The 72089-nt window shown below is 42.2% G+C and overlaps 2 long non-coding RNA genes and 1 pseudogene across 2 annotated transcripts; 2 read left to right on the top strand and 1 right to left on the bottom strand.

Annotated features, from left to right (window-relative positions):
* Window positions 1-9901: 9901 nt before the first annotated feature.
* LOC109554738 (uncharacterized) lies at window positions 9902-13265 on the top strand. Its single transcript, XR_011565614.1, has 4 exons — window positions 9902-10170; window positions 10578-10671; window positions 12294-12393; window positions 12957-13265. It is a non-coding gene; the product is annotated as an uncharacterized lncRNA (long non-coding RNA).
* Window positions 13266-27524: 14259 nt separating this feature from the next.
* LOC139182027 (uncharacterized) lies at window positions 27525-53286 on the bottom strand. The gene is made up of 3 exons (XR_011565615.1): window positions 52983-53286; window positions 46629-46767; window positions 27525-31826 (listed from the first exon to the last, which is right to left on the bottom strand). It is a non-coding gene; the product is annotated as an uncharacterized lncRNA (long non-coding RNA).
* A 5805-nt stretch (window positions 53287-59091) lies between these two features.
* Window positions 59092-64508, top strand: LOC139182026 (14-3-3 protein theta pseudogene; annotated as a pseudogene).
* The last annotated feature ends 7581 nt before the right edge of the window (window positions 64509-72089 follow it).

The following is a 72089-nucleotide window of genomic DNA, read 5'->3' on the forward strand; positions in this document are numbered from 1 at the left end:
AACTTTGTTTGTCAACTTGGCTTAGCCATAGTGCCTGGATATGTGGTCAAATGTGTTAAGTTCATGTAACTACCAGCACAGTCAAGATGCAGAGCTATTTCATCACCAAAAAGGAACTTCTTTGTGCTTCCCTTTTATACTTTCACTACCCCCTGCAACCTGAGAGAGAATGGGAGAATTTAAAGTAGAAGAGTGGAAGGATCTGAGACAAGTCAACTGGATCAAGAACGTAGCTTATCCAACTTTGGGTGCCCTAGAAGCCTTAGAAAAAGTAAGTGACCCGTGAATGTATATTGTTTATTTGTTTCATTTTTAGGGTCATTATTTTTAGAGCAGTTTTAGATTCATGGCAAAATTGTGAGGAAGGTACAGATATCTCCCATATATTCCCTGTGTGCACACAGGTATAGCCTTTTCAACTCTCAATATTTTCTCCAAGATGGAGGACTTGAAGGACATACGTTCAACTTTGCCTGCAAGAACTCCAAAGTTACAACTCGCTGCTGAACAACCATTAATAGGAGAATGTCAGATCCTATCAAAAAAAGATACCACATGTCAAGGTGCAAAGAGGAAGCCCCAGCAAGACGGTAGGAGGGGCGAAATCACATTTAGAATCAAACCGCATACCCTCCAGAGACTTTGTAAGGGCTCAAACAAACCGTGTGCACACCAGGACCCAGAGATCCACAGAGACTGAGACAGAACTGTGTTTGAGTGTCTCCTGCAGAGGTACGGGTCAGCAGTGGACTGCTGTGGGGGCAGGGGCTCTGGGTGCAGTAGACCAGGTTATGGCATAAGCCCTCTTGGAGGAGGTCACCATTAACCCCACCATAGAGCTGCCAGAAGTTACACAAGACTGGGTAAATAGACTCTTGGAGGGCACATACAGAAACTTGTGTGTACCAGGACCCAGGGAAAGGAGCAATGACACTAACAGAGATTGACCCAGACTTGCTTGTGAGTATCCAGGAGGCTCTGGCAGAGGTGTGGTTTGGTGGTGCCCTGCTGGAGGGTTGGGGGCACCGAGTGAAGCAGTGCATGCAAGGGACCTTTTAAAGGAGGTCCCATTATCTTCATTACCTCTAGGATAGTTTGGCCTCAGGCCAAATAACAGGGAGGGAACACAGCCCTTCAGCAGAAAATTGGATTAAAGACTTACTGAGCATGGCCCCTACCATCAGAACAAGACCCAGGTTGCCCGTCAGTGAGTCTCTCCCATTAGGAAGCTTCCATAAGCCTCTTATCCTTCTCCATCAGAGGGCAGACAGAATGAAAACCACAGCCACAGAAAACTAACCAATCTGATCACATGGACCACAGTGTTGTCTAACTCAATTAAACTATGAGCCATGCAATGTAAGGCCACCCAAGGCAGATAGCTCCTGGTGGAGAGCTCTGACAAAACATGATCCACTGGAGAAGGGAATGGCAAATGACTTGATTTTCTTGCCCTCTGAACCCCATGAACAGTATGAAAAAGCAAAATGATAGGACACTGAAAGATGAACTCCCCATGTTTGTAGGTGCCCAATATGTTATTGGAGATCAGTGGAGAAATAACTCCAGAAAGAATGAAGAGATGGCAGGCAAAAATAACAACCAGCTGTGGATTTAATTGGTCATGGAAGTAAAGTCTGATGCTGTAAAGAGCAATATTGCATAAAAACCTGGAATATTAGTTCCATGAATCAAGGCAAACTGGAAGTGGTCAAACAGGAGATGGCAAGACTGAACATCAACATTTTAGGAGTCAGCAAACTAAAATGGACGGAATGGGTGAATTTAACTCAGATGACCATTATATCTACTGCTGTGGGCAAGAATCCCTTAGAAGAAATAGAGTAGCAATCATTGTCAAGAAAAGTGTCAGAAATGCAGTACTTGGATGCAATCTCAAAAACAACGGAATGATCTCTATTCGTTTCCAATACAAACCATTCAATATCACAGTAATCCAAGTCTATGCCCCGACCAGTAATGCTGAAGAAGTTGAATTTCAACGATTCACTAAAGATGTACAAGACATTCTAGAACACCCAAGAAATATACCCTTTTCATTATAGGGGACTGGAATGCACAAGTAGGAAGCCAAGAGATACTTGGAGTAACAGGCAAATTTTGCCTTGGAGTACCAAACGAATCAGGGCAAAGGCTAACAGAGTTTTGCCAAGAGAACTCACTGGTCTTAGTAAACACCGTCTTCCAACAACACAAGAGGAGACTCTACACACGGACATGACCAGATGGTCAATACCGAAACCACATTGATTATATTCTTTGCAGCCAAAGATGGAGAAGCTCTATACAGTCAGCAAAAACAAGACCAGTAGCTGACAGTGCCTCAATTCATGAACTCCTTACTGATAATTCAGGCTTAAATTGCAGAAAATAGAGAAACCACTAGACCATTCAAGCATGACCTAAATCACATCCTTTATGATTATTCAAGGGATTAGATCTGATAAACAGAGTGCCTGAAAAACTATAAACAGAGGTTCACAACACTGTACAGGAGGCAGTGATTCAGACCATCCCCAAGAAAAAGAAATGCAAAAGGCAAAATTATTGTCTGAGGAGGCCTTACAAATAGCTGAAAAAAGAAAAGACGTGAAAGGCAAAGGAGAAAAGGAAAGATATACCCAACTGAATGCAGAGTTAGAAAGAATAGCAGGAAAGATATACCCAACTGAATGCAGAGTTAAAAAGAATAGCAAGGAGAGGTAAGGAAGCTTTCCTCAGTGATCAATGCAAAGAAATATAAGAAAGCAATAGAATGGGAAGGCTAGAGATCTCTTCAAAAAAATAGGAGATAGGAACAGAAAATTTCATGCAAAATGGGCCCAATAAAGGACAGAAGCGGTATGGACCTAACAGAAGTAGAAGATATTAAGAAGAGGTGGCAAGAATACACAGAAGAACTACACAAAATAGATCTTCATGACCCAGATAACCACAATGCTGTGATCACTGACCTAGAGCCAAGCATCCTGAAATGTGAAGTCAAGTGGGTTTTAGGAAGCATCACTATGAACAAAACTGGTGGAGGTGATGGAACTCCAGTTGAGCTATTTCAAAACTTAAAATATGATGCTGTGAAAGTGCTACATTCAATATGCCAGCAGATTTGGAAAACTCATCAAGACCACTGGACTGCAAAAGGTCAGTTTTCATTCCAATCCCAAAGAAAGGAAATGCCAAAGAATGTTTAAACTGCTGCACATTTGCACTCATCTCACATGCTAGCAAAGTAATGTTTAAAATTCTGAAAGACAGGCTTCAACAATACGAGAATGGTGAACTTCCAGATGTACAACCTGGATTTAGAAAAGACAGAGAAACAAGAGATCAAATTGTCAACATCTGCTGGAACATCGCAAAAGCAAGAGAATTCCAGGAAAACATCTACTTCTGCTTTCTTGACTATGCCAAAGCCTTTGGCTGTGTGGATCACAGAAAACTGTAGAAACTTCTTAAAGACATGGGAATACCAACCATGCAGATCAAGAAGCAACAGTTAGAACTGGACATGAAAAAACAGACTGGTTTCAAATTGGAAAAGGAGTACATGAAGGCTGTATATTGTCATCCTGCTTGTTTAACTTATATACAGAGTACATCATAAGAAAAGCCTGGCTGGATGAAGCACAAGCTGGAATTAAGATTGCCAGGAGAAATATCAATAACCTCAGATATGCAGATGACACCACCCTTATGGCAGAAAGTGAAGAAGAACTAAATAGCCTCTTGATGAAAGTGAAAGATGTGAGTGAAAATGTTGGCTTAAAACTCAACATTCAGAAAACTGAGATCATGGCATCTGGTCCCAACACTTCATGGAAAAGAAACTGGTAAGCAATGGAAACAGTGACAGACTTTATCTTTTTGGGCTCCAAAATCACTGCAGATGGTGACTGCAGCCATGGAATTAAAAGAGGCTTGCTCCTTGGAAGAAAAGTTATGACCAACCTAGACAGCATATTAAAAAGCAGAGACTTTGCTTTTCCAATAAAAATCCATCTTGTCAAAGCTACGGTTTTACCAGTAGTCATGTATGGATGTGAGTGTTAGACTATAAAGAAAACTGAGCACGTACAAATTGATGCTTTTGAACTGTGGTGTTGGAGAAGACTCTTGAGAGTCCCTTGGACAGCAAGGAGATCCAACCTGCCTATCCTAAAGGAAATCAGTCCTAAATATTGTGGTGTTGGAGAAGACTCTTGATAGTGCCTTGGGCAGCAAGGAGATCCAACTTGTCTATCCTAAAGGAAACCAGTCCTAAATATTCATTGGAACTATTGAAGGCAGAAGGAGAAGGTGACAATAGAGTGTGAGGTGGTTGGGTGGCATCACCGACTCAATGGACATGAGTCTAAGTAAACCCTAGCAGTTGGTGATGGACAAAGAAGCTTGGTGTGCTGAAGTCCATAGGATCGCAGAGTCAAACGCAATAAGGCAATGGAACTGAAATGATTCTCAACAGCCCCTACAAGTGTGGTACATTTGTTCCAATTGATGAATCTGCATTGGTAGATCATTTTCACACAAATTCTTTAATCCATATTAGGGCTCACTCTTGGTATTGCATAGTCCATGGATTTGGCCTCCTGTATAATGACATATATCCATCATTATAGTATCATACAGACTAATTTCACTGACCTAAAAATTATCTGTGTTCTGCCTATTCATCCCTCCACACCCCTCTGTCACCACTGATCTTTTCACTCTTTAGAATTTTGCTTTTTTTCATAATGCTGTATAGTTGGAATCATACAGCAAGTAGCCTTTTCACATTAGTTTGTTTCACCTAGTAATATGCATTTAAGATTTCCCCACGTCTTTCATGGCTTCATTGCTCATTACTTTTTAGGACTGATTAATATTGCATTATCTGAATGTACCATAGTTTATCCATTCACCTACTGAAGGACCTCTTGGTTGCCTCCAAGTTTTCACAATTATGAATGTCTTTCACAAATATTTGTATATAAATTATTTTCTATGGACTTAAGTTTCAACTTCTTTGGATAAATACCAACCAGCACAATTGCTTGACTGTATGTTAAACATATGCTTGGTTTTGTAAGAAACACAAGACTGTCTTCTAAGGTGGCTGTATTGTGTTGCATTTTCACCTGTAGTGAATAAGACTTTTGGACTCTGGGAGAAGGTGAGGGTGGGATGATTTGAGAGAATAGCATTGAAACATTATTTTACCATATGTGAAATAGATGACCAGTCCAAGTTCGATACATGAAGCAGGGCACTCAGAGCTGGTGCACTGGGACAACCCAGAGGAAAGGGATGGGGAGTTAGGTGGGAGTGGGTTTGGGACAGGGACACAGGTACACCCGTGTTGATTCATGTGAGTATATGGCAAACACCACCACAATATTGTAAAGTAATTAGCTTGAAGTTAAAATAAATTAATTAATTATAAAAAGAGTGCTTATTGTTTTACATCCTTACTTCACATCCTTTGGTGTTGTCAGTGTTTTGGATTTTGGTCATTCTAATAGGTGTGTAATGGTATCTCACTGTTGTGTTATTTTGCATTTCTCTGATGACATATTTCCTGATGTGGAGTATCTTTTCATATTTTTCCCCTTCTATGTATCTTCTTCCAGAGAAGGCAATGGCACCCCACTCCAGTACTCTTGCTTGGAAAATCCCATGGACAGAGGTGCCTGTTAGGCTGCAATCCATGGGGTCGCTAAGAGTCGGACACAACTGAGTGACTTCACTTTCACTTTTCACTTTCATGCATTGGAGAAGGAAATGGCAGCCCACTCCAGTGTTCTTGCCTGGAGAATCCCAGGGACTGGGGAGCCTGGTGGGCTTCCGTCTATGGGGTCGCACAGAGTCGGACACGACTGAAGTGACTTAGCATAGCATAGCATATATCTTCTTCAGCACAGTGTCTGTTAAGATCTTTGATTCATTTTGTATTCAGATTTTTTAAATTTGATTTTTGAGTATTAAGGGTTCTCTGTATGCTTTGGATAACAGTCCTTTATCAAATATGGCTTTTACAAATATTTTCTCCCAATCTGTGGCTTGTCTTCTCATGGTCTGGACATTGCATTTTATAGAACAGAAGTTTTTCAATTTAATGAAGCCCAACTTACCAATTACTTCTTTCAAGGTTCATGAAATATATGTAATATAATATATATAGTCCATAACATCTTATGGGAAAACCTGAATGAATGTTTTGGTCTGTCTCCCTGGGGAATTCTAATTAACATCGTCCAAATTACTTGATATATCATCTACATTTCAACAAAACATTACAAACCACCCTAAAAGGCAAGAACAAAACACAGTCTAACGAGGCTAACAAATCATCACAATAAGATTCAGGTATGATACAGATTTTGGAATTATCAGACAGGGAATTTAAAATAACTTTAATTAAAATGTTAATAGCTCTAATAGAAAAAGTGGATAATGTGCAAGAATAGATAAGCAATGTTGGTAGAAAGATGGAAATGCTAAGAATATGTTAAAAGAAAATGTCAGAAATCCAGCATACTGTAATAGAATGAATAATACCATTGTTGGACACATAAATAAATTGAACAGAGCCAAGGGAAAAATAAAGTCTGACACTGTTTTCCCATCTATTTCCCATGAAATCATGGGACCATATGCCATGATCTTAGTTTTCTGAATGTTGAGCTTCAAGCCAACTTTTTCACTCTCCTCTTTCACTTTCATCAAGAGGCTTTTTAGTTCCTCTTCACTTTCTGCCATAGAAAGCTAATTAAGGATAGCTAAACTAAGAGTCTAAGAAAACTACAATCATGGCATCTGGTCCCAATACTTCATGACAAATAGATGGAAAAACAATGGAAATAGTGACAGCTTTTATTTTGGGAGGCTCAAAAATCACTGCAGATGGTGACTGCAGCCATGAAATGAAAAGACGCCTACTCCTTGGAAGAAATGTTATGACCAACCTAGACAGCATATTAAAAAGCAGAGACATTACTTTGCCAACAAAGATCCATGTAGTAAAAGCTATGTTTTTTCCAGTAGTCATGTATGGATGTGAGAGTTGGACTATAAAGAAACCTGAGTGCCAAGGAACTGATGCTTTGGAATTGTAGTGTTGTTGAAGACTCTTGAGAGTCCCTTGGACAGCAAGAAGATCCAACCAGTCCCTCCTAAAGGAAATCAGTCCTCAGTGTTCATTGGAAAGACTGATGCAGAAGCTGAAACTCCAATTCTTTGGCCACCTGATGCGAAGAACTGACTCTTTGGAAAAGACCCTGATGCTGGGAAAGATTGAAGGAGGAAAGAGAATGGGACCACACAGGATGAGGCGGTTTCATGGCATCACCGACTCAATGGACATGAGTTTGAGTAAACTCCTGGAGTTGGTGATGGACAGGGAGGCCCAGCATGCTGCAGTCCATGGGGTCACAAAGAGTGGAACACGGCTGAGTGACTGAACTGAACTAGTCTATTGTATTACTTAATGTTTGTGTTTCCTTTTTAATTTTCTGTTTGGTTGGTCTATCCATAGGTGTGAGTCGGGTATTAAAGTCTCCCACTATTATTGTGTTACTGTTAATGTCCCCTTTCCTACTTGTTAGCATTTGCCTTATGTATTGAGGTGCTCCTATGTTGAGTGCATATATATTTATAATTGCTATATCTTCTTCTTGGATTGATCCTTTGATCATTGTGTTCTGTCCTTCTTTGTCTCTTTTCACAGCCTTTATTTCAAAGTCAATTTAGTCTGATATTGATTATACAATGGAAGTGAGAAATAGATTTAAGGGCCTAGATCTGATAGATAGAGTGCCTAATGAACTATGGAATGAGGTTCATGACACTGTACAGGAGACAGGGATCAAGACCATCCCCATGGAAAAGAAATGCAAAAAAGCAAATGGCTGTCTGGGGAGACCTTAAAAATAGCTGTGAAAAGAAGAGAAGCGAAAAGCAAAGGAGAAAAGGAAAGATATAAGCATCTGAATGCAGAGTTCCAAAGAATAGCAAGAAGAGATAAGAAAGCCTTCCTCAGCGATCAATGCAAAGAAATAGAGGAAAACAACAGAATGGGAAAGACTAAAGATCTCTTCAAGAAAATTAGAGATACCAAGGTAACATTTCATTCAAAGATGGGCTCGATAAAGGACAGAAATGGTATGGACCTAACAGAAGCAGAAGATATTAAGAAGAAGTGGCAAGAAAACACAGAAGAACTGTACAAAAAAGATCTTCATGACCCAGATAATCACAATGGTGTGATCACTCATCTAGAGCCAGACATCCTGGAATGTGAAGTCAAGTGGGCTTTAGAAAGCATCACTAGGAACAAAGCTAGTGGAGGTGATGGAATTCCAGTTGCACTATTTCAAATCCTGAAAGATGATGCTGTGAAAGCGCTGCACTCAATATGCCAGCAAATTTGGAAAACTCAGCAGTGGCCACAGGATTGGAAATGGTCAGTTTTCATTCCAATCCCAAAGAAAGGCAATGCCAAAGAATGCTCAAACTACCACACAATTGCACTAATCTCCCACACTAGTAAAGTAATGCTCAAAATTCTCCAAGCCAGGCTTCAGCAATACGTGAACTGTGAACTTCCTGATGTTCAAGCTGGTTTTAGAAAAGGCAGAGGAACCAGAGATCAAATTGCCAACATCCACTGGATCATGAAAAAAGCAAGAGAGTTCCAGAAAAACATCTATTTCTGCTTTATTGACATGCCAAAGCCTTTGACTGTGTGTATCATAATAAACTGGAAAATTCTGAAAGAGATGGGAATACCAGACCACCTGACCTGACTCTTGAGAAATCTGTATGCAGGTCAGGAAACAACAGTTAGAACTGGACATGGAACAACAGACTGATTCCAAATAGGAAAAGGAGTACGTCAAGGCTGTATATTGTCACCCTGCTTATTTAACTTATATGCAGAGTACATCATGAGAAATGCAGGACTAGAAGAAACACAAGCTGGAATCAAGATTGCCGGGAGAAATATCAATCACCTCAGATATGCAGATGACACCACCGTTATGGCAGAAAGTGAAGAGGAACTAAAAAGCCTCTTGATGAAAGTGAAAGTGGAGAGTGAAAAAGTTGGCTTAAAACTCAACATTCAGGAAACGAAGATCATGGCATCTGGTCCCATCACTTCATGGGAAATAGATGGGAAACAGTGGAAACAGTGTCAGACTTTATTTTGGGGGGGCTCCAAAATCACTGCAGATGGTGACTGCAGCCATGAAATTAAAAGACGCTTACTCCTTGGAAGGAAAGTTATGACCAACCTAGATAGCATCTTCAAAAGCAGAGACATTACTTTGTCAACAAAGGTCCACCTAGTCAAGGGTATGGTTTTTCCTGTGGTCATGTATGGATGTGAGAGTTGGACTGTGAAGAAGGCTGAGTGCCGAAGAATTGTCGCTTTTGAAGTGTGGTGTTGGAGAAGACTCTTGAGAGTCCCTTGGACTGCAAGGAGATCCAACCAGTCCGTTCTGAAGGAGATCAGCCCTGGGATTTCTTTGGAAGGAATGATGCTAAAGCTGAAACTCCAGTACTTTGGCCACCTCATGGGAAGAGTTGACTCATTGGAAAAGACTCTGATGCTGGGAGGGATTGGGGGCAGGAGGAGAAGGGGACAACAGAGAATGAGATGGCTGGATGGCATCACTGACTCGATGGACGTGAGTCTGAGTGAACTCTGGGAGTTGGTGATGTACAGGGAGGCCTGGCTTGCTGTGATTCATGGGGTCTCAAAGTGTCGGACACGAATGAGCAACTGAACTGAACTGAACGGAACTGAGAGAAAAGAGGAAGAGAGAGAGAAAGGCCAATAGTTTTCAGGTTACATGGAAAACCCATAAAGCCCTTACACAGGACTTTTACCACTCACAAAGGCACAGGACTTCCTCTTGAGGAGGTCTTGAAAGCCTGGGCTGGAAAGTGAGCTTGGCAGGCTTCCACACCCTGAAGAGCTGGCTGTGGAGAAGAGAAGGAACCTCAACCTCCCAGGTTTCAGCACCAAAAATGTAACGTAAGGGAGTTAGAGAAGGCGAGGTTCAGAAAAAGAATGAGACTGGCACTTTACAGGAACAGATCACCTTTAATGAGGCAAGAAGGGGCAGCAGTCACATTAGCGAGCTGCTGCGCTTATCCAAGAAAATAGTAAGTATATATAGGCATGTATGTGGAAAGTTACTGTCTTAAGGCGGCTTGTTCTTCTCCAAGGTTGTTCGGAGTAGTTATCTCTTAAATGGCTTGGGCAAGGAATTTTGGAGATAGACCAGAGGCTGGACCAGCTGGGAGCTGGGCGTAATAAACCTTAATGTCCATTTTTTCCTTCGGGTGAGAGAGTTCTTTGTTTTGCATAGAATGGTGGGGAGGACCTGGAGGAGAGTTTTAACTCCAGGCTATTTTGAGCCATGTAACTTTCCTTCAAAGGGAAAAAGGAAGTTTGCCCCATCCACTCATGTTATCGGCTTCCAAGTTACCTAATTTTCCTGCAACTGTCTTAGGCTGTCGATCTGTAAGCAAGTCTCCTTGTAGATCTGTATAACCACTGTTTCCTCCAGGACCTGTGGTGGAAAAATCTAGTACTGGCCAGCCTATGGGACTGTAATGAGAAGAGAGGGGACCCGGAATTAGCTGTCCAGACCTGCCAGATGAGTAAGTGCAACCTTATGTTATGTGGGGCCACAAATGCTGGGAGGAGGGTAGCACCCATTCCATCAGCTGTAAGATTATTTAACATGGTGTTTAAATGTCTTCCCTGAGTCTCTAAAATAGGAACTTCCAACAATGTCAGGATCACTCCCTGAGCGCTGCTCAGACACTATGTTTATAATGGACGTCTTTAATTAGTCAGTGGCATCTTTTTCTAGTCCACCGTGAGTGCCATTATTACAGACACTGAATTTATTAGAAGGTCACATTTCCAAAAAGCCTGATATTGCCATTTTCACATCAGAGTTCTGATCTGTCTTTTTATCCTTTTGGAAATCACTTGTAATACCAGACAGAAGCAAGCTGGACTGGATGGGACTGTGAAAAACAAACTTCAGGAATCCAGAGACTGTGGAGTGCTGTTTTTTTTTGGTTTTGTTTTTTTTTTTTTTTTCAGGTAGGGGAACAAGGATTTGAATGTAATTTAAAGCCAGCTCTATTTAGGAAAGCGGAGCAAGATGAGGCCTGTACACCAAGTTAGTGGCAGAGAATGATAGTCTGCCAGTCTGTCCCCTCTATAAGTGGGTGGGCATTTACTTTGCAGGGGTCCTGGAGGTGTAGGCTCCATATTATTCAAATAATATGCTGGTCAATACTTCATTAAATATTTACCCTTCCACAGTTCGTCTTTTTTTTTTTTTTTTTGCTTTGCAGATGTTGCTGAGACAATACATCGTGTTTCATTAAAAATAAATTTTAGTATCTGAGTATGACTCTTTCTTACTGTCATCTTTGAGCCTCAATTTCCACATTTGCAAAATGGGAATCACACCTTGCTCTCAGGTGCCGGGAGCCAGAACGGGAGTTCCCACCCATGACAAAGGTCATGCGGAGAGGCCTGATATGCAAAGGCCAGTCAGGACTCGAGGGCCCACTCCCCCAGACCTGCCTGAGCATCTACCCCAAAACCAGAATCTGTTCGTTTTACTATTTCACGACTTTCACCAACTCTTCTGACATTAACGGGGGGCTATCCCCGACCACCTTTCTCTGAAGAAAATCAACTTAGAGCTCTAGTTAATAAGTCTCCTGGGCATAATAGGAGTGTTTCCATTCAAACCCCTCTGATGACTTTCTAGCTTGCCTGACAGGTTTGTTCGGACTTCTGCAGCTATGCATGTGATTGTTCACAGCCTCCCAACCAGAGAGGCACAGGAAGCTTACGATATTCTAATGCAGAGCTCCTCAGAGAGTTAAAATTGTTAGAATAGAACTAGTAGAGGATTTCTTTGTTGAGCTAATGCTTGCTGCCAAGTTTCCATATCCCTTACCTACTGTGTCCCTGGGAGTGTATTGATTAATATAGTTGGTGTATAGAAATGTAAGTAGTAGCTTTAAGGTTTGTAACCTTGGAACCTTGAGTTAATTCTTTTCTTGTTATAGCCCACCATACTTTTTCCCTATAGGAATGCAACTTTATCTAATGCTTTCGGAGGGTGGTGCCTGACTTTAGAATAGTCACCTTTAGAGAAAAATAAGTTTTCTGAAGAAAGGGTCATAAAATGTTAACAGGCCTCCTGGCCAGAAGATGATGTAAATCACCTAAAGCTTTTGTATATGATAAGTTTGCAGAAAGAAAGCCTGGCTTCGATAAGGATCAAGGACTGCTGACCTTGCATGACTCTACCTCCGCCCCCCACCATTATCCTCTATGCACAACTTAAGGTATAAAAACTACTTTGGAAAATAAAGTATGGGCCTTGCTCATCAGGCTTGGTCTCCCCGTGTCGTTCTTTCTTGTTTCCTTTTCTCTACTTTTCTTCTCTGTTCTTCCTTCAGGGTGACTGATCGGAGCGTGGGGGCTCTCTGAGACCACTTACCTGCCTGGGCTTCTAAGACCCAGAGAAGGTGCCTAAGGTGGGGCACCTTCAGCTATTCGAGAGGGCGCCTGCGGCCTCTGTGGTCAGAGCAAGTTCGGTGTCATGAACCTTATTAGTTTCCCATGTAAACCAGTCAGGTCAAGCCTCTGTCTCTTTCTCCTTTTATCTATCCTTTCGCCAATGCCGTCCTCCTGAGGGAATCCCTGGATCCAACCGGGGCTGGACCCCAGCACTCAGGGATATCTATTCTATGGTTTTTCTTGAGTGCTTACCACACAAGAGGTACTGAAGGAATTAGTACACCATTTCCAGAACCCATATATGGGAACAGAACATTGTGGCTTCATTTAGCTCATCTCCCTACCTGTCCAGACCCCATTTCAACCAAACGTTTGTTTCCTTTCACAGGGCCAGCAAATTTCCTCAGATATCACTGGACTTCTCTTTGAAAACCAGCCTCTTTAATCCTGCTATGATGCCAAGAGGCAGCCCAGCAACTCACACCTTGCCTTGCTCTGAGCCACTTTCTTTTCTGGCCATCTATGATGCCTTATGCCAAAGCTGATATGGCTCAGCACCAAGTTCAGGCACCAAGAGGGTGCTTGTTAACTGGCAGTGCAGAAAAGGTCCCCTCCCTTTCATTGTCTGTATCAAGTTACTTCTTTTCTGGGCAGTGGTTAATTTGTTGAAAATCTGTGGAAGAGTTTTCACAATTGGGGTGGGGAGAAAGCACTAAATAGAAATATGAACTCTTATAAGATGCATTCAAAGACACTTCTAACCTCTAGGTTCATAGAAACCTCGGGCTCCTCTGTTGCTTTATTAGCACAGGTTTTATCCATAAGGTGGCATCATAGAACCTGAATTTCATTCACCAAAGGTTAAAATAAAATCCACATTTCTTTGTGATTGGAAACTAAAGTGTGAGTATAGTCTTTAGAGGGCATGTTGACATTTTAAAGACTTTTTGTTTATCCCTGTAATTGGTGAAATTACTTTAAAGCTGTGAAAGAGGGGGTCATAATAATTTCCTACCCAGTGAAAACCTGAGGCCTGAGATACTTAGAAAAACCTATCCTGAGCCCATATTCTTTCACCAAGTGACATGATGATGATCAAAGCTGGCTTATTTCCTAGTCAAAACAATTGTGAAACTTAAGAATAACTGTGATGCCTTCTTCCCCTTCCATACACACTTATTCCCACTGCCCATCATAGTCATCTTGGCTGACTTCTTTAGAGGCAGGGGTCAAGAAAACCTAAATGAATGGTTTAATAGGTAAATCTGCTATGTATTGGCACTTAAAAATAAGTCACAAGGTTGAGGATTCCAAAAAGATGACTCTCCAATTGGTGACAGTTTCACACATCAGGGCTCTCATGGAAAGCGAAGGTAATCCTCCACTGAATTTGAGATGGAATCTGGCTTGCTGGTTCTTTCCCAGAAATTCATTCCTAGGCCAGCCATGTCACTTAGGCTCATGAGACTATACTTCAATGAATGTCTACTCATTTGTGGGAATGTTAATGTTCTATAAATTCTTGGTGCAAAGTATTCCGTTGGATACATACCACAAGTGGGATTGCTGGACTAGATGATAGTTCTGTTTTTAATTTTTTGAGGCACTTTCATACTGTTTTCCATAGTAGCTGTACCAATTTAATCTTGAACTAAATGAGTTTCATGAGTGGTTCTCAGGCCACTTTTGATTGTCGGTTCTTTTCAGGAGAAGTACTGTAGAGATTAAAGGGTCAAAGCGGGAAGGACTTCCCTGATCAGGAAAGATGGAATGACTAACAATGTGTGGACCTTCGTTGGGGTGCCTAAAGCCTAGAGGTGGGGAAGGGGCTGGGAAGAGTGAGCCTCTATAGAGCTGTTCTCAGAGCACAAGGAGAAAGCTGGACAGGAGGACATAGGCCCTCAATGTGAAAGGTGTATTGGACTTTCTGTGGTCAAAAGTGTCTCCTACCTATTTCTCAATCCCTGGTATTGTCTGGGATCATTGTAGCAAGGGTACTGAAAATATAGTGCACATCACTGAGTGTGACATGAGAGTGGATTACTTTCTGACAAAGGTGAGACTTTCATGATGAAGGCTTTACCCTATGCTACAGCATTCCCCAGAATTTTGGACTTCACTATTAGAGATGTTCTTGTGTTCCTGCTTCAGTCTGTGTACTGCCTTAGGCTGTGAAAAGCGACTCAAGAAATGTGGCCTTTCCCCTTCCTATACTGTGGCCTAGAGCAGTAATCTGAGGGAGTCTCCTGGGAGGTGCCCACTGATGTTGACTACACTTGGTTGAGTGGTCTCACTCAACTCTTCTATTGAGACTGCCTGTGGCTGTAAAGAGGCAAATGAAACTGAGTTGCTGTTGCTGGTGCTTCACTCTTCCTTCAACACTCACACATCCCAGGTGCCTTAGTAAAGTCCTAAAGAAGGCGTATATTGGCCAATGAGCCTGGATGTGCAGGAACCTCCTGAGTCAGGTACTCCAGCTGGAGGATCAAGCCCTTGTATTCCTCTTGCTGAAGAGGGCTACACACCCAGGCTGTAGCTGTCTCCCCCCTCTCCTCCCGCCCCGTGTATCTGCTAGAAATCCTTTCTGCTTGATGGTGGCTCCTCTTCCATTTGGTCCTTCCTGTTTGTGGGGGTGACACTGCCTCAAGGGGGCCTTCTATGCGCTCTCAAAGAATAAGGTGTTGTTGTTACAACAGTGGAGGGACAGTTATGCATTGTTTGTGATGGTGTGCTACTGGAGTGGTGGAGATGAAAGGGGAGCTCAATCTGGGGAGGGAAAAGGTCCAATGGTTTCCCTATTTCAGGCTTTTGCTTGCTCTTGATTAGGGAAATTTGGGCCCAGCAGGGCTTTGAGGAGGAGGCTCTGAGAGTATAAGGAAAGACTGACAGTGGGGAGGACAAATGTCTTTGGTGTGGTGATTGTGGTGGACATTGTGGGTTCAGGGCTCTTTCTCCTGTCTCCTTCCTCCATTCTTGTGCCCTTCCTTTAGGCTAGCATAGCTGAGAGACAGAAAATAACAATGCACCCTGATGGATATAAGAAAATATGGCTTTCTTATAAACTAGGACATTTATTATGGGATCAGGACTGGTTTCCATTTTCCCAAGAGAATTGTGATTTTGTCTGCAAGTGAAGGCTTTGCTGTCTCTTCCTTGTTCTGTTGTCTAGACCTGTGAAAAATGGCTGTTGTGGAAGGGGAGCTCTTTTCCCTGCTGTACTGTTACACAGTATATAATCTAAGGGAGTTCTGAGAAGGAACTGCTATTGCTTACAGTTCTTTTTTTTTTCTCCAGAGATATTTTTCATCTTTTTCCTGTAGCTTTATGGGCTCTTGGTCACTACTTTTGCTGCCAGATCCCTGAAGGAAAACACTTGGTTTATCAAATTACCAAGAGGCTTATTTAACTTATAGAAAAGATTTGCATACATTGCAGAGAGTCAGAAATGGCAACCCACTCCAGTATTCCTGCCTGGAGAATCCCAGGGACAAAGGAGCCTGGTGGGCTGCCATCTATGGGGTTGCAAGGAGTCAGACATGACTGAGGTGACTTACGAGCAGCAGAGTCAGACAAAGAACTGACACATATTCCAAAGTTTTTTAGGAAAGGCAAGAAAGAAGGCCTTATCCCTTTTCAATATGAGCAATTTAATTGTCCTTATTTTAGTTTCCCTTACAATATGCTCTGGTGAGATACCAGGTCCCCTGAGTATCTGCATCCTCCCTCCAAGTGCTAATTGTAAAGTCCTGGCCATAATCAGACCTGTGCAGAGAACTTCCTCATGAGGAATTTGTGAAAACAGCACCTGAAGGATAAGTACAAAGTGTGAGTGACTTCTTATCGTCTAGCTGCTTTTTAACCCATACATATGTCCTCAGTGGGGATTCTCTGTGATCAATAGGATCAATGGGGATGAGAATTAAAACTACAAACCTTGTTTAGAGATGGTTTAAATCACTCTGCTGATGTCAGCAGTCGGTTGGCAAGTGGAGCTGAACTTCATCTCTCACCGTCCCTTTCTCAAGTACTCTGAAGGAGCAGAGATTTGATCTCTGATTGGTGGAGGTCTGATTTCTGTGTCTTGTGGTGCACAGGACCTGCTAGAATACTTGGTAGGAGGCAAGGACTCAGATCCTGCAGAGTTTTAGTTATGGAATTTTAGTGTGCAGTTCTTTCAGAAAGAGTGGACAGAATGAGCAAAATATGTGCATTCCTATACAATTTGAATGGTCTCTTCATCCCTCTGGACTTGAATTTGCCCTCCCAGTCTACTATGCTGACTCCAGCACACACACAAAATGGGTTACTGAGCGTTGCCTGCCAGGCCACCTCACAGTTTAGATTTGGGTTGGCTTTCTGAGCTTCCTTCACCTCTCCTTATTCATGTGCAAGCCTACTGTACTACTTCTTATCAGTTTTGGAAAAGAACAGCAGTGAGCTCACTTCAGTGAATCCTAAGAAGATTCACTGGTTTACTCAGCTTCTCCCCATCAGTCAGACAGAGTACCTTCCAGAATGCTGAAAGGCCTGTTGTAGATTTTCCTCTAGTAGATTGTCAGAGTACTGAGCTACAGGATATAGGATATAGTCAAAGTCAGGAACCAAGCACCTGTGCATCTCCTCCAGACCCCAGGACTGACGTGTACTGAAAATGCTGAAGGTTGATCTTATTCCATCATGTTTTTTTTTTTTTTTTTTTTTACCAAGTAATAATAATAAATTATGAAGGTGGAATTTAACTTCAGAGTGTATAGGTGTATTTATGGTATAGATTATGGAGATGCTTTATGGATGTATAATCTCCAGACTCATTAGATTGTATACATTAAATGTGTACATTTTTTAGTATGTCAGTCATTCCTCATACCTCAATAAAGGGGTTTAAAAATAAAAAAAAAAGACCCTTCCATGATCACAAATGAGTGCCCCCCCTCAAGTGTTTTTAGATTTTAGAACTGAGAGGGAAGAATGTTTCTCCTTGGGGAAATGGGTGGTGCCATTTACGGCTTCTGTATTATGGTTTTGCCTTGGTTTTTCTATGTAAACTTGGTGTTTGTATTGGTGGAATGTAAGGTTAGCCTTTAGTCTGCAGGATTTTGAATTTCATAGAAAAACAGCAGTTCTGCAGAATTCATTAACTTCACGCGGAGGACTTTGCCTCAAAGAGTGACCCTGTGACATCAGTGAGTTGTCATTTGACCAGAAATTGACTTTTGGGTATCGTGCCTTTGGGAATGGCTTGGACTTTGGGTTGTTTTCATTTTTTATAATATTTGCTTTTGTGCTTACTCAAGAAATCTTTAAAAATATTGTACCCATGGGGACATGTCAAAGTGCATGTGTGCTGTATTTGTATTCCACAGGGTGGAAGGCCCTGTCTCAGGCTCGTTGGTCTCTCTAGCAGGCCTCTTTTCTCTGAGACCTTCCCACAGCCTTCTATTTTCTGTGTCACTGAGTTTCCTGGCCATAGCTACTTCGTTTGGTACACTTTTCATCTTATCCTAGTGGAGCCAATAATATTTTTGTTATAGTTTGGGACTAGACCCACAAGAATGAGTGAGAGCCTATAAAGGTTCACTAGTAACTTTTTACTGCACAGAATATAAAAAGACATACTGTTTGGACTTCCCCAGCAGTCCAGTGGTTAAGACTCCGTGCTTCCAATATGGGGGGGGGGGGCGGTTTCAATCCCTGGCAGGGGAACTAAGATCCCGCATGCTGCATGGCATGGCCAAAAAAAAAAAAAAAAAAAGACATACTGGTGAGTTTCCCTGAGCTAGCCTCATTTCTGTGTCTTTAAAAAGTATTTGTTGCCTAAGTTTCTTGTACTTTGTTAAATATTTGTGTTCTTCCAATAAAATTCATTTGCTTCAGAAGGCCTCACTTTCATGTTTTTCTTACTCTCAATGAGCACCAGCATGATCAAGAAAGCTGCAGCTCTGTTATGTGCATTGTCACCTGAACCGGGGCAGAGCTTTAAGCTCTGGAGTCTGATGGCTTAAGAACAGGAGCTGGTGGCAAGAGGATGGGGTCTCCAGGCCATGCTAAAAGTTCCCTCTTTGTTAAGCTCTCCCCTTTGTTTAGGGAAGTATTCCCCTTAATGTTACTCAGTCATGTCCAACTCTGTGTGACCCCATGGACTGTAGCCCGCCAGGCTCCTCTGTCCATGGAATTCTCCAGGCAAGAATACAGGAGTGGGTTGTCATTCCCTTCTCCAGGGGATCTTCCTAACCCAGGGATCGAACCCTGGTCTCCTGCATTGCAGGCAGATTCTTTACCATGCGAGCCACCTGGGAAGCTTGATCCCCTAAAGGTAGCAAGTAATCTAGTGCCTCCCTATGAGAAGCAATACTTTTAGCCACTTCATAAAGGCCATGAATGCATATTTGAAGATCGGGGAGAAATCTTCTGATACTCCCAAGCGCAAGTAAAGGTAGAGTGAACAGCATGACTTTATAGAAGATTAGTTCAGAAGTCAGTAGGACCAAACTAGAAGCAGCAAGTACACAATTAATTCCGCTGAAGCCTGCATTAGAATCTCAGTCCGTTGAGCCTGAGACCTCTTTTATTACACCACACCACTAGGTCTTATAAAGACTTTGTAATAGTGGAATTAAATTAGCTAAGTGGGTAGAATTTTTTGGCATTTTTTATTCTTTAAACATATCAATACACTTTTCAGTTCTCACTGGAATTAGACATGCAATTAACTGAAATTGCATGTCCTACGCATAACTTCAGTTCAGTTTAGTCGCTCAGTCATGTCCAACTCTTTGTGATCCCATGAATCCCAGCATGCCAGGCCTCCCTGTCCATCACCAGCTCCAGGAGTTTACCCAAACCCATGTCCATCGAGTAGGTGATGCCATCTAACCATCTCATCCTCTGCTGCCCCCTTCTCCTACTGCCCTCAATCTTTCCCAGCATCAGGCTCTTCTCATGAGGTGGCCAAAGTATTGGAGTTCCATCTTCAACATCAGTCCCTCCAATGAACATCCAGGATTGATCTTTTTTAGGATGGACTGGTTGGATCTCCTTGCAGTCCAAGGGACTCTCAAGAGTATTCTCCAACACCACAGTTCAAAAGCGACAATTCTTCGGCGCTCAGATTTCTTCACAGTCCAACTCTCACGTCCATACATGACCTCTGGAAAAGCCATAGCCTTGACTAGACGGACCTTTGTTGGCAAAGTAATGTCTCTGCCTTTGAATATGCTATCTAGGTTGGTCATAACTTTCCTTCCAAGGAGTAAGTGTCTTTCAATTTCATGGCTGCAATCACTATCTGCAGTGATTTGGGAACCCCCAAAAATAAAGTCTGACATTGTTTCCACTGTTTTCCCATCTGTTTCCCATGAAGTGATGGGACAAGATGCCATGATCTTAGTTTTCTGAATGTTGAGATTCAAGCCAACTTTTTCACTCTCCTCTTTCACTTTCATCAAGAGGCTTTTTAGTTCCTCTTCACTTTATGCCTTATAACTTACCATGGTTTAAACATTTCAGCAGGGACTTCCCCGGTGGTTCAGTGGCTGAGACTCCATGCTTCCAAAGCAGGTACCCAAGTTCGATCTCTGCTTGGGAAACTAGATTCCACATGCTACAAGTAAGACCCAGCACAGCCAAATAAATAAATATTTAAAAAATTTTCCAAACAAATAGCCTTATTGGTCAGTAATCCCCTCTTCACCCCCACAGGAAAGGAGAGTGAGACTGGCAGTCTGTTCTGCCTGTAGATCTTCAGGGTGGCTGGGTGCCTTTCTCTTCCTGGGATTTCAAAAAGATCATGGGCTGAAGGAGGCAGCAATTCTGTTCTTGCCATTCAGTCTAGAGGGCCCCAAGCTTCAATCTCTCATTTCCTACCCAAGAGGTTCATCAAGATGCAGAGATCAGATCACTTCTCTTTTTCTCCAATTGCAGCTGGAATTTTATATCCTTTTTATTATCCTCTCATGCTACAGAATGAGTCTCACATAAGACTGCAAGCCATCTCCCATTGGCCCTATTTCAGGTCAGTGGGTATGATTTTACCTGAAGCATTTGTATTTAGACTGCCAAACACCATGAAATCCCACTACCATTCTGATCTTAATTTACACTCCCAAGCCTCACCAGAAGCGCTTTCCATGGAGGCGGGCCCAGGGCAGGGGTGGGCAGGCCCTGCCCTCAAGAGTAGATGGTTGCTAGTGTGCATATTCAAAAGCAGAGACATTACTTTGCCAATAAAGGTTCGTCTAGTCAAGGCTATGGTTTTTCCTGTGGTCATGTATGGATGTGAGAGTTGGACTGTGAAGAAGGCTGAGTGCCGAAGAATTGTCGCTTTTGAAGTGTGGTGTTGGAGAAGACTCTTGAGAGTCCCTTGGACTGCAAGGAGATCCAACCAGTCCATTCTGAAGGAGATCAGCCCTGGGATTTCTTTGGAAGGAATGATGCTAAAGCTGAAACTCCAGTACTTTGGCCACCTCATGGGAAGAGTTGACTCATTGGAAAAGACTCTGATGCTGGGAGGGATTGGGGGCAGGAGGAGAAGGGGACAACAGAGAATGAGATGGCTGGATGGCATCACTGACTTGATGGACGTGAGTCTGAGTGAACTCTGGGAGTTGGTGATGGACAGGGAGGCCTGGCGTGCTGTGATTCATGGGGTCTCAAAGAGTCGGACACGACTGAGCGACTGATCTGATCTGAGTGTGCAGGTGCAATATGGAGGCAGAGCTAGGGCTGGAGGGGGTGGGGGAAGAGGGTTGGGGAGGGGTGGAGCTAATGGCCATAAGGAGGTGGGGTCAGAAATGAGGGGCACAGCCTAGGTTGCCCCAGGTGGGTGGTGGGTGAGGGGAAGGGGCCAGGAGCCAGGTGAGGAACCCAGGACTCTGCATCTTACAGAATGGGGATGAGGCCCGCTAAACTTGGAGCAGAAGAGTCAGCCAGGTGCCCACCCTCCCTGCCCAGCCCGCTACTCACTTGTCCTTCTGAGTTCCTTGGCTTGCATGAGGTTCTGTGAACACATTTTCCTGCTTATTCATGCATCTCTCAGACAGATTATTGGCCCCTATGCTGCAGATATTGCCTGCAATATTAATCATAAAGCCCCAAATACTAATCCAGAGCAGCATGTTCAAAGAGTGCACCATTACCAGGGAATGTAAGGAAGGTTGAATGCTAAGAAATCGCTCAATTTTCTATATTAAAAGACTGAAAGAAAATAATCATCTGGTCATCTGCATCAGCTTTGAAAAGATAAAAATCAAGGGTTATCTGATATTAGCAGAGGCATTTGCTTTTAGTCTATTACCAATACCAGAAAATCAAATTACCACTCAGATCATTAAGTTACTTTCTCTGATATCATCATCACATGTATGTACATAATTCACTGTTTACTTAGGGCAATGACACTCCAATTTCTTTCACAAATCATGTGTTTTTAAGAGACAGTGCTACAGGTCAACCTCTCTGGATAGCCACAACAGCTCAACCCAAAGAGGATGTGACTCTTGTTCCAGATGAAAATATGTAATTAACTAACCTGTTTGGAGTTGGGATTTTAGTTGAACTCTTACTTAATATATTGCATATATATCAGAACATTTAAGGGAATCTTAGTTTTATGGATTTTATAAGTTTACTTTTTAAAATAAATAGATTTAGTATCCATGAAGGTTTTACTCACTGACTGCTTTTTTCCCCCTCCCAAATCTGTTCTTCCTCTGCCTTCTTCCCCTTGATAGATGAAAGTTCTTTTCTTCCTATTGCTTATGCCAAGTACCTTGGCATTCTCCTTGATGCCTCTGTTTCTTCCATGTCCCACACTAACTCCATCAGCAAATCCTCAGCTCTGCCTTCAACATATAACCAAAGGGCTGCACATCCAGGGACAGGAGGAATTGCTGTGGCTTTTTTTTCAGTCAATCTACCACAGTCTGTATGTGGAAATATGAGCCAATACCTAGAAGCAGAGTCCCATAAGCAGAATATGGACTCATAAAAAGACATGAGCTAATATATAGACGCAAAGTCAGTATGTAAGGAATGTGCTTACTCAAGGTGTATGAATCCCTTCTAATCCCCTAGGGTGAGCACAGAATCAAAAATGGGTGTAAAGGAAACATCTGTGGATTTGCAAGGGGTTAGAAGTTCAGCTCAGTGTTCTCTCTCCATATCCTAAGAGGAGTAGAAAATAAAAGGAATCTCCTTTCTACCTCCAGGAGAGTGGGGGAGAAAATAAGCATATAGCCCACAACTTGAATGTTGTGCAAAGTTCAGATGCAAGATTACAGTTTTAGACTACTGTTTGGGATCAATAAAACTTTGTGATTGATGCAAGAAATTTTCACAACTGAGCTATGGGGAAGTCATTCTGACTTATATGTGACTTAGCTTGAACTTTATATTAACCAGAACAACCTGTCTTATGACCTGTTTATCATGCAGTGTTCATCTGCTTTAGCCATTAAGAAAAGAATTCATTATCCAGAAGTAAAGTATGTCCACTTTGAAGGTAGGGATAAGTGCTATCCTCTCTTATGATGCTTGTGCTAGTATTCCTTTAAAGATAAATTTTCCTTCCCAGATACCAAGGTCCTGCTAATTCACTCTGTACATGCTAATCCCTTTTGAAATCTTGAAGGAATGTACCCCTGCATGTTTCTGTTTGATGGTTCTTTGTTCTGAAAAGATATAAAACCGTGATGAAAACCATGCTTCTCCAGCACAGCTTCTGAGCGTTACTGATAAGTTGTTCCCTAGGCTATAGCCCTCAGTTTGGTTCAAATAAAACTCTTTTCTATTTTTATTCCTGTTACAGATCATTTATTGGTTATTTGTATTGACATGATGATAAATAAGGCGTGGCTTTTCACCATCTGAGTTAGAAGTGGTAAGGTGATATAGACTAGTGTTCTGAGCAGGTTCAGAATATTGGTTCTTATTTTGGTTCCAGTATTAATAGAAAGGACAATCTCCCCTCCCCCACCCCCAAAGGATTTGTCATCATGGTAATACTTTGTTCTTTGGCAATATCTTTCATTGGAGGCACTAAGAACACTTATAAAATACACCTCTGTGAGGTTATCTATACTATTTTCCCACCAGAAATTCCTTCATATTGTGAACAATGATTCATCAAAACAAAATGGTTCACTGAGAATCTTAGGATATAGACTTGGAGTGGCCTTGGATATCTTCTAGTGCTGTTGCCTGACTTGTGTAACCACTCTTCGCCCCAAATTAGTCTTTTCAAGACTTAACTCTAATTTTATTATATTTGAAGATAGGAAGTTTTTGAGATAAATTTAAAAGAGGTCATGGGTGGGGAGTCTTAATCCAACAGGGCTTATAAGAAGAGGGAGAGAGAGAAAGATCTCTTTCTGCCCACACACACTGAGGAAAGGCCATGTGAGGACATAGGGAGAAGGCAATGGTATGCTGGCGCCTTAATCTTGGAGTTAACAGCCTCCAAATTTGTGAGAAATAGATTTCTGTAGTTTAAGCTACCTACTCTATGATACTTTGTTTTGACAATCTGAGCTAAGACACCTACTCTAGGATTTTCTTAACTGTGATCTGGAAAATGCTGTTGTGCCTGGACTGTTAGTAGGTGTTGGTTCTATGGTCAAATGCTTTTGAGAATGTTGCATAATGTTAACATCTATTGATAGTTCACAACTTACATTAGACTGTTAAAGGCTTTCAGAGCCCTAGAGTGAGGAAACCTGGTTACCATTGTAGGACGAGCACCTTTTAACATCTACATCCCAGATTTCCTACATGGGGCCTATGGAAGCCCTGATGGATTGTTTTTATTCTTGTTTCACACCTGTCCGGGCATTGACTTTGCTAACTCCACACCTACTGAACCAGAATACCTGAGGGAAGAGTTCCCCAAATTATGAATGACTAAAAGCATACAGATTTTTGTGGAGCTGAGTTTGAGAACTACTATTTAAGGACAACACTCTCATGTTATAGGCAAGGAAATTAAGATTCTTGTAGGGAAATTGCTTGCCCAAGTGTGAGCACAGAGCAAATATTTGGACCATCTTCTCCTCCACTATAAATAACCCCTGAGGTTTTTGATATTTCTCCCAGCAATCATGATGCCAGCTTGTGCTTCGTCCAGCCCGGCATTTTGCATGATGTACTCTGCCTATAAGTTGAATAAGCAGAGTGATAATATACAGCCTTGACATACTCCATTCCCAATTTTGAACCAGTCTGTGTTCCATGTCTGTTGCTTCTTGATCTGCATACAGATTTCTGTCTAACTGTTGCTTCTTGACCTGCATACAGATTTCTCAGGAGGCAGGTAAGGTGGTCTGGTATTCCCATCTCTTGAAGAATTTTCCACATTTTGTTGTGATCCACGCAGTGAAAGTCATTGGCATAGTCAATAAAGCAGAAGTAGATGTTTTTCTGGAACTCTCTTGCTTTTCTGATGATCTGACAGATGTTAGCAATTTAATCTCTAGTTCCTCTGCCTTTTCTAAATCCATCTTGAACTTCTGGAAGTTCATGGTTCATGTACTGTTCAAGCCTGTCTTGGAGAATCTTGAGCATTACTCTGCTAGTGTGTGAGATGAGTACAATTGTGCAATAGTTTGAAGATTCTTTGGCATTACCTTTCTTTGGGATGGGAATCAAACTGACCTTTTCCAGTCCTGTAGCCACTGCTGAGTTTTCCAAATTTGCTGGCATACTGAGTGCAGCACTTTCACACCATCATCTTTTAGGATTTGAAATAGCTCAGCTGGAATTCTATCACCTCCACTAGCTTTGTTCATAGTGATGCTTCCTAAGGTCCACTTGACTTTGCATTCCACCATGTCTGGCTCTAAATGAGTGATCACACAATCATAGTTATATGGGTCATTAAGCTCTCTTTGTATAGTTTTTCTGTGTATTCTTGCCACCTCTTTTTAATATCTTCTGCTTCTGTTAGGCCCCTACCATTTCTGTCCTTTATTGTGCCCATCTTTGCATGAAATGTTCCCTTGGTATCTCTAATTTTCTTGAATAGATCTCTAGTCTTTCCCGTTCAATTGTTATCTATTGTAACTGTGTGCCAATTCCTTATAATCAATCTCTTTCTGAATCTTTTTCAGTCTCTGTCTCTCTCTCTCTTTACACACACACACACACACACACACACACACCACATAGTACATCTTATTAGTTCTTTTGCTATGGAGGACTCTGACTAATACAAATGTTGTATTTTATATTTCTTTTAAAATAGATAAGTGCCTTTTATTTTTGTCTTCAATATTTAGCTGAATGTAATGCTGTATCAATTATCTGATTAAGTTCATTCCTAGTCTTCATTTATAAGATATTTAAGAATCTTTCTTCATGATATTTTTATTGTTCCTCATCCCCTCATGAATGATGTGCAAGTGACTGTTTTCCTGCATTCTGAATGTTAGATTTTTCAACCTTCAATCAGAAACCTTATCATGAAAAATAGTGTTTTAATTTATTTAATATGTTCTGCTTCTGTTAGGTCCATATCGTTTCTGTCCTTTATTGTGCCCACCTTTGGGTGAAATATTCCCTGGGTATCTCTAGGTTTCCTGAAAAGATCTCTAGTCTTTCCTATTCTATTCTTCTCCTCTGTTTCTTCACATTGATCACTTAAGAAGACTTTCTTATCTGTCCTTGCTATTCTTTGGAGCTCTGCATTCAAGTGGGTATATTTTTCCTTTTCTTCTTTGCCCTTAGTTTCTCTTCTTTGCTCAGCTATTTTTAAGGACTGCTCAGACAACTATTTTGCCTTTTTGTATTTCTTTTTCTTGGTGATGGTCTTGATCACTGCCTCCCATACAATGGCACAAACCTCCATCCCTAGTTCTTCAGGCAGTCTATCAGATCTAATCCCTTGAAAATATTTGTCCCTTCCACTGTATAATCATAAGGGATTTTATTTCAGTTCAGTTCAGTTCAGTCGCTCAGTCATGTCTGACTATTTGGGACCCCATGAACTGCAGCACACCAGGCCTCCCTGTATAGCCCCAGCTCCCGGAGTTTACCCAAACTCATGTCCATTGATTCTGTGATGCCATCAAACCATCTCATCCTCTGTCATCCCCTTCTCCTCTTGCTCTCAATCTTTCCCAGCATCAGGGTCTTTTCAAATGAGTCAGCTCTTTGCATCAGGTGGCCAAAGTATTGGGGTTTCATCTTCCACATCAGTCCTTCCAATGAACACCCAGGTCTGATCTGCTTTAGGTTGGACTGGTTGGATCTCCTTGCAGTCCAAGGGATGCAAAAGAGTCTTCTCCAACACCATAGTTCAAAAGCATCAATTCTTCTGCGCTCAGCTTTCTTTATAGTCCAACTCTCACACCCATACGACTACTGGAAAAACCATAGCCTTGACTAGATGGACCATTGCTGGCAAAGTAATGTCTCTGCTTTCTAATACACTTTCTAGGTTGGTCAAAACTTTCCTTCCAAGGAGTAAGCGTCTTTTAATTTCATGGCTGCAATCACCATCTGCAGTAGTTTTGGAGCCAATAAATAAATAAATAAATAAATAAAATCAGCCACTGTTTCCCATCTATTTTCCATGAAGTGATTTAGGTCATAGCTGAATGGTCTAGTTGTTTTCCCTACTTTCTTCAATTTAAGTCTGAATTTGGCAATAAGGAGTTCATGATCTGAGCCACAGTCAGTTTCCATTCTTGTTTTTGCTGATGGTATAGAGCTTCTCCTGGAGAAGGCAATGGCACCCCACTCCAGTACTCTTGCCCAGAAAATCCCATGGATGAAGGAGCCTGGTAGGCTGCAGTCCATGGGGTCGCGAAGAGTCAGACACGACTGAACGACTTCACTTTCACTTTTCACTTTCATGCATTGGAGGAGGAAATGGCAACCCACTCCAGTATTCTTGCTTGGAGAATCCCAGGGATGGGGGATCCTGGTGGGCTGCCATCTTTGGGGTCACACAGAGTTGGACATTACTGAAGCGACTTAGCAGCAACAGCAGCAGCATAAAGCTTCTCCATCTTCAGCTGCAAAGAATATAATCAACCTGATTTCAGTATTGACCATCTGGTGATGTCCATGTGTAGAGTCGTCTCTTGTGTTGTTGGAAGAGTATGTTTGCTATGAGCAGTGCATTCTCTCAGCAAAGATTGCTGGGAGAAATATCGATAACCTCAGATATGAAAATGTCACCACCGTTATGGCAGAAAGCAAAAAGGAACTAAAAAGCCTCTTGATGAATGTGAAAGAGGAAAGTGAAAAAGCTGACCTAAAACACAACATTCAGAAAACTAAGATCATGGCATCCAGTGCCATCACTTCATGGAAAATACATGGGGAAACAATGGACACAGTGACAGACTTTATTTTCTTGGGCTCCAAAATCACTGCAGATGGTGACTGCAGCCATGAAATTAAAAGACATTTGCTCCTTAGAAGAAAAGCTATGACCAACCTAGACAGCATATTAAAAAGCAGAGACATTTTGCTGACAAAGTTACATCTATCAAAGCTATGGCTTTTCCCTGGTCATGTATGCACGTGAGAGTTGGCCCATAAAGAAAGCTGAGCAAAGAATTGATGTGTTTGAACTGTGGTGTTGGAGAAGACTGTTGAGAGTCCCTTGGACTGCAAGGAGATCCAACCAGTCAATCCAAAAGGTAATCAGTCCTGAATATTCATTGGAAGGACTGATGCTGAAGCTGAAACTCCAATCTTTTGGCCACCTGATGCGAAGAACAGAGTCATTGGAAAAGACCCTGATGCTGGGAAAGATTGAACCCAGGAGAAGAAGGGGATGACAGAGGATGAGGTGGTTGGATGGCATTACTGACTCAATGGACATGATTTGGATATGTCCCAGGAGTTGGTGATGGACAGGGAAGCCTGGTGTGCTGCAGTGCATGGGCTTTCACAGCATCAGACACTATTGAGAGACTGAACTGAACTGAACTGAACTAAACTGATAAATAACCCCTATGTGGCAGTCTATGTCTTCATTTTAGTCTGTGCCTGCACAGGTGGAGAAGTTGAATGACTTTGAATCTTGACATACAACAGTTCTGTCAAGTGAGTGTCATGAATTAGTGCCACGGATGAAGCATCTGCTGGGTTGCTTATGTGTCTTCCTCACAGGCCAGGTCTACGACCTGGGAAGAGGAGAACTTAAGCAAAGGGAAGTCTAGATTAGGAAAAGAGAGGTGAGGGGTACCTTTCCTGTAGAGCTCACTCTGCCCACAGTGCCATATCCTAAATCTTGAGATGGGCAGAGATATATGTCAGGCTGAGACAGCTAGTTTTCCCAAGCCATCCCTCTGTTGATATATTATTTTAAAATGCATATTTTAAAAATATATCTGATGACAGGTCATTTAGAGAGATGCCTCTTGAAAGTCTGTCATTTTGATATCTCTTTTTCTTGTCCCTGCTACTCTTCATTAGCATCCTAGAATATTTGGAGAGTTGCAGCCTCTCCTAGGCCAATACTAGGATTCTAGTCTTATATCTGCTACTAACTTTCAGAGTGACCTTAGGCAAATCTCCTCCCCTTCTTCAGCCTCCGTTTATTCATCTAATTTATTTGCATCAAACTCCTTCCATAAATCAGTACCAATTTGGATGATGGCTAATACTTGACTTCAGCGACTTTAATAATTTAGTTTTTAAATGACTTTTTTTTTTTTTTTTTTCTTTTTTGGTTGTGCTGGGGCTTCATTGCTTCATGTGGGCTTTGTCTGGTTGTGGAGAGTGAGGACTACTCTTTGTTGTGGTGCATGGGCTTCTCACTGCAGTGGCTTCTTGTTGTGGAACACAGGTTCTAGGTGCACAGGCTTCAGTAGTTGCTGCATGTGGGCTTGGTAGTTGCGGCACATGGGCTTAGTTGTTCCACGCATGTGGTATCTTCCAAGACCAGGGATCAAACCTGTGTCCCCTACATTGGTAGGCAGATTCTTATCCACTGTACCACCAAGGAAATCCTGCTACTGCTAAATCGCTTCAGTCGTGTCTGACTCTGTGCGACCCCAGAGACGGCAGCCCACCAGGCTCCTCTGTCCCTGGGATTCTCCAGGCAAGAACACTGGAGTGCGTTGTCATTTCCTTCTCCAATGCATGAAAGTGAAAAGTGAAAGTGAAGTCGCTCAGTCGCGTCTGACTCTTCATGACCCCATGGACTGCAGCCTACCAGGCTCCTCCATCCATTGGATTTTCCAGGCAAGAGTACTAGAGTGGGGTGCCATTGCCTTCTCCAAGGAAGTCCAGTGACTCTAATAATTTACATTGAGCAAGATACACACACAGAGGAAACCATATACATGTGTTTCTAATACCTGTTACATACTTAATAAGAGCTCCCCCCCCCCACTTTTTTTTTAGTGTCATCAGTGGAGAGGTCCAGAGGTATAGCAGGCTCTAGACACAGAGCTCCAGTTTCACTTCTTTGTGATTCCCTTGTATCTGTCATCCTCCATGATTTGGCTTCATTATCAGGCTCTTGGCAAGATGGCTACAGCAGTTCCCAGGAGTCACATCCAGATCTAACAATTTCCACAGGGAAAACAAAAGGACCACCCCTCTGTGCATTTAGTTCTTAGGAGAGGGGAGACATTCCTTAGAAGCACCCTAGTGCACTTTTCACCTCTCACTGGTCCTGACTGAATCATATTTCCATTTCTTTTTAATTCGCTGACAAAGGGAATGATAGAATCCTGAATAGCTTGCACTAATCTTTTCCGGGGAAAAGGAGTACTGAAATCAACTGCTTATTAACCCTCCTTTGTCCCCAAGTTGGAAAGATAAAATGCTTATAGTGCAAAGATGAAGTCATTCCTACTGAGAAGGATTAAACTGTCATTTTCATGATATGATTCAATAATTGCTGTCCGTTTATTCCATCCCATGGGCCCTATGTATTTATGTGCAGAGGAAAAGGGGCCACTTCATGACAGAAGTGTCTAGCATTTTAGTCACCACACTAGCCTAACAAAGGAATAGCTCATGTTCAATTCCCAGGCATGATTTTTTCACACCCAGAGTCCTTAGAATAGAGGATGGTCAGATGAATCCATTGTAACACTTGTGAAACTTCCTCTAGGCCTCACCCCAAAGTACCTGTACCAGTTGATGCTGGAAACTTACAGAGGGAATCAGGACAGATACACACCTTCCAGAGACTAACTGGAAACTGCCTTTAAGGCAAAACAACTGCCAAGGGATCAAGGACATCCCTGCAGTAATACCTAGCACAGAGTGGAGGGAGTGCTTATGGAGGTTAGGAAAAAAGGGTTCTTCTCAGAGGCTGAAACTCAGAAGGCTCAGGGAGATCCTGACCCCCTCCTCTGGGATTATTCTACCAGTTCCCAGGAACACTTACCATCAGGTAACATCTGCACACTGCTTAGCATATGCATTTTTGTAATTGTGGTTGATGTCAAGCCTGAAGGTATTCGAACTCCCCTGATAAAGCCAAGGACCCTCTCAAAAGGGACATTTAGGCCTCCATTTAGAATCCACCAAACCAAGCCTAACCCCTTCTTTTGTATGAGATTTGCACATATTATATAAACTTGAGAATATTAAGGACCTTTTATGTGTGTGTATGTGAGTGTGCACACACTGTTGGAGACTAGTTCAATGTGAACACTCAAGGCCTGGGCAGAGTGAGAGCATCCAGGAGTTGGGCAGTCAGGCAAGTTGGGTGGGTCACAGGCCCACACCTGCCAGGAGGTGGGGGTATGCCAGGGACACAAAGAGAAGTACCAGAAGGATGGCCCAGGCAGGCAGATCCCCTAGGACATCTGCAGGCCGCCCTAAGCCAGGTGGTGAGGGCTCAGGCTAGAGCCTGGCTCAGGCAGGCAGGGTTGAGGCCTGGCTCCTGAGCCCTTAGGGCTCCACTAGGGGCTGCCAATCGCTTGCGGCCTCTGAGCATGGCTGCTGGAACTCAAAATGTGTCTGCCAGTTAGATTCAAGCACTCCTGGAAGTGGCCAGGGAGGTGGACATTCCTCTCCTTCAGGTGGTCCAGGCAGGTGTTGACCTGGTTCAACATGGGGTTGATCGCTGCCTATTCTGCTTCTCGGGTGAAGCTGTCATCCTTTCCTTCTGTGCCAACATCCACAGTCACGCCCAGTTCCACATGGCCGTGAGACCTGGTGGGGGCTCATGCAGGCACAAGGCTCACGTGGCCTTGGAGGGAGGCAGCACAAGCTGGGCGCATGGAAGGCCGAGGCAAGGAGGTCGGAGGGCAGTCATTAAAAGCTTGTGCTCACTGAAATCGTCCTCCTAGGGAAAAGAAGAAAGACTGTCACAGTCTGTCCTGATTGAAGATGTGCCCGCTGAGTGGGTGGGCTCGGGTGTCTCCCCAGTTATTCATAAATATCTTATAGGCTGTGGGTGTCTGCAGCTCACATCTTGCCATCCCAGTCTAGGGGTCCCCAAAGCTGCAAAGTGTTACCTCCTGCTCGAGGGGTTCCTCAGGATGCAGATGTCAAAGAAAGTCCTCTGTTCTCTCACCAGAGCTGGGGTTTACCTGTTTATCTCAGTATTATGACCTACTCGTGTTAAAGAATGACTTATCCATTAAGATGTGAGCTACCAGACTTAGCTATGCAAGTCCAAGTCAGCAGCCAGGAGAGAAACAGGCTGAAATTTGGATGTGGGGGAGTGGGTCTTCTTCTCATCTGTACTCCTACTATAGTATCGGCAGGTATTAATTAAATAATTAATCAATTGACACATTTTGCATTTTATATGATAGCAAGGGATTTTGGACCTGGGTAGACTTGAGAGGACTGTGCATAATTTTTTTTCATTTATTGAGGGCTTTTTATGGGCCAGGCTATACATGCCTCCCTCACAATCATTGCTGTGAGGATAAATATGGTGATGAATGGTCATGTATTTCTATGTGTCTGGTAAGTGTCAGGGCTATCCTAACGTTCTGTTGCTTCCTATAATCTCTGTGCTCCAACTGGTTGTACCTCTGAAAACACTGAAATCATCTTCTGCCGCTTCTGAGGGATGCAGAGTTAAGACTGGGTGTGGAAGTTTGTCCCCATCCTTTTCTTCCATAATCCACCACATAATGGTCTCTGCTCACCCTGCTGGAATAGACTGCTCCAGGAAGCCTCCTGACTTCATAAATTTCTGGGCAGAGACAGACTCTCATCTCCTGTCTACTGCCCCATACTCCCTGGCCACTGGATAAAGAGCTATGAGGTGAAATGCTGGGCTGGATGAAGCACAGGCTGGAATCAAGATTCCTGGGAGAAATATCAGTAACCTCAGATATGTAGATGATACCACTCCAATGGCAGAAAGTGAAAAGGAACAAAAAAGCCTCTTGATCAGAGTGAAAGAGGAGAGTGAAGAAGCTGACTTGAAACTCAACACTCAAAAAACTAAGATCATGGCATCCAGTCCTATAACTTCGTGGCAGATAGGAGGGGGTGGGGAAGTGGGAGTAGGGACATATTTTATTTTCTTGTGTTCGTTACTCTGTTGTGTCCAACTCTTTGTGACCCCATGGACTGTAGCCCACCAGGCTCCTCTGTCCATGAAATTTTCTAGGCAAGAATACTGGAGTGGGTCGCCATTGCCTTCTCCAGGTGACTTTTCTGACCCAAGGATCGAACCTGGGTCTTCTGCATTGCAGGCAGCTTCCTTACCATCTGAGCCACCTTTATTTTCTTAGGCTCCAAAATCACTGTGGACAGTGACTGCAGCCGTGTAATTAAAAGACGCTTGCTCCCTGGAAGGAAAGCTATGACAAACCTAGACAGTGCATTAAAAAGCAGAGATATCACTTTGCAGACAAAGGTCCATATAGTCAAAGCTATGGTACTTTTTCCAGTAGTCATGTACAGGTGTGAGACCATAAAGAAGGCTGAGCAGCAAAGGATTGATGCCTTCAAATTGTGGTGTAGGAGAAGACTCTTGAGAGTCCCTTGGACTGCAAGGAGATCAAACCAGTCAGTCATAAAGGAAATAAACCCTGAATATTCATTGAAAAGACTGTTGCTGAAACTGAAACCAAAGGCCACCTGATGCGAAGAGCCAGCTCATTGGAAAACACCCCGATGCTCGGAAAGATTGAAGGCAAAAGGAGAAGGGTGAAGCAGAAGATTAGATGGTTGGATAGCATCACTGACTCAGTGGACATGAATTTGAGCAAACTCTGGAGACAGTAGAGAACAAAAGAGCCTGGCATGCTGCAGTCCATTGGGTCGCAAAGACACAGATATGACTTAGGGACTGAAAAACAACAACAACATGATCTATAGCAGTTTCCCTCTTTCATTCCTGATATTGATGATTGGTGTACTTTCTCTTCTTTCTTCATTAATTTTGGTGATCATTATAAATTCCATGGTTTTTTAAAATGGATTCTTTTGCTAATTTTCTCCATGGTTTGTCTTCTATTTCATTGACTTAAGCTCTTAGTTATATTATTTCATTGTTTCTACTTATTTTGGATTTACTTTGCTTTTCCTTTTCTAGCTTCTTTACATGGGAACTTAGGGCATTGCTTTCATACCTTTCTTTTATAATATATTCATTTAAAGCAATAAATTTTCTTCTTATCCCTCTTTTGTTGCCTCCCAGTAATTTTGATGTTTTATTTTCATTATTATACCATTTGAAAAATTTTCTAAATTCCTTTGTGTTTTCTTCTTTGATCCATGGGTTTTCCAGAAGTGTGATGTTGAACTTCTAAATATTTGGAGATATATTATTGTTATTAATTTGCAATGGGATGCAACTGTGGACTCAGATAACTTACTATACAAAATTTCTCTTTCTATTGAGACTTGTTTCATGGCCTGGCATTTGATCTACCCAGATGAACGTACAGTGTGCTCTTGCAAATAATCTATATTCTGCAATTGTTAGATATACTATTCTATAAGTGTCGGTGAAGTAAAGGTGATTGATAATGTCATACAGATCTTCCATCTATTTACTGATTTCTTGCCTAGTTGTTGTATCAATCACTGAAGCAGTGGTGTTAAAATTTCCAACTAAAATTGTGGAAATATCTCCTCCCTTTAGTCTATCAAATTTTCTTTCAGATATTTTAAGTTCTCTTATTGGGTGCAAATACACTTATGAATTGTATATACTCCTGATTAATTGATCCTTATATCATTATTACCATTTATTTCAGGTAATACTTACTGTATTTAACTCTACTTTGTTTAGTATTAATATCACCTTTCCCACTTTTCTATGCTAACCCTTTGCATGGTTGTATTGTTTTGAATCCTCTTACTATCAACCATCTATGTCTTTATATTATATATATATATATAAAATGGAAGTATACTTCACTTATAATATTGAGGTGCACAGCAATTTGATTCAGTTAAACATATGCACATATATTATTTTTAATTTGCTTTATTGCAAGATATTGATTATAGTTCCCTGTGCTATACAGTAAAACTTTGTTGCTTGTTGCAGTTCTATCTTTTAAATTAGAAATCTAGCATTCTACTCATACTGTCAAACATGTATAATCAAAATATCATAAAATTTTTAGTTAGCCAAAACATGTTTTCTAAAATATATATATATTTATGCATACTATTTATATATATATGTATACAAAAGCTTTTGTAGTATGCTTGATAAAGGCTTGGGAAAGAATATCAGGGAAAAAAAGAGATGGAGAAGTTGGAAAACAGAAACTAAGTAAAATGGGAGGACTTAATATAAAATAGAAAAAGTGAAACAGTAAAAGTAAAAGAGCTTTATATAGTCCAGGTTTCTTTAATTTAATTTTTTAGTTGAAGGATAATTGCTTTACATAACAGGTTTTTTAAAACATGACTGCTCATTAGAAACATATCTGAACCTTTGGAGAAAAAGAGCAATACTTGGGCATTTGCATTTTGCAAAAAAATTCCAACATAATTCTTATATGTACCTGGATTTTAAAAAGTGATTACAGGTTTTTCCAGTAAATGATAGTTTTGGTTATATAGAATTTTATTATCTTTCTGTTGACCAATCGTCCTACAGTGGTATGGAGTATTATTAGTTACATAATCACAATAGTAAAAGACGCTAATCAGTTTTCACAATCAAGAGCCAGAAAAAAAAAATAAATACAAGATAATTACAATTTCAAGCTCCAATGGGAACAATATTGCATAGGAACCTGGAATCTCAGGTCCATGAATCAAGGCAAATTGGAATTTGTCAAACAGGAGATGGCAAGAGTGAACGTCAATATTCTAAGAATCAGCAAACCAAAATGGACTGGAATGGGTTAATTAACTCAGATGCCCATTAGTATCTACTACTGTCAGCAGGAATCCCTTAGAAGAAATGGAGTAGTCATCATAGTCAACAAAAGAGTACAGAATGCAGTACTTGGATGCAATCTCAAAAACGACAGAATAATCTCTGTTCGTTTCCAAGGCAAACCATTCAATATCATGGTAATCCAAGTTCATGTCCAGACCAGTAACACTGAAGAAGCTGAAGCTGAATGGTTCTATGAAGACCTAAAAGACCTTTTAGAACTAACACCCCTCCCCCAAAAGATGTCCTTTTCATTACAGGGGACTGGAATGCCAAAGTAGGAAGTCAAGAAACACCTGGAATAACAGGCAAATTTGGACTTGGAGTACAGAATGAAGCAGCACAAAGGCTAATAGAGTTTGGCCAAGAGAACACACTTGTCATAGCAAACAACCTCTTCCAAAAGACAAGAGAAGACACTACACATGGACATCACCAGATGGCCAACACCAAAATCAGATTGATTATATTCTTTGCAGCCAAAGATGGAGAAGCTCTATACAGTAAACAAAAACAAGACTCAGAGTTGACTGTGGCTCAGATCATGAACTCCTTATTGCCAAATTCAGACTTAAATTGAAGAAAGTGAGGGAAACACTAGGCCATTCAGGTATGAACTAAATGAAATCCCTTATGATTAAAAAGTGGAAGTGACAAATAGATTTAAGGGGCTATATCTGATAGACAGAGTGCCTAAAGAACTATGGACGGAGATTCATGACATTGTACAGGAGACAAGGATCAAGACCATCCCCAAGAAAAAGAAATGTCAAAAAACAAAATGGCTGTCTGAGGAGGCCTTACAAATAGCTATGAAAAGCAGAAAAGTGAAAAGCAAAAAAGAAAAGGAAAGATATACCCATTTGATTGCGGAGTTCCAAAGACAAGCAAGGAGAGATAAGAAAGCCTTCCTCAGTGATCAGTGCAAAGAAATAGAGCAAAATAATAGAATGGGAAAGACTAGAGATCTCTTCAAGAAAATTAGAGATACAAAGGTAATATTTCATGCAAATAAAGGACAGAAATGGTATGCATCTAACGGAAGTAGAAGATATTAAGAAGAGGTGGCAAAAATATACAGAAGAACTGTACAGAAAAGATCTACATGACCCAGATAACCACGATGGTGTGATCACTCACCTAGAAAAAGACATCCTGGAATGTGAAGTTGAGTGAGCCTTAGGCAGCATCACTATGAACAAAGCTAGGGGAGGTGATGGAATTCCAGTTGAGATATTTTAAATCTGAAAGATGATGCTGTGAAAGTGCTGCACTCAATATGCCAGCAAATTTGGAAAACTCAGCAGTGGCCACAGGACTGGAAAAGGTCAGTTTTCATTCCAATCCCAAAGAAAGGCAATGCCAAAGAATGTTCTAGCTACTGCACAATTGCACTCATCTCACATGCTACTAAAGTAATGCTCAAAATTCTCCAAGCCAGGCTTCAGAAATATGTGAACCGTGAACTTCCTGATGTTCAAGCTGGTTTTAGAAAAGGCAGAAGAGTTCAGTTCAGCTTAGTCACTCAGGCGTGTCCGACTCTTTGCAACCCCATGAACTGCAGCACACCAGGCCTCCCTGTCCATCACCAATACCTGGAGTCCACCCAAACCCATGTTCATCGAGTCAGTGATGCCATCCAACCATCTCATCCTCTGCCGTCCCCTTCTCCTACTGCCCTCAATCTTTCCCACCATCAGGGTCTTTTCCAATGAGTTAGCTCATCACACCAGGTGGCCAAAGTATTGGAGTTTCAGCTTCAACATCAGTCCTTCCAATGAACACCCATGACTGATCTGCCTTAGGATGGATTGGTTGGATCTCCTTGCAGTCCAAGGGACTCTCAAGAGTCTTCTCCAACCCAACAGTTCAAAAGCATCAACTCTTCAGTGCTCAGCTTTCTTTATAGTCCAATTCTCACATCCACACATGACCTCTGGAAAAACCATAGCCTTGACTAGATGGACCTTTGTTGGCAAAGTAATATCTCTGCTTTTTAATATGCTATCTAGGTTGGTCATAACTTTCCTTCCAAGGGGTAACTTTTTTAATTTCATGGCTGCAATCACCATCTGCAGTGATTCTGGAGCCCCGAAAATAAAGTCTGACACTGTTTCCACTGTTTACCCATCTATTTCCCATGAAGTGATGGGACCGGGTGCCATGATCTTCGTTTTCTGAATGTTGAGCTTTAAACCAACTTTTTCACCCTCTTCTTTTACTTTCATCAAGAGGCTCTTTAGCTCTTCTTCACTTTCTGCCATAAGGATGGAGTCATCTGCATATCTGAGGTTACTGATATTTCTCCTGGCAAACTTGATTCCACCTTGTGCTTCCTCCAGCCCAGCATTTCTCATGATGTACTCTTCATATAAGTTAAATAAGTAGGGTGACCATATACAGCCTTGATGTACTCCTTTTCCTATTTGGAACCAGTCTGTTGTTCCATGTCCAGTTCTAATTGTTGCCTCCTGACCTGCATACAGATTTCTCAAGAGGCAGGTCAGGTGGTCTGGTATTCCCATCTCTTTCAGAATTTCCCACAGTTTATTGTGATCCACACAGTCAAAGGCTTTGGCATAGAAAATAAAGCAGAAATAGATGTTTTTCTGGAACTCTCTTGCTTTTTCAATGATCCAGCCGAGGTTGGCAATTTGATCTGTGGTTCCTTGGCCTTTTCTAAAACCAGCTGGAACATCAGGAAGTTCACAGATCACATATTGCTAAAGCCTAGTTTGGAGAATTTTAAGCATTACTTACTAGTGTGTGAGATGAGTGCAATTGTGCAGCACTTTGAGCATTCTTTGGCATTACCTTTCTTGGGATTGGAATGAAAACTGACCTTTTCAAGTCCTGTGGCCACTGCTGAGTTTTCCAAATCTGCTGGCATATTTAGTGCAACATTTTCAAAGCATCATCTTTCAGGATTTGAAATAGCTCAACTGGAATTCCATCACCTCCACTAGCTTTGTTCACAGTGATGCTGCCTAAGGCTCACTTGACTTCACATTCCAGGATGTCTGGCATTAAGTGAGTGATCACACCATCGTGATTATCTGGGTCATGAAGATATTTTTGTACAGTTCTTCTGTGTATTTTTGCCACCTGTTCTTAATATATTCTCGTTCTGTTAGGTCCGTACCATTTCTGTCCTTTATTGAGCCCTTCTTTGTATAAGTTCCCTTGGTATCTCTAATTTTCTTGAAGAGATCTCTAGTCTTTCCCATTCTGTTGTTTTCCTCTATGTATTTGCATTGATCCTGAGGAAGGCTTTCTTATCTCGCCTTGCTATTCTTTGGAACTCTGCATTCAAATGGGTATATCTTTCCTTTTCTCCTTTGCTTTTTGCCTCCCTTCTTTTCACAACTATTTGTAAGTCTCCTCAGACAGCCATTTTGATTTTTTTTTTCATTTTCTTTTTTTATTATTATTTTTTTTTTACTTTACAATATTATATTGGTTTTGCCATACATCAACATGCATCTGCCACAGGTGTACATGTGTTCCCAATCCTGAACCCCCCTCCCACCTCCCTCCCCATACCATCCCTCTGGGTCATCCCAGTGCACCAGCCCCAAGCTTCCTGTATCCTGCATTGAACCTGGACTAGCGATTCATTTCTTATATGATATTATATACATTTGAATCAGTTCTAATGAGGTGGATGAAACTGGAGCCTATTATACAGAGTGAAGTAAGCCAGAAATAAAAACGCCATTTTGATATTTTGCATTTCTTTTTCTTGGGGATGGTGTTGACTCCTGTCTCCTGTATAATGTCACAAATCTCCATCCATAGTTTATCAGGCACTCTATCAGATCTAGTCCCTTAAATCTATTTCTCACTTCCACTGTATAGTCATAAAGGATTTGATATAGGTCATACCTGAATCATCTAGTGGTTTCCTCCACTTTCTTCAATTTCAGTCTGATTTTGGCAATAAGGAGTTCATGATCTGAGCCACAGTCAGCTCCCAGTCTTGTTTTTGCTGACTGCATAGAGCTTCTCCATCTTTGGCTTCAAAGAATATAATCAATCTGATTTTGGTGTCGACCATCTGGTGATATCTACGTGTAGAGTCTTCTCTTTTGTTGTTGGAAGAGTGTGTTTGCTATGACCAGTCCATTCTTCTGGCAGAACTCTATTAGCCTTTGCCCTGCTTCATTCTGTACTCCAAGGCCAAATTTGCCTGTTACTCCAGGTGTTTCTTGAATTCCTACTTTTGCATTCCAACCCCCTATAATGAAAAGAACATCTTTTGGGGGTGTTAGTTCTAAAAAGGTCTTATAGATCATAGAACTGATCAACTTCAGCTTCTTCAGCGTTACTGGTTGGGGCATAGACTTGGATGACCGAGATATTGAATGGTTTGCCTTGGAAATGAACAGAGATCATTCTGTCATTTTTGAGATTGCATCCAAGTACTGCATTTTGGACTCTTTTGTTGACTATGATGGCTACTCCATTTCTTCTACGGGATTCCTGCCCACAGTAATGGTCATCTGAGTTAAATTCACCCATTCCAGTCCATCTTAGTTCGCTGATTCCTTGAATGTCGATGTTCACTCTTGCCATCTCCTATTTGACCATTTCTAGTTTGCCTTGACTCATGGACCTAACATTCCATGTTCTTATGCAATATTGCTCTTTACAGCATCGAATCTTGCTTCTATCACCAGTCCCATCCACAACTTGGTGGTGTTGTTATTTTGGCTCCATCCATTCATTCTTTCTGGAGTTATTTCTCCAGAGCTATCAGTAGCTCTATTTCTCCTTTATTGACTATGCCAAAGCCTTTGGTCTATGTGGATCACAATAAACTGTGGAAAATTCTGAAAGAGATGGGAATACCAGACCACCTGACCTGCCTCTTGAGAAATCTGTATGCAGGTCAGGAAGCAAAAGTTAGAAATGAACATGGAACAACAGACTGGTTCCCAGTTGGAAAAGGAGTATGTCAAGGCTGCATATTGTCTCCCTGCTTATTTAACTTATATGCAGAGTACATCATGAGAAACACTGGGCTGGATGAAGCACAAGCTGAAATCGAGATTTCTGAGAGAAATATAAAAAACCTCAGATATGCAGATTACACCACTCTTATGGCAGAAAGTGAAGAATAATTAAACAGACTCTTGATGAAAGTGAAAGAGGAGAGTGGAAAAGTTGGTTTAAAGCTCAACATTCAAAAAACTAAGACCATGGCTTCCAGTCCCATCACTTCATGGCAAATAGATGGGTAAACAGTGGAAACTGGCTGATTTTATTTTTTGGGGTCTAAAATCACTGCAGATGGTGACTGCAGCCATGAAATGAAAAGACACATACAATTGGAATGACAGTTATCATCAACCTGGACAGCATATTAAAAAGCAGAGACATTACTTTGCCAACAAAGGTCCATCTAGTCAAGGCTATGGTTTTTCCAGTGGTCATGTATGGATGTGAGAGTTGGACTATAAAGAAAGCTAAGTGCCGAAGAATTGATGCTTTTGAACTTTGATGTTGGAGAAGACACTTGAGAGTTCCTAGGACTGCAAGGAGGTCCAACCAGTCCATCCTAGAGGAGATCAGTCCTGAGTGTCCATTGGAAGGACTGATGCTGAAGCAGAAACTCCAACACTTTGGCCACCTGATGTGAAAAGCTGACTCATTTGAAAAGACACTGATGCTGGGAAAGATTGAGGGAAGGAAGAGAAGGGGACGACAAAGGATGAGATGGTTAGATGGCATCACCAACTCGATGAACATGAGTTTGGGTAAACTCTGGGAGTTGGTGATAGACAGTGAGGCCTGGCATGCTGTTGTCCATGGGGTTACAAAGAGTTGGACACAACTCAACGACTGAACTGAACTAAATGGGAACATGATTAACTTAACAACATAAAATTATTACATACAATTTGGGAGGTCAAGCAGAGTGATGTGGTACGTGGAAGTGCATATATGCACATATTTTCATCTGCTCAGCCAGTTTATGTCTTTTGATTAGTGCATTTAGTTCATTTAAATTTAAGGTAATCATTGAAGATGCCATCAGGCTCTTGGACTCTGTGCCTCCCACCATGATCGGTCACTTCAAGCAATCAGCTGAGAAGCTGATTGTGGAGAAGGGAGCTCTGGAAGCCCTGGCAGCAGCCCTGGCCCACATTTCCAGTGCCACATCGGTAGACTAGCGCTCCTTGATCAACTCTGAAGTGAGCTTTGTGACCATGATCTTGCAGTGCTCAATTAACATGCCAAATATTATTTATGCTTGGGTAGAACTTAAAGAGCAGCTGGGTGAGGATATTGATTCCAAAGTGAAGGGAATTGTCTTTCTCAAAGGAAAGCAGGGTATTTGTTTTGATATCCCTAATGCATCAGTAACAGAAGTACAGGAAAAGTGGCATGATTTATGGCACTCGCAGCTTTATGTGGCCACGGAGCAACCAGAGCTAGAAGGTCCATGGGAAGGATATTACAACTTCTGAGGACAGCGGGAAGGCTTCAGGGGACAGCGCGAGGGCAACTGAGGTGTCAGGGGACAGCAGGAAAGAAGTAGAAGCTTCAGAGAACAGTGATTAGGAGGTGGCAACAAAAGTAACAGATTCCCAAACAAAGGCCAGAAGTGGAGATTTAATAAAGCATTTGGACAATAACTTGAAGTAGAGGATTTATTTGGCAAAAACAGAACTATGTTCAGCAATGTGGAACTGAACATCATTTTTCATACAAAGTTATAAGCACATTATATTTCCTTCCTGACCACTTGCCGAGTCCCCATCTCTTCGAGAGAGAAAAGCTTCATCTAAATTATTTCATCTGATTAATGACTGTCATTTATAACTTTATTGCTACTTCTGTCTTGGGTATTCCTTTGGAAAAGGTGTATGGATTCATTACATATTCTAATGTATTGTTTATAGATTATAAGCTAAAGTCAAGCATGTATCTGCTGATACTTTTTAAGTTGACCTATCTTTATACTTAGAAACGTCTTTTAATAGTAGGCTTCCCTGGTGGCTCAGATGTTAAAGACTCTCCTGCAATGCAGGATCCCTGGGTTGGGAAGATCCCCTGGAGAAGGAAATGGCAACCCACTCCAGTAATCCTGCCTGGAGAATTCCGTGAACAGAGGGGCCTGGCAACCTACAGTCCCTGGGGTTGCAAAGAGTCAGGCATAACTGAGCAACTATCACTCAACTATCACTCATGATCCTATTATTATTTTCTTAATTGTTTTTGGTTTATTTTCCCTAGATCTCTTCCTTCTCTTGTATTTCCTGCCTAAAGAAGTTCCTTTAGCATTTTTTGGAGACCTGGTTTGGTGGTGTTAAATTTTCTTAAATTTTGCTTGTCTGGAAGCAATATGACAGAATTGTTCTTTCAGAATTTTGATTTCTCCATCAAATCTGAATAAGAATCTTCCTGGGTAGAATATTCTTGGTTGTAGGTTCTTCCCTTTCATCATTTTTAACATATTGTTCCATTCCCTTCTGGCTTGTAGAGTTCCTATTGAGAAATCAGCTGATAACCTGGTGGGAGTTCCCTTGTATATTGTCATTTTTCCCTGTTGTTTTTAATAGTTTATCTCTCTCTTTAATTTTTGTCAGTCTGATTACTATGTGTCTTGGTGTGTTCCTCCTTGGTTTTATCCTGCCTGGGACTCTCTGGAACTTCTTCTCCTTCTGGAACCCCCAAAATGCAAATGTTGGCACATTTAATGTTGTTCCAGAGGTCTCTTATGTTGTCTTCTTTCTTTTTCATGCTTTTTTCCCTATATTCTGTTCTGTGGCAGTGATTTCCACCATTCTGTCCTCCAGGTCATTTATCCGTTCTTCTGCCTCAGTTATTCTGCTATTGATTCTTTCTAGTGTATTATTCATCTCTGTTTTCTCTTTAGTTCTTCTAGGTCTTTGGTAAGCATCTTGCATCTTCTCCATTGATTTCCTGAGATCCTGGATCATCTTCACTATCGTTATTCTGAATTCTTTTTCTGGAAGGTTGCCTATCCCCACTTCATTTAGTTGTTTTTCTGGGATTTTATCTTGTCCCTTTGTCTGGGAGATAATTTTCTGCTTTTTCATCCTGATTAACTTTCTGTAATATGGTTTTTGTTCTAGCTACTGTGGGATCATGGTTACTGTTGCTTCTTCTGTCTTCCCTCTGATGGAGGAGGCTAAAAGGCTTGTGTAAGATTCCTGATGAGAGGGACTGGCAGTGGGAAAATCTGGGTCTTTCTCTGGTGGGCAGGGCCTTGCTTAATAAAGCTTTAATTCAGGTATCTGGTGATAGGTGGGGTTGTGCTCCCTCCTTGTTAGTTTTTTGGCCTGGTATGACTCAGCCTTGGGGTCTATAGGCTCTATGGGAGGGTTTAAGAGGGCTTATTCCAAGGGGGACCTTCCAAGACTGCTGCTGCCAGTTGTCCCATCCTTATACTGAGCCGCTGCTGAGCCCACGCCTCCAGAGGAGGCCCTCCAACCCTAGCAGGTAGTTTTGGTTCAGTCTCCTGTGGGGTCACTGCTCCTTTCCTCTGGGTCTTGGTGTGCACAAGATTTTGTTTGTGCCTTCCAAGCCTGGAGTCTCTGTTCCCCCCAGTCTTGTGTAAGGCCTTCAAGGTCAGATTCCCTGGGGATTCTCAGGCCCTTTTGTCAGATCCCCATGCTGGGAAGCCTGATGTGGGGTTCAGAACTTTCACAACAGTGGGAGAACTTCTTCAGTATCATTGTTCTCCAGTTTCCGGGTCACCAACCTAACAGGTATGGGATTTGATTTTATTGTGATTACACACCTCCTACACTCTCACTTCAGCTTCTTCTTTGTCTTTGGATGTGGAGTATCCTTTTTTGGTGGGTTCTAGCACTCTCCTGTCGATGGTTGTTCAACAGCTAGTAGTGATCTTGGTGCTCTTGCAGGAGGAGATGAGCACATGTCCTTCCACTCCACCATCTTCTATGTTTTTATTTTATTTATTTATTTTATTTTTTAATGTATTTTATTTTCTTGTTTACAGAAAAAGTCTTGCTTATTTTATTATATTGTTATAATCTCTGCCTTTCATTTAGAGTGTTTAATCCATTTACATTGAATGCAGTTTTTCAAATGGTTAGGACCTAGAACTATCCTTCTACCACCTATCCCATGTATTTTTGATGCTGTATTCTCTTTCTTATCTTGGGAAATCAAATTTTTTTTCATTTATCTGTTTTATTTTTGGCTATACCTCTTTGCATTGTTTTTTAGTGGTTGCTCTAGAGATTATGATATATATCCTTAACTTTTCACTGTCTACTTGGAATTAATACTGTACATAAATGTAAGAACTCTTCTACTACATCAACTCATTCCTCCTCAACCTCATCCTTTATGTTGTAGTTACCATATATATTTCTACTGCATATTTTATAAACCCTATAATATTATCAAATTTTTACTTTAAAAAGTCACAGGTTATTAAAAATTAAGAGAAAATATTAATATTTATCCATATATTTACCATTTCTAGTATTCTTCAAATCAAGGTTTCTTTCTACTACCATATTTTTTTTCAGATTGAAAGGCCTCTTTTAGCATTCTTTTATTGCAGATCTGTTGATGAATTCTCTGAGCTTTCATCTATCTCAAAATATACTTATTTCACCTTCATTCTTGAAGGACATGTTCCCTGTGTATAGAATTCTGGGTTGAATTTTTTTTTTTTCCCTTTCAGCATTTTAAAGATGCTGTCTCATGGATTCCACTGTTTCTAAAGACAATTCAATGAAAATTCTTGTTAAAGTACTCCTGTGTGTAACCCTGACTGAATTCTTTTTCTTTGCTAAGATTTATTATTTTATAAATGTATTGTTCCCTTGGATCATGTTTTTCTATTTTTACATTTTACATGTTTACATCTTAACACTTTACATTTATACCTTTACATTAGATCATTGATTGTGTATTTAGGTCATAATAAACACAGCAACCAAAGTGTTTATTATAACACTCACAAATGTTTATTATAACAGCCATAGTGTTGCTGCATAACATTCATTCATGTATTCATCCATTCTACAAGCATCTACTATGTACGTACTATATCAGACATTGTCCTATTTCCTAAGAACTCAGAAACAAACTAGAAATGGTCTCCAAAGTGATAAGGATGAGCAAGTATGTAATTAATGGAATGCTGTGATATGACTGAGGTGGTGATAGAGTGTATGCAGAGTATAGCAGGAACACCAGGTGAGCAGATCTCTTAGGAAGGGTCAGAAAAATCCTCACAGAGAAGATGACCACTGAATTGGTGTAGGGGAGGTTGAAGAATATCAGAGGAAGTTGTCCAGTCAGTAAATGGGCTTTGGGATTTGGAGAACAGAAGAGAATTCGATCCTGGATATCCAAGTTGTCTTTAGATCTGAGTTGGTTTGTGAACTTGAGGGAATGGCTCAAGTTCATCCCCCAGATGGTATTGCAGGTAGCCTAAGAAGATGAGGGTGAAAGAGAACTGATCTGAGCCTTAGTCACCAAAGGCGACCTGTGCAGGATGTGTTAGAACTGAGGGCCAATCTCCAAGCCTGAGACACCCAGAATAAGTTCTTAATACTTTAACAACACAGACTCTAGATCAAAAAAAATCTGCTTTATAATGTCAGCTGTGTAGCCTTAAAGAGATTGCTAAAAATCTATTTGGCTCATTTTCTGTAACAACAGAATGGGAGTAATAATAGTACCTGCCTCAGGTCATTATAAGAATAAGATGAGACACTATTTATACTTCCCTGGTGGGTCAGTGATAAAGAAATCGCCTACCAAGCAGGAGAAGCAGGTTCCATCTCTGGGTCAGGAAGATCCCCTGGAGAGGGAATGGCAATCCACTCCAGTATTCTTGCCTGGGAAATCGCATGGACAGAGGAGCCTGGCAGGCTAGAGTCCATGGGCTCACAAGAGTCTGAGATAGTGAATAAACAACAAAAACAGAGAACATTATTTACACAGTAGTACCTGGCACATATCAAACTATCATCAAATAGTAACTTTTGTTATCAATTCATTATTAAGATTGGTGTGAGAGACTGGGGAAGAAATTTTAATCCCTTAACCAGTAGATTGGAGCACAGGTGTATTCATTTACTTAAGAAATATTTTGGAGCACCTACTATATGCTAGATACGATTTTTTTGTTTTACTGGAGAAAAACAGTATCTGTTTTCAGCTTTAAGACCTAAACTTGACATGAAGAACTCAAAGAATCTGTAAACTTGAATGGGGGAAATTCATATTTATTTTTACTTAACTAACTAAAATTTAGCATTTCCTTCAATTACAAATATAGACAGTAAACCACAATGCTATTAGCAGTACATGTTTCTTCATCAGCAACAGAAATTAGTATTTCTATAGCTCATAGTTATTATAGATATCTATACATATTTACTAAAAAAAGCATTATATAAAAATTAGAGAGCTGGTAGACATGCTTTAGACATTGCATTTTATGTGTTAATTAAGAAGCACATATATCACTGTAAAATATAATTATGACTATGCTTTATGTCCTTAAGCATACACATGATGGGTTGTATTCCTTCTTAAGATAAGCCCTGACTTTTCCCTGCCATGCTTATCCATTTGGAAAAAAAAGCCCTGAGAGATGAAGCCAGTTATGGAGATGTTTCTTGTATACTACCACTACCTCCCAATCGTTCTTGGAAAAGCAGTCTGAAATCCAAAGTTAATGGGTCATCTGCATGTGGTAATGTGAGGCTGAACGAAACCTTGGCGTGCAGTAAATGTTTTGTCAACCCCTGCAAGACTGTTCACCCTTTGCTTCCCTGAGATTTCATTTGTGGGAGTAGCTCTTCTTCAATGACTGAATGGTTTCCCCAAATAGACAGACTTCTAGCTGTCTTCCTATATGACAGTGACTGGATCCCCTACATGTTATCGTCTGTCTCCTTGTGGAACACGACTAGAGCCATCATAGACTCAGGCCGGCTTCTCTAGACCTGGGATTACAGGCTGACTGTTAGGCGCCCATCCAGTTGGCATAGATTGTAGCAAAGCAGGTGCGTTACCCTCATCGACCCATGTCCTCCCCAAAAAGGCAGTGATTTGTCCCAAACAAAGCAAGCATGATCCTTTGACTTCTACATCGACAAGCTCCGACAGGTTCCAGGAGTGTAAGTGCAGATGAGTAAGTCATTCCAGGCTGCCTGAGCAGTAGGTGGACCAGGGGGTTCTGGGAAATGGGTAACAGAAAAGTCTCCATTCAGCTAAACATGGCTGCTCTCAGAATACAGTGAAAGGTAGTGTAACAGGTAAATTCTGAAGCTCATGCATTGTTATGATAACTCAAAACAACATTTCCTTATAAATATTATTTTCTTGGAAAGGAAGAAAAGTGTTAGAAAAGCCAGTTTATTTTTTAAAACTCAATGTAAAAATAAACATTAAATATTTAGCATGAACCTGAGTGTGTTTTTCTTTGTAGGAAGAATCAACTGTTACAACCCCAGTTTATGTAGCTAAAATCACACGGCTACGTGATTTTTTTTTTTTTTTAATTTGCAAAAGTGAGCTGTTTTGATTCACAATAAAATCATTATATCTTTCACCTCAAACATTTCAGATTCTACAATGACATAGTTGGAGTGTCTAATAATACACTTACACACATATGTATGTATATACGTATATGTACATATCATTTTAGGATTTTGATGGATCAATTGTCATCTTTTAAATTTCACCATGAATTTTCTTCTCATCCTAAATAAATACTAACTCGATTCCATAACTTTAGAAGAGGGCCTTCCAAATCATTTACACATCAGGCCCAGCTGAACCTGTTTGGACTCTTCCTGACAGAGACCAAGACTCCTGGGGCATTTCTGCTTCCTGGGGCATTTCTTTAAAAAGCAGAGACATTACTTTGCCAACAAAGGTCCGTCTAGTCAAAACTATGGTTTTTCCAGTAGTCATGTATGGATGTGAGTGTTGGGCTATAAAGAAAGCTGAGTGCCAAAGAATTGATGCTTTTGAACTGTGGTGTTGGAGAAGACACTTGAGAGTCCCTTGGACTGCAAGGAGATCCAACCAGTCCATCCTAAAGGAAATCAGTCCTGAATATTCATTGGAAGGACTGATGTTGAAGCAGAAACTCCAATACTTTGGCCACCTGATGGGAAGAACTGACTCACTGGAAAAGACTCTGATGCTGGGAAAGATTGAAGGCAGGAGGAGAAGGAGACGACAGGATGAGATGGTTGGATGGCATCACCGACTCAATGGACATGAGTTTGAGTAAACTCTGGGAGTTGGTGATGGACAGGGAGGCCTGGTGTGCTACAATCCATGGGGTCACAAATAGTCGGACATGACTGAGCTACTGAACTAAACTGATTGGGGCATTTCTGCCTGGACCAATGCACATAACATACTAATGGTTCTGGAAAGTGCTTGGAAACACACCAAGTTCATGCTCTATGTGGACTTTACACACTGAAACTATACCCGTCACTTCTTTAACACTGTGTCTCTCTGAGTCAAATATATCTCCCAACTTTGGCTTTGTCAGGGAGACAGCTCTATCTCTATGTTCTAATATTTTCCTTATGACCTCATTCATTCACTCTTTCATTCATAGTGTTGTGAGTTGGTGGAACTTGTCAGGTGTTTAAGACTCTGCTCTGAGGATAAGTTCCAGGTGCCACAGGAAGGAGATCACCATTGTGTGACCTAGGTGACAGTCTAATTTCCAAGGTGTCTGGGATGCTCTACTTCACCTTCTCAGTGAGACATTTTTATTGGCATCATGGACTGATGTCTTGTGTTTGACACTGGAAACCCAGGGTTCCCCACAGCTGATGAGTTCGGGGATGCCTGTTGTTTTGGGCTGAAGAGAGAGTCCCTGATGCTATGGAGATGGCTTGCACAGCATTTACAGTTCTCCATATCCTGTATGGATCTGACAAAGGTAAAGTGGAACCCTGAAACATGGTAAGGTGTCAAACAGGACAATCTTGGATACTCAGGATCCCCTGGGCCCTCTCCTGGGCATTAACAAACCCCTACCCTGGCGGGCTACAATCCATGGGGTTGCAAAAGAGTCGGACATGACTTAGCGACTAAACAACAACAAGCCAAATTTCCATCAAATGAAGAATGGATAAGCAAATATGGTATATCCATACAATTGAATATTATTCAATCAGTTAAAATCAATGATGTCCTGCTAGATGCCACAACATTCACAAACCTTAAAAACATTATGCTGAGTCACAGACAAATGTCACAGACAGAAGATCCACATGTTTGATTCCATGAATATGAAATATCCAGAACAGGCAACTTCAAAAAGACACAAAACAGATTAGTGTTTGCCAGGACCTGGGGCGTACGGAGGTAGGAATGACTGCTTAATGGGTAATGACTGCTTTTGGTTTCCTTTTGTTTCAGTCATGTCTGACTCTTTGCAATCCCATGAACTATAGCCCTCCAGGCTCCTCTGTCTAGGCATTTCTCCAGGCAAGAATACTGGAGTGGGTAGCCATTTTCTTCTCCAGGGGATCTTCCTAACTCAGGGATCAAACCTGGGTCTCCCACACTGCAGGCAGATTCTTTACTATCTGAGCCACCAGGGAAGCCATGTAACATGGCTAGAAATGTGGAATTCTGACATCAAGTGAAACACGAGCAGAAGTATATGAAAAACTTTTAAATATGCAGTTTGTTGTGAAGATAAGTTTGCATCACGTTACTACCTAAGTTCTAATGTGCCCTAATGAAAAGTTCAGTTTTGCACCACATTTTGCCAAGGAGGTAGGAACTCCCTCTTCCTACATAAAAGTCTGAGGGCCACAGCTCCCAGTATTTACTGTCTATGCTGCTCCACTGTGACAACATTCAATTATGACAAGGCAATCACTAAAAGGCCTATGTGTGAAGTAAATCAAATGAGTAGCAGCTGTGATAACAGGTGCATCCAGTGATGGGGATGGGACCAACGAGCATTTGGAAGAGGCCCAGAAGTAGCTACAGTTGCAGGGAATATAGTATGATGTGACAGGGTGTGTGTGTGTGTGTGTGCGTGTGCGTGTGCGTGTGCGTGTGCGTGTGTGTGTGTGTGTGTGTGTGTTTTAATCTGCACTGTCCAACGTCGCAAAGAGGCACAGGAGAACAAAGACAGGAGCCAGCCAACAAGGACCTACTTCAGAAACAGAGGTCACTTGCTGAGTACACATTGAAGGAATTTCTCAAATCCAGGAGACATACTTTATGTTAGAAGAAACAGAAGTGAGGCATAGTATACATGACTTCAGGAGAAAGAGATGAAGTTGACAGAAGGAGAGAAGACAATAATTATGGGAGCAAGAATGTGAGGAAGAATTAAGGATGGGCTCCAGAGTTCAAGTGGAAGGGTGTGCTTCAAAGAGGAAACCAGAAGGAGTGGGAAAGTCTTAATGTTCACGTTAAGGATCTATGGTCCTCCAGGGCCTCTGTCATTAAAAGGGGACCCCCATGTGGAGGGAATAAAACAAGGAATGGCAAAAAAAACACTTGGCAAAATTTCAAAATTACAACTATTTTCCCTTTTTCTAACTGGCAAGTATTTTAAAAAATAATAGTACATGCTGTTAGGGTATGGTGAAATGTTTTCTCATACATTGCTGCTAGAATGTAAACTTGATAGATTTTTGGTAAGAAATTCATACCATGGATCAAGCGCCTTGAGAATTCCTGTTCAAGTTACTCTAGGGGCAAAAAAAAAAAAAAACAAACCCAAAAAACAAAAACCAAAAAAACACCTGTACAGAGAGATTTAAATGAAGGATCACAGTATTATGAGTAAACACTGTGAAAAGGGACACTGAAGATCATGATTTTGAAGTGTTTTCAATGATTTGTGTAATAGTTATGATACAAAATTTAATAAAAATCAGTATACAAAGTGATATCCAAGTACATGACCATAATCTGTTTATAGTTATATAACTATATAGACATATATAGGTGTGCAAGAAAAAGTAGTGGAAGAAAATACACCAAAATGTTAATAGTACTTTTCTCTAACAAGTGATTTTATTTCCTGTTTACACTTTTCTGCCTTTTACATTTTTTCTACAACCAACCTGTGATACTTTTATGATTAAAACAAACCCCTCCAACAAGAGGCATTATTTACAAATTAGGAGGGGCTTCCCTGGTGGCACAGATGGTAAAGAATCTGTCTGCAATACAGGAGACCTGGGTTTGATCCCTGAATTGGGAAGATACCCTGGAGAAGGAAATGGCAACCCACTCTAGTAATCTTGTTTGGAGATTTCCATGGACTGTATAGTCCATGGGGTCGCAAAGAGTCAGACACGACTCAAGCAAATTAGCCTGGAGCTGGTCAGTGAACTGTGAAAGGGACCTCCCTTATTATTACCTGCCAGGTGTTTGCTCTCAGACTACAGGAGGGGGAAATCCCAGTTTTCTCCAGTACTGAAGCTTAGGACTACATGAAAGAATCCAGTTCCTATGCAAAAATTCCCACTCTTTGAATAAGAAATCAGAGGAGACCTTTGTTTCTAGAAAGAGTGAGGTTAACTCAACCTAGAACAGTGAGGAGAAGAAAGAAATGTGGAAACAGGAATCCTGTTACAGCCTTGGGATGGTTCATTCAGGCACTAGAGGAATATATCCTACCAAATGAATATAAGTAACTCCCACATCTTAATTCAGCTGAGAGGTAAGGGAGTAGGGCTGCTCACAGAAGCTAACTAGAACATGAAGCATCTGTGTCTATCACCTGTGTGAACTGGCAAAGGAAGATACATTGGCCTGGATGTACCTGTGAGCCTCTGAAGCCAGACTGTATGGGTTTGATTTCCGGCTTGTCCACATACTTGTTGTGTCAACTTGGACAAATTACTTGTTCTCTCGGGGCTTCATTTGTGGCAACTCACTCCAATCACCAGTTCTCAGCATGGGGACCATCGCAAGCCAGACACAAGGCAAAGAGAGGTCAACCACCTATCAGGCCATGGCCTGAGTCCCACATCTGTACTGAGCCCACTGCCACCCACCTCCTCCAGAGAGATGGCCATGACCACATTATGGAACATGCTATATAGGCAATCATGTCTGTGAAGGACAACTCAGAGACGTGCTGACACTTACCCAGAGCAGCAGGACCCTCGAGTCAGGGAAGCATGAGTGCCATGTTGGGGTGATGTTCAGAAGGACCATGCCAGCCTGAAAGGAGCCACTGGCACTTGTGAGGTTTCCATGGGCAGGTGGATGCAGAGGCTGCTGGAAGCCAGGAAGAAGTTATCCTCCAGGTAGTAGTGGCCAGTGAGGGAATGGCAGGTTCACAAAGGGGAGAAAGGAGCCTGCTTGGCTGCCCAAGAATCTGTGGAGAGTTTGAGGCAGGGCTGGGAGCGCCCAGGGGCTGGGAGCTGGAGCAGAGCAGGTGGTAGAGGAAGAGGTCTGTTGAGCAATCAAAGCAGGCTGCAGCTGGCAGGGAGCTGGTGAGCACTGCCTGGTAAGAAGTAAGAGAGAGCTCCAGGCTCTCCCTAGAGGAGGCAGGAGGGGCTCGTTGGGCTGCACGGAGCTTGGGCCCTCAGCAATTGTGGTACAGAGAATCCCTTCCCGGGTTGTGAGCCAATGACTCTCCCACTCAACCCTTAGAGCCTGAGGGCCACCTCTCAGGTCACACAGCTGAGAGTCAGCTGGTTGGTGGTGGTGGTTTAGTTGCTAAGTCATGTCTGACTCTTGTGACCCCATGGACTGTAGCCTGCCAGACTCCTCTGTCCATGGGATTTTCCAGGCAAGAATACTGGAGTAGGTTGCCATTTCCTTCTTCAGAAGATCTTCCTGATCCAGGAATCGAATCTCCTACATTGCAGGCAGATTCTTTACCTACTGAGCTATGACGGAAGCCTGGGAGTCAGCTAAGTGGAGAGAAATGCTGAGACGCCCTCTGCTGGCAGTCTTGCTGGGCTTCTAGGCATTTAACTAGGCTGGCCGTCCTCTGGACTTTATTCCCAACAGCGAAGTGTGCTGTAGAGGGGTATATTATGGAAGCCTCCTGTCACTTAGAGGCCAAGAGTCTCTGAATCTGGACTGAGGTCTCTCCACAGCACATCAAACAAAGTGATTTTGTGTCTATTCCTCCCCTGGTCAACATCTGCTGGCTGCTGGCTCTGGGCAGGGACCAGTGCTAACACTCAGGGGAACCAAGCCAAAAGACAGAAGACCTTAGAGGATGAACTAAGCCAGCAGCACAATGACAATTTCTTTACCTGCACCAGGGATCCCAGTCACCTGCCCTCAGAGTCCTGAGTCGGGGGGTGAGGTGGTGGAGGGAAGAAGAGGAAGGAAGAGGGTAGAGTGTGTATTCACCTGGATGTCACAGGGGACTCTCAGATGCGAGTGTGGCCACAAAACCTCATCCCCAACCCTTTCATGGTGATGCCCATAGCAAAGACCCCAACCAACATCAATTACATGTGACACATAAGGCAATGCTGCTAATGTGAGTAGCAGTGGTACTCCAAGAGTTGGAGGAGGCAGTTCATCTGAGACTTGAATGAGGAGGAGGGGGCCACCATGGAAAGTTCTCCTCTGTGTGGCGCAGCTTGTCCCACACAGAGGAGGAAGGAAAGCAAAGGCCACAGTTGGGAACAAGCTGGATGTGCTCTGGAGCCAGCCAAGAAGGCCATTGCAGCCAGAGGCTGGTGAGGAGACTGGGGGTGAAAGTGGTGTGGGAAGAAGAGCCTAAGAGGAGGCCAGCAGAGGTGCAGAGGAACTGCTGACCAGAGAGGGGACTTTGGAGTTTATTCCAAAGAGATGGGGCGACACTGGGAGAACCTGTCACCAGAGAGAAGTGGGGTCTTGTGGTATTGCAAAGACTCTGTCCCAGCTGCTGTGTGGATAGGAGTGAAGTAAACAAAGGGGCCAGAGCAGAAGCAGGGAGATGAGTAGACAGGGCCAGGGACCGTGGAGATGTGGGCAGAGGGAGCAGTCACCAACTAGAATCACCAAAATCTGATGAGAGGTTAGGTTGGAGAGGAAGAACAAAGGAGAGGGGAGGGCAAGGAGAATTCTGGCATCTTTACTTAAGCAACTGGATAGAAGGCAGAGCCCTTGGGGTAAGTGGTGGTGAGGGGGTGGAGAAACGAGTGTGTTGAGGGGGATGAAGCACTGCAGTCTGGACATCTTCATTCGGACGTGCCCTTTGGGCATCCAAGTAGGCAGTTACTTTGATGAACAAATGCAGAGTTCAAGGAAGAAGGCCTTCCCAGATACAGAAACTTTGGAGCCATCTGCAGGCAGATGATCCCTCTGATGAGAGTGGAGTCCAAAGTACCAAACTCTATTTCCAGCCCAGGCAGCATTGCTCTGGTACACCGTCTAGCCTGGGTGGCAAAGGAAAAAGGGAGGACCTAGGAAAGAAGGCTGACTCAGGACCAGAGAGCTGGTCATCTCTGGTGAGGTACAAAACCCACACTGCCCTCAGGGGCAAAGGGAGCAATGTCCCAGAGCCCACGAGGTTGGTGAGGGCACAGGAGGCAGGGAACAAACTAACAACACTGCTCCCAGCACTCCAACTCTCCTGTACACATCCTCTGCAAAGACCCCAGTTTCTCCTTCCATCTTGGTGGGAAATGGGGCAAGGACTTCCCCAAGGACACAGAGAAAGTTACAGGCCCTAGGAGTTGACTGTAACTAGCAGAAGCACACTCATTTTCTCCACCAACATTTCTTAGCTTCCCAATTTTTCTACTGTTTTTTGGTTTCCAAAATATTTTTTTTTAATATTTATTTACTTATTCTTGCCTCTGCTGCGTCTTTGTTGCTCTGCAGGGCCTTGACTGTTCTGCCATCTAACTAACTGTGAGATGGAACTGGTGGTGGTAAAATGCGAGGGAAGAGCAGAGCTGTGACGAGGGCAGGAGTCTTTAGCAACAGTGTCAAGAAACTGAGCCCTGAGCGAGAAGCAGGGCAGGCAGGGATGTTCAGCAAGTTCTATCTGAGGGGGAAAAGCAGGGGTGACTCCAGGAACAAAAGCAGAGATCCTGAAATTGGGAAGATATTCAATCTACAAGTTGGTATCTAGGACTTCAGTAGGAGGTCCCAGCAGGCTCCACAGCCACACTGACATTGTGATAGTCCTTGCTGTCCCTGTGATATTCCAGGCAGGACCCAGTGGTCCCAGGCATGAAGAGAAGGGCCATCAAGACAGGGAGCCGGAGCCAGATAGGGCATACAAGGACATGTCTCCTGTAGGAGAAGACATGGGTGTTCCCGTTCTAGAGCGGAACAGCCCACCATGCAGATATGTTTGGCAGGGGGACAGGGAGAAGCAAGCTGCCTGGAATAAGAATCACATTGCAGTGTCCACACGTATGATAGAGTAGGGTGAAGATATGTGACTGGTTTCTGGAAACAGTGTGAGGGTCTACAATGGGCTGAGGTCCAGCGTGGCCCAAGGCTATATATGGCCAGTTGCATACCACAGGTAAAGATGTCAGGCTGCCTGCATCAAAGCACAGAGTCTGGCTGACCATGGATTCTTGTCTTACTGCAACCTGGAGATCCAAGACTGTCCAAACATTACCCAAAAACATTTCGGCATTTGCTGCCATGACTATTGCTTTAAGGTAAGGAAGAGGGGTGGTGTTGCTGAGAACACCATCCAGAGCTGGGGATTCCTTTTGGATTCAGAGAGCATGGAGAAGGCTTGATTTCTGTATGCGCATGCTCCATCTCAGGGGCTTTGCAGAAGTGGGAGCTGAGTGAGCTCTCAAGTCTAAGGGAGTTAATGAGTACTGACAAGTCTATGTGCTTAATACTGTGAGGGAAACAAAAGCAGTCTTATGGGGAAAGACTATTCCCAACAGAAGGCCAACAAGTGCAAAAGCCTTCAGGCAGGAGCATGGAATATTTTAGCTCATGTGGCTGGAATAGCGTGAGTGAAAGATTAGTGGTAGGAGATAAAGTCACAAGGATGCCTAAGACCTGGATCATGTAGATGTTGGAGGACCCAGAGAGATTTTAGATTTCATTATAAATGAAGCTGGAACCTACTAGATGGTTTGACTGGAGAAAGACAAGGGCTGACTCAAGCTAAAGAAAACAGTCACTTGATTCAGGAATTGGCATGGCAGATGTCAAGATGGTGGCTGGATTGGGGATATTGTTTGAAAATAGTACTAGTAGTCTGTGGGTTGTGGAAAAATGAGAGGAGTCAAAGGACACTTCAAAGTTTGGGGCCCAACCATTACCTGAAGGGATGATGGTGCCGTTTACTGAGAAAGGAAATACTGGAGGGGAGCAGGTTTGCGTGAAGGGAAGGTGTTCAGCTCAGTTCAGTTCAGTCGCTCAGTCGTGTCCGAGTCTGTGACCCCATGAATCGCAGCATGCCAGGCCTCCCTGTCCATCACCAACTCCTGGAGTTCACTCAAATTCACGTCCATCGAGTCGGTGATGCCATCCAGCCATCTCATCCTCTGTTGTCCCCTTCTCCTCCTGCCCCCAATCCCTCCCAGCATCAGAGTCTTTTCCAATGAGTCAACTCTTCACATGAGGTGGCCAAAGTACTGGAGTTTCAGCTTTAGCATCATTCCTTCCAAAGAACACCTAGGACCGATCTCCTTTATAATGGACTTGTTGGATCTCCTTGCAGTCCAAGGGACTCTCAAGAATCTTCTCCAACACCACAGTTCAAAAGCATCAGTTATTCAGTGCTCAGCTTTCTTCACAGTCAAACTCTCACATCCATACATGACCACTGGAAAAACCATAGCCTTGACTAGATGGACCTTTGTTGGCAAAGTAATGTCTCTGGTTTTTAATATGCTGTCTAGGTTGGTCATAACTTTCTTTCCAAGGAGTAAGCATCTTTTAATTTCATGGCTGCAATCACCATTGGCAGTGATTGTGGAGCCCAAAAAAATAAAGTCTGAAACTGTTTCCACTGTTTCCCCGTCTATTTCCCATGAAGTGATGGGACCAGATGCCATGATCTTAGTTTTCTGAATGTTGAGCTTTAAGCCAACTTTTTCACTCTCCTCTTTCATTTTCATCAAGAGGCTTTTTAGTTCCTCTTCACTTTCTGCCACCAAGGATGGTGTCATCTGCATATCTGAGGTTATTGATATTTCTCTTTGCAATCTTGATTCCAGCTTGTGCTTCTTCCAGCCCAGCATTTCTCATGATGTACTCTGCATATAACTAAATAAGCAGGGTGACAATATACAGCCTTGATGTACTCCTTTTCCTATTTGGAACCAGTCTGTTGTTCCATGTCCAGTTCTAACTGTTGCTTCCTGACCTGCATATAGGTTTGTAGATGACTGAAATTCCAAGGAGAGCTACATGGGGAGCTTCTGTGATCGTATGGATATGTGCATTTGTGTTCCCGGGAAAGGCCAGGGCTGGTGAAATCATGTAGGGTGTGAGTAGGTGGGGATGGGGGCTGACACTGAGCCCTTGTGTCTTTCTAGCATTTACAGATTGGGAAGAGCAGGGAGTCTACAGAGAAGGATGAGAAGTCACACAGAATATAATGCCCCAAGTGACACAGTTTCTCCAGAGAGTCCAGTGGTCACAGTGTCAGTGGCACTGAAAGATTGAATGGGATGAAGCCTGAGGACTGCCCTTGAATTTTGCATCATGGTGATCACTGATGACCTCAGTTGAAACAGTTTTGGTGGAGTTATGGGGATAGAAGCCTGACTGGAGTGGGTTCATGTGGGAATGGACAGAGTCACTCTGAAACACTCTCCTGATGGGTTGGCATTATAAGACAGCAGTGCAAGTGGATAGTGGGGCAGAGGTGCCAGGCATGGGTTTATGCTGATGGGAGTGGTAAGAGTCACAAGCAGAAACTGATGATGCAGGAGACATGGATGCTGATGGTGATCCTGATGTACATCTGGAGGAGAGAAAAATGGGTCCCAGTTAACACATGGCAGGGACAGAAAAGGCTGAATCTGTGGGTCATTATTATGGAGAGGTTCCCAGGTTGGTGGGTGGGAGAATGAGGAACTTCTTCACTAGTTGCCTCTGTTTTTCTCAGTGAATGACGAAAGGATCACCTTTGAGGGGTGGGGAGGAGTGCTGGACACTTGAGAAGAAAGGGGAGGATTTGAAAATTGTCTCGGAGACAAGGAGGGTGGATGGGCTCTGCAGAGCCTGCTTGAGGGGAGGACTTGTGCAATCCTTTAAGACCAGTTAGCACGTAGTGTGTTGTTCCCTAACCAGGTTCAGCCACAGACGTGAAATGGGGACACTGACATTTACTGGGGCAGAGGCTGTGCCAGGTGAGTCGGCACAGTTTATACTGTGCTCAAGGGAACAGTAATAGAGAGGTGATGGCAGAGACTATCCAACTGAGTTGGAGGTCATGGAAGTCAAGGAGAGGGGCAAATTGGTTGTGATGAGTTCTAGAGCAGCAGTTCTCATACTGGAGCATGTGACTCACACTTCACTATCCCCTGAAGGGCTCCTTAAGACAGAGTGCTGGGCCCCAGCAAGGTTTCTAACTTGGTACATCTGGGTGGGACCTGAGAATTGGCTTGTCTAAGAAGTCCAGACAATGCTGAGGCTGCTGGTCCACAGAGAGTCTGGCCAGAGCAGTGGCTGAGGTAGAGAGGGGCCCAGAACATTGAGGAAAGGAACAAAATGCTAGGTAGTTGGAAGCCCTTCCATCTGCACAGATGCAGAATTGACTCAGGAGTAGAGGTGCAGAGACTGTGACATGCGGTTTGGCAAAGAACAGTCTATTTTCCTGATTCCTGGGCTTACGTGAAAAGTTATTAGAAACCACTATCAACAATTAAATACCATTAAATTGGATAAGTGGGAAGAAATGGATGCATTCCTAGAAACATACAACATACTAATACAGAACCAAGAAGAAATTGAAAGCTTGGAAAGACCAATAATAAATAGATTAAATCAGTAACCAAACACCACTTAATAAAGAAAACCTCAGGGCCAGGTCTTCACAGGCAATTCTAACAAATATTTAAAGAAAAATTAATAACAATCCTCCTTAAACTCTTCCAAAAATAGAAGAAAGAACACTGCCAAACTTATTTTATGAAGCCAGCATTAATTACCCTAACAACAAAGTCAAGCATAATATTAGAAATAGGGCTATGCTATGATCCATCAATCCAACTTCTATGTATATACACAAAGGAATTGAAATCAGGCTCTCAAAGCAGTCTCTGCATTGCCTGTTCACTGCAGCATTGTCGACAATAGTCAAAACATGGAAACAATCTAAATGTGCAGTGATTGATGGATAAGAAAATGTAGTACATACATTAAAATTGGGTATTATCCAGCCTTTAAAGACAGAAGGAAATCCTGTCATTTGCAGCAACATGGATGAAACTGTAGGACATTATGCTAAGTGAGGTAAGCCAGGCAGAGAAAGGCAAACACTTCTTAGTACCACTTACACAAGGAATCTAAAATAGCAAAATCCTTAGAAGAGAGTAGAACGGTGGTTGCCAGGAGCTTGGGGAGGAGGTGAAATGGGGAGGTGATGGTCAAAGGATAGCCTTTATATTCAGGGGACCTGAGTCCTTGAATCCCTATTCCCTGTAACACTTTGAAGTCTTAGGTGGTACAGATGACGAACTTCCCCATGGACATTTGCAAGCTGCAGAAGCCACTGTCTCTTCCTCTCAAGAAGCACCTTCCATGTAGCACCTCACCTAAGCCCCCCTAGCTTCCCTGCTAGGTCATTGGCCCATTTAGGGACAAGGAAGTAAAGACCCAAAAAGGAAAAAGACATGGGGAAGCACCTAGCTTGTAGATGGCACAACCAGGACCTCAACCCAGGACTTCAGATTCAGGTTCTCTGCCATAGTCCCCCAAGCTGCCTCCACCATTGCTCAGATAGCATCAGATCAGGACTCAACAGCCAGATATTCAGTAAAACAAGATATATAGCTCGGGACCAGCAGCAGGTAAAGGCCAGGATAAGTGGGCATGTGTGGGAAGTGATGGTGCTATCCTGGTGCTTGGGAAGCCTCTGGGCCACATGGTCAACTCTGCTTGAACACAGGTTTGCATGCTAAAAACCAGTGGAATTGACCCCAGTGTCTGAGCTTCATGGGGCCTGGTGATCCTGGCAGCCCCTTAGCCTTAGCACCTGTTCAACTAGAAGCGCAGAACAGAGTATCTCCCTTGAAGGCAATGGGAATGGGTAGCAACCAGGCCCTCCACCACCGATGAGCCTGTTCTGCCTTTTCCCCAGAAGACACATTGATCTGGACTATTACTTCCCATGCCTGGAGCATTCGTCCTCCCCAAGAGCCTCTGACTGCTAACTGGATTGAGTGTGTGTTTCCAATCTCATGGATACTTTCTTTTACTTCCTTCAGGCTGAGAAGAAAATGATGACTCCAGGACAAGTTTGACTATCCCCAGTTACCCCAAGTTGCTGGCTCTTCTTCCCGCACTTCCTCCCTCATGCTTTTGATTTGTTCATGTTTGCCCTTCTTAAGTTGAACTTGCTTACATCCAGTAGTGTATCTTGATGATCTTATGATAATCCCTTGTGTGTGTACCTTTTTATAGCTGAAAAAGCACTTCCCATCCATGATCTTACTTCAGGCTCAAGCAAAAAGTGTTGAACAATAATTCCGTTTGACTTCCCCAAGACTGGTCAGCTTCCTGATGAGTTTAGGTGGCCTGAGTGTGACTTTGGGACTTGAAAGCAGAAGGAGACCCCCCTGAAGCTTCTTAGGGGCCAGGTTAAAGACTGTTGACTATCCCTAGTAGGTAAATTGTGGACACTGAATGCTGGGGATCGACATAGGCTAATGTTTAGCTTGTCTATTTGCCATATATATTTTTTGAACTTTCCATATCCTTTTACAACTAGTTTGTTGCTTTCAATTGAGTTACATAGCAGATTTTAGTTACCTCCTCCTACCTAGCTTTCAGTACAGCTGAGTTCTTCCCCGCAGGCATGTGGACATGTATTAGAAAGTTTACACATTAGGTCTAAATTATCTGTGATGTAATTCTTAAGAGGATACTGACCAAATGAACATCATGTCTGAATTTTGATAGCTGATTGATACCTTTGACCTCAATTTCCAACCCCTAAACTTCACAAGGATCCCCTAAAGTAGGTCTTAGAGTACATAGACTCCAGAAAGATTATGAAGGGATAAAATCAGTTAACATTCTTAAGGCCTTACTACATAGCAGGCATTATAACAGAGTGATGGCATTAATCCCCGTGCTAATCTTGTGCAGAGCATATTCTTCTCCCCAGTGTGCAAATGAGGACATTTGGGCTCAGACAAGAGGTCAGAACCATTGCTGTATCTCTCCAGTAACTGTAACCATAGTCCTGAGCCTTTGTGGAGGTTACCTGGTCCTCCCAGGGAAACTGCCCCCCTCAGACCTTCCCTAAGGCACACTTTCACAAAGAGAGGCAGGTGGGAAATTGCACTCCTCCTCTGGGCATCCTTGGTAAAATATAAGAAGAGCCAAACTGGCCCCCTCACCTCCTCTTTTCCATGAAAACACCTCTAAACTGAAATCCTCTTAGCTGGGAAGAGATATGACTCACAGATCTTCCCAAAGAAGAGCTCATCCACCCAGGAGAAGATCCAGTTGTTTAGCTGATCTGAGTACAGGGACCTCAGTGACATCCCATTTTCCAGTTCAGACTCTGTCCCAAGCTAGCAGCAACTACCAAAATCCCAGGTACTTAGAACAGGGACTCCCTTTGGCCAGCTGGACAGATATAGACCCATGCAACTGGGTTCCTCGACCTTTGGGGCCAGCGTTACTGTGTAAATTGGGCTTCCCTGATAGCTCCATTGGTAAAGAGTCTGCCTGCAATGCAGGAGACTCCGATTCCTGGGTCAGGAAGATCCACTGGAGAAGGGATAGGCTACACACTCCAGTATTCTTGGGCTTCCCCTGTGGCTCAGCTGGTAAAGAATCTGCCTGCAATGTAGAAGACCTGGGTTTGATCCCTGGGTTGGAAAGATCTCCTGGACGAGGCAAAGGCTACCCACTCCAGTATTCTGGCCTAGAGAATTTCATGGACTATGTAGTTCATGGGGTCACAAAGAGTCAGACGGGACTAAGCAACTTTCACTTTCACTGTGTAAGTTTTGCAAAGCGAAAGGACAAACTGACAGTTTTTCTGATTAAAAATGAGGGTCTTGGGAGCAGACAGGGAGGTTGAGCGTGGACCCGGGGGGCTGGCGAGGGGTGGGGGTGGGGGGCGCGGCGAGGAGGCCTTCACATCTCCGCGGCCACGGCGCGAGTGCCACTACTTGGATCCCTCTTCTGGCTTCGGAGCTGATCCAGAAGGCCAATCTGGCTAAGCAGGCCAAGCGCTACGATGACATGGCCACCTGCCTGAAGGCCATGATGGAGCAGGGTGTGGAGCTGTCTAACGAGGAGCACAACCTGCTGTCAGTGGCCTACAAGAACGTGGTCTGGGGCCGCTGGTCCGCCTGGAGGGTCATCTCCAGCATCGAGCAAAAAACCGACACCTGGACAAGAAGTTGCAGCTGATCAAGGACTCCCGGGCAAAAGTAAGAGTCCGAGCTGAGGTCCATCTGCACCACGGTCCTGGAATTGTTGGATAAGTATTTAATAGCCAATGCAACTAATCCAGAGAGTAAGGTCTTCTATCTGAAAATGAAGGGAGATTACTTCCGGTACCTTGCTGAAGTTGCTTGTGGTGATGATCGGAAGCAAACGATAGATAATTCCCAAGGAGCTTACCAAGAGGCTTTCGATGTAAGCAAGAAAGAGATGCAACCCACACACCCCATCCAGCTGGGGCTGGCTCTTAACTTTTCTGTATTCTACTATGAGATCCTCAATAACGCAGAACTGGCCTGCACACTGGCTAAAATGGCCTTTGATGAGGCTATTGCAGAACTCGACACACTGAATGAAGACTCGTACAAAGACAGCACCCTCATCATGCAGCTGCTGAGAGACAACCTCACATTATGGACATCAGACAGTGCAGGAGAAGAATGTGATGCGGCAGAAGGGGCAGAAAACTAAGTGCATACAGGGTGTCATCTTTCTTCCCCTTGAAACCTTTTTACTCATCTCCATTCCTTATTCCATTTGGATTTCCTATAGCAAAGAAACCCATTCCTGTGTATGGAATCAACTGTTTATAGTCTTTTCACACTGAAGCTTTGGGAAAACTCCATTCCTTGATTTGTGTTTGTCTTAGCCTTGCTGGTGGGCAGTTACTGCTGTAGAAAATTATTAATAGCTTCGTTTCATACAAACATAAGTAACTTCCAAACACTTATGTAGAAGACTAAAAATGTATCTGGTATTTAAGTAATCTGAACCAGTTCTGCAAGTGACTGTGTTTTGTATTACTGTGAAGATATGAAAATGTAGCTAATTACAATTTAAAGAGTGTTCTACATAACTTCTTAATTTCTACATTCCCTCCCTTACTCTTAGTCAGAGATTTCCTTTCAGGATTTTCCATCCTCTTAAAGTATTCCTTTTTAGTAGGAATCCAGAAGTATTAGATTGAATGGAAAAGCATTTGACATTTTGGGGCTGGGGGAATCACAGATTAAATGCCTCCTGTATCATATGTGATGGAGGTCTTGTGTATCTGTGACAACAGGGAGTTTCCTTATTCACTCTTCATTTGCTGCTGTTTAAGTTGACAACTTCCCTTCCCAATAAAAACTCACACCTCCAAAAAAATAAAATGAGGGCCTTTTCTCCTAATTTTGAAGAGATTGGGCTGCCTTTCTGAGTGTCTGGTGTCCTCCGCCAGCATTCAGAAGTTGTTTTGTGGAAGTTGCTCCACATTCAAATAATCTTTTTTTTTTTTTTTTCGATGAGTCTGTGAGGAAGAAAGTGGTCTCCCCATCCTATTCTTCCACCATTTTGGGACCGCCCCTTCTCTTGATTTAATTAGAAAATGTCTCTCCATCTCTGTCCAGTTTCTGAGCCCTGTGCACATTGGATGGTGGACTTGTCCAAATGATCAGAGAATAACATTCAATTTATTTGCCTTGATGTGCATAAGATTTGCTCTGGAGGGGAAAATTGGCACAGCATGCCATGTACTGACACAAAATATGAGCTGGTTTTCCTCAAGACTAGCTCTCAGCCAGGGACTTGGCACATGGTAGGGACTGACACATAGGTGCTGAATGAATTAGTGAAAGGGAAAGGGGTCCAAGATAGGCTGGCTTCCCCACCTTCAAGATACACTATGCCTTTAAGGGAGTTTTAGAACCAATGTGCAAGATACTGATTTCAATCTGAAAAAATCTCTTTCATGGTTGAAATGGCTCAAAATTCTGCAGACTTAAGGAAAAAAGTGGTTGCATTACACTTGCCTTGTTTTTAGTTGCCTAGAATTTTTAATCATACTTGCTTGACTCACGGTAATGTACACAAACATAATAAATGGTAAGATACTTCATGTGTAAATGTTAAGGTTTCCTTTTTTAAGTGTGATAACTTGGTGCATTTGGCTGTGTCATTAATTTTCTCCTATTATTTGAAGCCATTCTCCTTACAAAGGCAAATAAATACTTTTAAGAAGTATCAAATATAAAGAGAAAAGACAGAAGTATCTAGAAACTATACATGCACAGGAGGTGTGCAATTCTAGGCCTGTCAAATCTTTTTTAAAAAAATTATTTTTATTGGAGTGTAGTTGCTTTTCAGTGTTGTGTTAGTTTGTGCTGTACAGCAAAGTGAATCAGCTATACATATACAAATATTTCCCCTCCCTTTTGGAGTTCCTTCCTATTCAGTAGACCAATCAGATTTTCTTTTTTTTTAGACCTATCAGATCTTAATGAGTAATGTTTTATTCTTTTGGGCCCATCCTTTCATTGCTGATAGGTGGCTCCTTCGTCCTTACTGAACACTTGCAATGACCAGGAGCACAGTCCCTTACAAGCCCATTCTGTCTCTGGAAATGCATTCCTCAGTTGAGTTACAACTTGTTCCCTTTAACTATCATCCACTGATAATCTATAATCCCTCTCTTATATGCTAACCCCTAAAATATGTAAATGTGCTTATTGGATTCTTCCTCTGTCAACTCTTCCCATTTAAACACCCCTGTTCCCATCAACTCTGGCAGTAATTCTGAATAGACATCTCTCAAACACCCTTCTCAAAGATGCACCCTAAACCACACATCGCAACCCATCCCTCCAGATGTGTACCAACAGGAAAGACTTCTCATCTTATTTATTAGGGCCAGTGGCCCAGGCTGTTAGAATCCTGTTGAATAGTCATTCTGCATATCAGTTGATCCATGCTTCCAAGATTTTTACCCGAAAAAATCTATGGAATCTATGGAATTCCAAGACGTGGAATCCATGTCTTGATCCCACCTGGGGCCAAAAAGAATTGATCAGGAAATCATTCCAAAGATAGAAGACATGACAGAGAAATCCTTCCACTACTGAGCAGGGACGTTGGGACCCAGTAATCAGTAGATATTGAACTAGTATCCCTGTGGCTACATTCTCACCGCAACCTCAGCCACCATCTTGGCTACATGAGTACCATTAGGAAATGAAGAAGATGCTTTATCAATTCAAAGGACAAGAACTATAACAATAGCTCCTAACCAGATATTTCTAGGACTCTCTGTTGGTAATAGTATGTGACACAAACACCCCACCACCCGCCCAAATAGATTAGTACTATTTTGAAAAATGACTTAGCAGAGCAGTTTCCCAGTGAGCCACTTGATCCCCATACTCAGCCTTTGCTATTCCTCCTTCCTCTTTACAGATCCATACCTATGAGGGCCCCCAACCCATACACCCCATGTGGGGTCCTCTGGGGGACTCTGCTTATTAATGCATTCCACCTGTGAATTTCCACACAACACATTTCTCTTGTCCTGTTTGTCTGCACAGTATCTTTTCCCCATGAATTTCCCAGTGGAAGAAATCTTCCACCAAGGGACCCAAGAGTGGTTATATTGAATTTGAAGTTGAGATTGCTACCTGGTCATTTGGGGCCCCTCTTGGCACTGAATCAACAAGACAGGTACTATTTTACCTGCTGGCTGACTGCTCCTGATTATTGAGGTGGAATGGAGTTACTACTATACCGTGGAAGCAAGAAGGATCATATCTGTAACCTAGGAGAAAAATATGAAAGTGTCTCCTAGTGTTCCCATATCCAATAATACAAGGTAATGGAATGCTATAATGATTCATGCAGGCAGGACCAGTAAGGGATCAGATTGGTTCAGAATAAAGATTTGTATCTTATGGCCACATAAACAACCAGATACAACTAGATGAGGTTATAGGGAACTGAAATGCTAGTGGAAGAAGGAAGTTATAAATACTGAGTATGACCTCATGGCCAGTTGCCAAAATAACAACTATAGAAGCTACGCATACTTGGTCTTGCTTTGTTATTATATGGTTGACTCAAATGCCCATTATTTTTTATTTCTCCCGTTCCCAAATGCTGTGTTTGAATTGTGTGGGTGTTACTTACTAATATAATTTAACCTATAGAGTACCGTATATCAAAGTGTAATTATGACAGAACTAGAGAAGGAGTAAGACATCCCCCAGAGAATGGAGTGTATCTAATTGGACTTTTGCCATCCCACCTTGCTGAAGAAGGCAGAGGTGCATTCACCGATATGAGGAATAGCTGCATCATGCTAAGCAGAAGCATGATGTTGCTACTGTTATCATTTGGAAAAAAACCATGGAGAGAAGAGGTGGACTGTGCTGGATTGGCTGTTAGCAGCTAGGCTGCATCTCTGACCCTTTGTACATTTTCTACTCAATATATTGGATAGTCCTTGGAACTACATGTCCCAGAATCCCTCATCAGAGCACCTCCAGGTTTGATTATCAAGCTACTATAGTACTTTGAGGAATGAAGAAGCCCTTATTCCCTGGCAGTAGCACTGGGCAATAAGGAGTGTCAAAAAGAGGTTATACCTAAGTTATACCTGGTTTCTTTCCCAATGACTTCTGGGGAACCTCCTGAAAATCATCCATGACAGTCCTGCCTGCAGCTGGAATCACTGGGGGCTTTTTCCTAGTGTATCAGCAGCAGCCTCCCTGACCTTCACTACTCCAACCTTTCACTGGTTGTGAAAGCCACTGATTTCCTGGTCTCAACCCTTCCTGCTTAGAAAAGAGTGGCACTATTCTGACAGGCTACACTGTTAATGCTGTCTCCACCCAGCCTTCTTCTGCACCATATACCCTGCCTGTGAGTGGCTTCTGCACCATGCCATCTGTCCCATGAAAAATCCCCATGTGAGGCCTTCCTCACTGTACACACTGAACAACTTCTGCACAGTGCTGTAGCCCAAGAAGCACCTTGTGTGCCAGACTCAATATCTAATGACATCTGCAGGATTCTCTTTCCTCTGAACATCCTCTGAACACAGCCCCACTCATGAATGCTCCCTGTGTTCCCTCCTCATCCCATCCCCCTCTGCTCAGGAACTCCTGTCTGCTGACCTCCTCCTCTGGGTGCCTATCATATTGTTATGAGCTGTGGATAGCTTAACACAAATGAGAAAGTGTTTCTTATGTCCAGCATATAGAGCATGAAAGCATCAGCAATGTTCCAAACAAAACCTATAATCGTCCTTCATCAGTTTGTTAAGTCCTATGTAAGAAATTCTCGTCCTTCTCAGTCTTGAGTTAGCAGCCTCATGAATCTATCAGCTCATTCCCTAGAGTTCTGGAAACTCTGGCTCACTGCAGTGATAGGATTTCAAAGTTATTTAAGTAATGGCATCAGAAACTTGTGCCTCAGAACATTTGGCAAAGTCCTTTTCCTGAGGGTCTGAGACAGTTCCTTTTTCTTGAAGATACAGGACTATAGCAAGCACTTTCAGGGAAGCATAAGTGCAAGAGAAAAGATTTAACATGCCCATAGTTAAAGATCTGGTGAGAGTTCAACACAAAAATACTGCAACTGACAAGGAAATTTGGTTGTTTGTGTGGCATGCAAAATTTAAAAAGATAACTAGAATTATGATTGGTCTGGTCCCATCACTTCATGGGAAATAGATGGGGAAACAGTGGAAACAGTGTCAGACTTTATTTTTCTGGGCTCCAAAATCACTGCAGATGGTGACTGCAGCCATGAAATTAAAAGATGCTTACTCCTTGGAAGCAAAGTTATGACCAACCTAGATAGCATATTCAAAAGCAGAGACATTACTTTTGCCAACAAAACTTCGTCTAGTCAAGGCTATGGTTTTTCCTGTGGTCATGTATGGATGTGAGAGTTGGACTGTGAAGAAGGCTGAGCACCGAAGAATTGATGCTTTTGAACTGTGGTGTTGGAGAAGACTCTTGGGAGTCCCTTGGACTGCAAGGAGATCCAACCAGTCCATTCTGAAGGAGATCAGCCCTGGGATTTCTTTGGAAGGAATGATGCTAAAGCTGAAACTCCAGTACTTTGGCCACCTCATGGGAAGAGTTGACTCATTGGAAAAGACTCTGATGCTGGAAGGGGTTGGGGGCAGGAGGGGAAAGGGATGACAGAGGATGAGATGGTTGGATGGCATCACTGACTCGATGGACGTGAGTCTCAGTGAACTCCGGGAGTTGGTGATGGACAGGGAGGCCTGGCGTGCTATGATTCATGGGGTCACAAAGAGTCGGACACAGCTGAGCAACTGATCTGATCTGATCTGATCTGAAGGCATGATTTATGGTCCAAGATGTGATCTATCCTGGAGAATGTTCGGTGTGCCATTGAGAAAAAGATCAAGGCCATTGCTTTGGCGTGAAATGTCCTATAGATATCGATTAGGTCTAACTGGTCCATTGTATCATTTAAAGATTGTGTTTCCTTGCTAATTTTCTTTTTGGTTGATCTATCCATAGGTGTGAGTAGGGTATTAAGGTCTCCCAGTATTATGTGTTACTGTCAATTTCCCCTTTCCTACTTGTTAACATTTGCCTTACGTATTGAGGTGCTCCTATGTTGGGTGCATATATGTTTATTATTGTTATATCTTCTTGGATTGATCCTTTGATCATTATGCAATGTCCTTCTTTGTCTCATTTCATGTTCTTTATTTCAATGTCTATTTTATCTGCTATGAGTACTGTTATTCCTGCTTTCTTTTGGTATCCATTTACATAAAATACCTTTTCCAACACTTCACTTTCACTCTGTATGTGTCCCTTTATTTGAGGTGGGTCTCTTGTAGACAGCATATATAGGGGTTTATATTTGTAACCATTTTATGATACATCTTTTGTCACCTATGACTCCATTTATCCATCCCTCTATCCAATCATCAATCGATCATTTTCCTTGGTGCATTGTGGTAAATTATAGACATCAGTATGTGTCTCCTTAAGTATTTCAGCAAGCATGCCATTAAGTAGTGAGCCGTATTTGTTTACAGCAATTTTCTTTGGATATAAACTTTACATACAATGAAATATACCAATCTTTTTTTTCCCCAATCATGTTACTTTTTAATTGAAGTATAGTTGATTTACAGTGTTGTGTTAATGTCTGTTTTAAAGCAAAGTGTTTCAGCTATACACATATATGTGTATATATACATTGTGTGTGTGTGCACATTCTTTTATTTAATCTTTTTTTTTTTTTTTTTTTTTTGCTACACTGTGCAGCATGTGGGATTAGTTCCCTGACCAGGGATTGAAACTGCATCTCCTGCAGTGGAAGTGTGGAGTCTTAACCACTGAACTGCTACGGAAGTCCCATATATATGTTTTTCCATTATGATTTGTCATAGGATATTGAATACCATTCCCTGTGCTCTATAGTAGGAACTTGTCTATCCATTCCATGTACTCAAATTTATATCTCTTAACCGCAATCTCTTCTTCCATCCCTCCCCCAATTCTCTCTTCCTTGGAAGCCAAAAGTCTATTCTCTATGTCCATGAATGTGTTTCTGTTACATACATATGTTTGTGTGTGTGTGTCATATCTTAGAGTCCACATTTAAGTAATATTGTTTGGTATTTGTCTTTCTCTGTGTGCTTCATTTCACTTAGTATGATCATCTCTCAGTCCATACATGTTGACTGAAATGGCCTTATTGTTTTTGCTGTACAGATTCTTGGATCCTTTTAACCACACTTAGAGGTATCCATCTGTGATTTGTTTCCCTGATATACTATTAAAACGTGTGTAATACATCACTCTTGGGATAGTATGTCCATTTTGAGGCTATATTAGGATTTTTCTATGTATATGTCAGTCAGTTCAGTTCAGTTCAGTCATTCAGTCGTGTCTGACTCTTTGAGGCCCCATGGACTGCAGTTCCTGATGCCAGGCTTCCCTGTCCATCACCAACTCCCAGAGTCTACTCAACCTCAGGTACATCAAGTGGGAGATGCAGTCCAACAATCTCATCCTCTGTTATCCCCTTCTTCTCCCACCTTCAATCTTTTTCAGCATCAGGAACTTTTCCAATGAGTCAATTCTTCACATCAGGTGGCCAAAGTATTGGAGTTTCAGCTTCAACATCAGTCCTTATGAATATTCAGGCTGATTTCCTTTAGGATTGACTGGTTTGCTCTCCTTGCAGTCCAAGGACTCTCAAGAGTTTATATGAATATGAATAAATATTTATTGTTTTTATGCTGCCCTCTCATGGAGAAATAGAAGAAGGCTTATGAATGTGGTTTATAAAATGCAAATTTATTCTTTACATGTTGAAAAAGATAAGGTATAATTATTAAAAATTAATACATGCTGTCATTCCTTGGTGCATTTTGTGGTAAATTGCAGACATCAGTATGCAACTCCATAAGTATTTCAGCAAGTGTGCCATTATCTAGTGAGCTATGTTTGTTTAGAGGAATTTTCTTTGAGATATAAGCTTTACATACAATGAAACATACCAAACTTTTTTTTCCAGTCATGTTATTTTTCACTTGAAGTATAGTTGATCTACAGTGTTGTGTTAATTTCTGCAAAAAGATTTCGTTTTACACATATATGTGTGTATATACATTGTTTCTGTGTGTGTGATTTATATATATATATATATATATATATATATATATATATAGCACCAGGTAAGTCCCATAGATGGGATAAGGCAATGGCAGCCCACTCCAGTACTCTTGCCTGGAAAATCCCATGGACGAAGGAGCCTAGTAGGCTGCAGTCTATGGGGTTGCCAGGAGTTGGACACAACTGAGCGGCTTCACCTTCAATTTTCACTTTCATGCATTGAAGAAGGAAATGGCAACCCGCTCCAGTATTCTTGCTT

The sequence above is a fragment of the Bos indicus genome, unplaced genomic scaffold (assembly GCF_029378745.1).
Source record: "Bos indicus isolate NIAB-ARS_2022 breed Sahiwal x Tharparkar unplaced genomic scaffold, NIAB-ARS_B.indTharparkar_mat_pri_1.0 scaffold_63, whole genome shotgun sequence".
NCBI classification, from domain to species: domain Eukaryota; kingdom Metazoa; phylum Chordata; class Mammalia; order Artiodactyla; family Bovidae; genus Bos; species Bos indicus.